Here is a 67,187-nt window from a genome sequence, read left to right as displayed (position 1 = left end):
AATATGTTAAGATCACATGATAACTTTTTTAACACCCTATACAAAGAACTACAAACCTTGATGAACTAATATTTTGAAAACTGTTTCTTAAAGGGGTCACCTCAACTGTGATGAAAATGAGATCTCCGGATAAGGCTTTAGTCCTAAAATGTTATAGTAATATTTTAACTCGTTTCTGATAATTTCTGAGGTACTGACATTCCCCTTCTGTCGGTCATATTGTTCTTCAATTTCAAATCTAACGCCTACTCTAGACATAGTCTAAGGCATGTCTATTACAAAAGAAAATAAAAAACAGAAAAATTACGTCCAAAAAAGGAATCCTTTGCGCCAATGATCTTTTAAACCAATTTATTTCATACATTTATGTATATCAATTGCACAAAAATAGAGGCATACAGTTTTCGCCAATTGAAAAGTAAATTTGATTTGTCTTTTTATTGAATCACATTAGGGATTGAAACGGTTATTGGAAGGCCATATAAAAAGTACCCTCATTTTTAGAAAAAAGTACCCTCATTTTTAGATAGACTCGACTCTTGAATTATATATATATATAGAAAGCCAAATGGTTCTGCATTTAAAAACGGCCAATGGTAAATTCTACAATCAAATGTATGTCATCTCTGAATAATACGGAAAGGCTATTAGAGACTATTCCAAATCTTCATTACAGCCTTTTAGGAAATTAAACATTGTGATATAATTCTGGGCAATGACATAACTATATTAATGCTTAAAAACATTGTCTCATACAATGGAAAAAATAATAATAATAAAAAAAAGAAAGAATACAAATAAATCGAGCCAATAATGATACATTTCAATAACATCAATTCACTTTTAACGGTACATCTAATGTTAAACTGTAGGAACTTTAACTCTTTCTGGTCATGTTGTCAACCATTGGAGCTACAACGATTCTATCGTCTTCCAAAAGTTGAAAAAAACACGATTTCATATAATGTATCACAAGTTGATTAAACATGAGATAAGCTTAGAATGGTATGCATAAACAACAATACAACAATGCTGAACAATTTCAACAATGACATATGTCAAATATAAGTTGCGTGTTTAAGCATAATTTATGAAGTGTAGAAATTAAATGTAACATAATTAAATAGTTCTAGTAATTGAATTCATTTTGTGAGTCGATGCGAAAGAAATTCTGACGATTCAGTTACATAATGTTCACTTCATACTTTAAGAGAGATCATTCAAAAAGTACCACCTTATGTTGCAAAATTCAGTGCTGAACATCATTGATATAGTCTACCCCTCAAGACAAACCATATAAACCGAATAACAACAACAACAACAAAAAAACAAACAAACAAACAAGCTGACAAAAAATAGGCCATAACATAAACACCCACCAAAAAAAAAGCAAACAGAACAAACATGCAACAACTACAGAGATGAAGAAACTGGACTGAACTTCGTGCGTAATGATTAAGGTAACACGATACCGAATGACGTTACGCCATGAGTTATCGTTCCTGACGTTATCGAATAACGTTCACACAGTATATATTAAAGCCAATGCAGCGGGTTTATGTAACATTTTTAACGGTATAAACTTTTCCTAGATGCAGAGTGCCGAGAGTTTTGATGCAATACGTAGCGGTTATTTGACATAGATTGTTTTGTCGTTTTCCGGCAATCATTCATTCTGCTCATTGTTAATCTTTAAAAAGTATTACTTTACTTTTTAAATATTCTGTTTCTTTGATATTTAAGCATCTGCACGCTTTATCTATATATGTTCTTATGCATAATAGGATGATGTGTGAAAAAAACGGGGAATTTTACAACTATTAATTCGTTTTAAAATGGTCATCAAAAACACCGCTCGAACAAAATTGAAATTTATTTGGATGAGAATACGGATATAATTAGGGGGAAAAGCACAATACAAGCAGACGTTGAAAATCATACAGAAAATAGTTTGTTTGTATGGAATGTAAAAAAGTGGTTCTTTAGTCGAATAACTTTTCCTGTGTTCCATGTGTAAACAGTCTCTGAAATTCATTGGTCTGTACAGAGTAAATTCGTTATAGTTTTGGAAATATTTTAAAATACAGTGCCAGCTTTGTAATCGTATAAACCAGGTCTACTCAGGACGGACAGCAACATCGGAATGAAGCATTAGAAAGTTAACGAAGACTGAGAAATACATGGGCACTTGATTCGGCAGAAATAAAATAACAACATTCAGGTTCCGTTACAGTCTGAATAAAGCCAGCCCCGAGTATCCACTTGCGTCTACAAACGCAAGTTGATAGTTGGGGCTGGCTGTAGTCAGACCGGTTCCGTGTTCCCTGATTCCGTTATAATTTTTTCTCGAAATTTACATGCAAACGACTGACTTTTTATTATTCAAACGGCAAGAGACTGTAAAAAAGCTAGATCTTGAATCATTTAGATTTTATATTCGTGTTAATTTACGCTTGCATGGGTATTCGGTGTTTTTTTAGTTTTGAGTTGGAAATAATGTACATGTACAAGTTGGGAGACAAAACGACTGAAAGAAAATTAACAAAGTTACCTTTTAGGGCTCTGAGGGCCATATTGCTCGCATACTAGGCGTTGGAAAAGACCCGGAAAGTTCCTTTCTTAAAATTAGTTTTTAGAACAAGTATACAAGTATATATATACATGTATAGCGTCAGTTAAAATTTTCCAGACCAACATCGCGGATGCCCTGCCTCTATTGCAAAACCTACCTATTGTATTTATTGTTAACTTGTTCTCGTCCTGAACATGCATGAAATATTTTCCACTGGACGTTAACCAACCAATAATCAAAGCAATCAATCCTACAATTTACACCCGTCACTTGGAACTTTAGTTGTTAAAATTTAAATCATTGCCTCTAATTTTTTCAAAACATTCGACAAAGTTTAAACGCAGACCGCGAGGAAGACCAAAATTGAACAGTTACGCAAAACTAAATTATCTACGTTACCGCTTGCTCATTATGGAAGTGGGGTAACATGAGACTTTATTTGTAAAAGTACAAGTACAAATAAAAAAAAAAAAATTGTGTACATGTACATGTTATTTGTACAAAAGTTGGCTGATAGAACGATAAATGGAGATATGTGATATGCAATTTATAAGAAAGCAACAGCTGGGTATTAATTAAACGACATCAACACCTTGAAGACATCAAGAAAATCGTGACTAATGCTTATTGGAATAGTATCTTTACACTTCTTATTAGTTTTAGTAAACGTTGGAAAATTTTGAGTATGTGTAACATTTCAGTCTCTTGGTAAATATTAGTTTAAGTCTTAAAACTTTTGCTCTTCTCTAGAAAATTCAAACCATAATGAAATATAAGGAGATGCGGTAAAACTTCCAATTAATCAACTTTCCACCAAAGACGAAATGACGGAAATGCTAGCCTGGTGCGGGAATTTCTCGCTACATTGAAGACCTGTCGGTGACCTTCTGCTGTTGTTTTTTTTTTCTATGGTCGGGTTGTTGTCTCTTTGGCACATTCCCCATTTCCATTCTCAATTTTATTCTTACATTGCTACTACATTTCAGATCTCCAAATTACCATTCCATTATATGAACTGCATATTCAAAAATACGCATTGTCACCAAATTACTTATAGAGCACGTATCATCATATTGTTTAACATTTGTCCGTTCGACCGTTAATCCCGCACTTAGTATATATAGGGTTAATTCGGCTAATTATTTAGGACTACAGTCGTTTTGCTTCAGCTTTAAAACTATGTACCTGGTGTTACTACTCATATTATAGGTGCGCATATCGTCTGGATTTTCTTTTTTTGTTTCATGACAGGTTGCTGGATTAGGCATTTTGATAAAATACAAAGGCACACAGAGTACAGACTCCGGCTTACATCTGATACAGGTTGAATTTCAAGCTGGAACTTTTAAATTTCGCAGTTGTTTTACTTATATAAAGAATGCATATATGATCTCAAGATTTGTTATGTAAATAATTTTTCACAAATGACAGAATGTTGAAATTTGTGAAATTTTGCATACAGTAACAGTTTGCTAACCCGAATAATTCAGTCCCTCCCCGTAATCGAGCTCTCCTACTTACTTAATGTAGAAAGCGGAATATAACGACTGAATTATTCGGGTTAACAGTTTGCAAGGTTTGTCCGACTTGCTGAGCAAACAAGTAACACATTTACACCACGCAGAGTACACTATACTACATGTATTGTATGAACCAAGTCAAGAATATGACAGCTGTATATCATTCTTTTGATGTTTTTCAGCTTTTGATTTCGTCATTTGATAAGGGATTTGTTCGTTTTGAATTTTTCTTGGAGTTTTGTTATTTTATTTTTTGGAATGTGTATTTTACCAGGATCATTATTTTTCCTCATAATTTTCACAAATAACAGAATGTTTAATCTTTTATAAACAACTGTTTTCAAAATTGTATTGTATCGTCCCGAACATGCATGAACTATTTGCCACTGAACGTTAAACAACCATCAAACCGAGCAATTAAAAAACTGTTAAATGAATCAAATTTTTTAAAATACTATATTTCTGCATCACGGGATGCAGTGATGATACCACCATTGCCTAATATGATGGAGTTGAAAATCAGTAATTCGGATGAATCTCACGTGAAATGTTTCATTTAATTTTCACGTAAACTTAACAAAAATATGAAGGTATTTTTTATGGTTTTAATCAAATTTTAAAACAAAGATATTATTTAAATAATTTTATTTCAAATATTTACGTGAATTTAACGTGTACAAAATTCCGTTGATTTATGCATGAACTATTATCATAAGATTCACATGGAACCTGTTCACGCAATTTTCAAGTATATGCTCGTTTGATGTGAAAATATATTAATTCATATGAGTGAAATTCCATGTGCAGGACGAAATAAAATTATATCTGATTCAGTAGAATTTTTTATTGCATTACTAGGAACTTTACGACAGTCGACAGGGGAAATGAAAATAAAATATACTCATTCAGATCCCGACACATATTTTTTTCTCCATTTCTCTGAGAAGGAATAACGTTTACTTATATTCCGTACACCATAACGTCACACGTTTTTGGTCAAATTCTATGCCTATCGATCAACTTTGAAGCCATTTATTTCAAAAACAAGGATGGTGACATATGAGTTTCTATACGTGTATGGATTCACTATGCGATCATGGATATTATGTTAGTTTTTTGTTTTTCTCCGTATATAAGAAAATAGCCATCCATTCGAAAATCTAAAAAGGTAAGCCGAAAAAAAGGCATTCCCCCTATATACCTAAGTAAATTTGTCGCCAAAATTGACGTTTTCCTATGAAAATTACAAAAAAACAAAAATGGTGACCCCCATTTTTTATTACATATTCGGATGTAACTCGATTAAAAGTACACGTATGCAAAAAATTTTGGAAATCGGGAGATATGCCATTCGGTATCGTGAAATAATATATATACATAGGATGACGTTTTTCTGGGTTTTTTTCATGATATTTATTTAATACAGTGCTATTCGCTACATAAATCAAAATATAAGGGGGAAAGTACAAAAAGATATCTCTATTTTGATAGTAAATTCCCATAAATTTAATCTAAAATACGAGATATCGGATAAAACTATAATGTCCTATACAATGTCCCCACATACGATTTTAACGTTACTTATGTAACAAAATATACAAAATTTACGTCAATTGTCATTATTGCGGGTTTCACAGACGTTTCAGAATACGGGTAATTTTTGTTGCTTTTTGAGAAAACTTCAAATGATTTTGGTAAAAGCTCATACTGATTCATGGGAGGGGGCAATAATTCCTCGCGGAACTGCATGAAGTGTTTTCTGGAATTTATAATGATCGACAGGCCGATCCGCTACAATACAAAATCATAGAAAAGAACACAGCTATTGTTCCCGCTGCTTCCTTTGTAAATTGCATATATTTGTGCACAACTTAATGGCACTGTCATGCTATTTATACCGTGGTCCATTCGCCTCGACATTCTGCAGTGTATAAATGAGTGCATTAGCCATGTTAGCAGTGCGTAGTGTATTAAAAAAAAATCGATTGCTTTTGTAATTAAAATGTATGTTAAACAAATAGTTTCCATTTTTATTTTTTTATTTGTTCATAAAAAGCTTAGTATATTAGAAAACATGAATCTAAAGTTCATAAATTTCGCTCATAAAATCCGTTAATTTTAGAAAGCCATCTGAAAAACGTGCATTCTAACGTTTTTATTTTGGATAACGTCTTCCATGCAGTAAGTAACGTTAGGTGACACCAGGGTTGAGTTCAATATCGTAGCAGCTACGTAGCTGCTATCGATATCTATGTAACAACTAGTCTATAGCTACACGTTCAATAGTCAAAATCTACGTAGCACTACGTAGCCGCTACGATATTGAACGCAACCCAGCAGTATCTTGCGACGTTTCATGTATATTATGTAACTAACCTGAGACAGCTGGGTTGCTTTCAATATCGTAGCAGCTACGTAGTGCTACGTAGATTTTGACTATTGAACGTGTAGCTATAGACTAGTTATAACATAAATATTGTTAGCAGCTACGTAGCCGCTACGTAGCTGCTACGATATTGAACTCGACCCAGCTATCACGTAAACAGTACTTTTGGATCTAACTTTGTTTATACTTGTATTATTGAATTGATGTCTAATATCGAGAGAAACCCTAAGTATCCTTTCGTTCACATCGAAAATAAAATGCATATAACCCATCGAAAGTCAGTCGACCAACCCGCGTGACAAACTATGAGCTAACTTTAGTGTGCATATTACGTGCTTTGACCATAGGAGTACTATACACTGCTGTGTCCATGTAGTACTGAACTAAGAAACTGTCCTAATTACGAAAATTCTTTCTTTACATTTTGGATTGTGTAAACCATTAAAATGAGATCAATAATGATTGTCATGTCTCAAATACATATGCGTCTCTGCTGAACCACCCATACAAAACACTTGTACATGTAATGCCTTATGGGACTTGTTGATGACCGCATTTTTTCCTATAGATTTTTATTGATATATATTGTATATTTTCTTTTACCATGACATGCCACATGGTTTCGCACTCTCCCCTCACCGAGAAACATACTTTTTTAATTGGCATGATGCTTCTCAAAAATATAACAATGACCTGTTTCTTTTGCTTTGTTTTTTTCTCTGTAAAATTAACTTGTCACATTTTAATGTATACATCAAAAAGGTGACTGTCTTAAGGTGAGCAAATATAATTTCTATTATTTGTTAAATATAGGTTTGCAAAGATATATGTATGATTCATCAGTTTAAATTGTATATTGTATGCAATACAGATTTCAAATCCAGATAAGAAAATTAATAGTTTTGCACATATCAAGTTAATATAACTGTAGAGCACACCTGCAAACCACAAATTATACATGTACTTTTTATCGGATAGGATAAGAAGTAATATTGTTTAGATCAGCAATAAGTGAATGTTGCTTTGTTTGGTTCCGATTAACGTAGCCGATAACTAAGGTTTTTACTTTTCTCTTTCTTTCTTATCAATTCTTTTTTATATGAAACTATTCTGTCAACTTTTGTTTTCCTCTAGTACACATGAAGGTACCAATCAGAGATACTCGAGGCCAAAGTATTTGAAAATCCAAAGCCTGAGCTGATAAGATGGAATATATATAATTTTTTTTAAATCCGAAAAAGGACTCAGAGCTTTGCATGAAGCAGATATTTGCCTTAATTCAAAAAATGATTTTCCAAGTTGTACAACATCAAATTGTAATCAAATCTAATCCGTATGTTCATGTCATAGACGAAGTATTTAATGAAATAGTGCTATCACATATGTTGTCATCACAAATTGAGTAAACCGTACGTTGGTCAGTGCATATCTTATAAGTTAGACATCTATTTCCCGAGATATCAGTCTTTTGTCATCATGTTTGTAGTACTGAATATTGAAATAGACATTGCATGGCGTTGGTGAAAAATGGTAGCGCATATGCTTGTTGTATGCATGTTGTTCCACTGAACAATAGCACATGCTAAGGGACTTAAAATTGGATGATGCGTCTGCTACATTAACACGTCCATGTGTTTGGTTGCGAGGTCGTCTTATGTATTGGGTGTTTTATGCTACATGAACATATATCTGATTGGTCGTGTGATTGTTTTATTTTTGTTTAGCGTGCGACTTTTGTCGCAGAAAGCTCGACATAGGGATAGTGATCCGGCGGCGGCTACGGCTGCGGCCTTAGCTAACTCCTTAAAAGCTTTATATCTTAGAAGGTGGAAGAGCTAGATGCCTCATGTTTCGAAGTTTCCAACTGTCATATTTTCATTGTCCTTGACCTAATTTCCATGGTTCAGTGACTACTTGGAAAAAGTTAAGATTTTTTGTAATGACATTATGTTAATTTCTCTCATATTATGAGTAATAGGATAACTATATTTTGTATGTGCAATCTGTTTTTCTTAATCTTTAAGCAATAGGTCAACTTCATTTGTTGTATGGAAGAATTGTTAGCTGCACATGTCTGCCTGGCATGGTTTATCTGACCTTGACCTCATTTTCATGGTTCATTGGTCAATGTTTAGTTTTCTAGCAAAAGGTCAACTATATTTAGTGTATTGAATGATTGTCAGATGGACATGTATTTCTTGTTTGGTTTATATGACCTTGACCTCATTTTCTTGGCTCCTGCTAAGTTTACGTGATAGATGTAGTAAAGCTTTATGTTTAGGACTATCAACATAATATATACGATTATTAAAGAAGGCGAGACATTTCAGCGTGTGCATAGTCACTCTTGTTTTTATTGGTCGCCTGGGGGGTGTACTTCCTTGGCTACGTAAGCACACGTTGAGGCGATTGATTATGTGGTTGTCTTTTAATTTTTTAGTCGGTCTGCAACATGGATATGTTTGTGTGATTGAGCGTGTGTTCTTGTTTTTGCATTGGTGTCTGCTATATAAGCATATGTTTGTGTGTGTGATTGACCGTGAGACGATCCATTTTTATGATGTCTCTGCTACATAAGCATATGATTATGCGTTGATCATGTGCACTGGTGGTTTAATTTTTCTATCTTTATATACATAAGAATATGTATGTGGGATGGTATAGTTTTTGTGTTGTTGTCTGCTACATTAGCACATGCATTGGGATATGTCTGCTACATGAGCTTATGCATTTGGGATATGTCTGCTACATTAGCACATGCATTTGGGATATGTCTGCTACATTAGCACATGCATTTGGGATATGTCTGCTACATTAGCACATGCATTTGGGATATGTCTGCTACATTAGCACATGCATTTGGGATATGTCTGCTACATGAGCTTATGCATTTGGGATATGTCTGCTACATGAGCACATGCATTTGGGATATGTCTGCTACATTAGCACATGCATTTGGGATATGTCTGCTACATTAGCACATGCATTTGGGATATGTCTGCTACATTAGCACATGCATTTGGGATATGTCTGCTACATTAGCACATGCATTTGGGATATGTCTGCTACATGAGCTCATAATGTGCGAATAATCGTGTGGTGGTTTAACTTTTGATGGTGTCTGCTATTTGCATTACATGATTTGCGATTGGCACCTGTATGTGATTGAACGTATGGTTGTCTTATTTATATGTTGTTGCCTGTACCATGAGCGATTGTGAGCACGTGCTTGTTGTGATAAAACGTAAATGGTCTTATGTTTGGGTTGTTGTCTGCTACATAAGCACATGTCTGTATATATCTGGTCGTATGCTGTTGTTTTTGACTTTTTAAACTCTACAGTGGATTTCATACTTGTTTATCTTTTTTTTTTATTTTCTTAATTATGTTGATGCTGCAATCGCCTTTTTTCACATGTGTTATTTCGAACCCTTGTGAACGACTTTAGAGTTGTCCTAGCTTTATGATGTGCCCCAGATAATCAAGTCATCACATTACAATTATTTTAAAAACTGCTTTTCTGCACAATTGATGTTGTTGCTGTCATGTATATTTACGGTATGGTATATAAGTGTGAATGAATAAGAATAAGAATATTTATTATTCCAATCAAGGGCCCTTAAAACATACATTATATAGCTTGTTATTTGAAAGTTGGATTTGGTCGCATCTGCAGCTATTGTATGTGGAAGAAGAGCAGGGTTGTTGTAGATGATCTGATTAAAAAAAATAATAGAACTATGGAGAGAATCAAAATGTAGATGTCTTTTTACTTTATTCATCGTGTATGAGGGTTCATGTATCATTTCGGAACCTTCGTGATCTCAAAACGACTGTGAATGATTCACATTCACACTGCAAAGCTACTTTTACACAGAGGTTTTTCTCAAGTCGGTCAAATTTACCCCAAAAATGTAAAAAGTTATTTTCTTATAGGTAAACTATTTAAATGGAAATAAAGGAAGTTGAATAAAGTGCAATGGTCTTAATATTTTCATAAAATATAGTGATACAACAGTTACTCATGATTAAGTAAACATCTTATGTCTTTGTGTCGGAAATGGTTTCCTCTAGGCATATGTATAACGATGTCACCAGCCGGATAATTCAACTATCGGCTTATCTAATTTCAAATAGAATTATAAACGTTAAAAAATTTAAATATTGAAATTCACTGCAGTGAATCATCCTGTATAAATAAATCAAATAGATAAGATAGTTACGTCAACTAACGGGTGAGTAGTTTGGGTCAGTCGGGTGAAGAGAATGTCCAGGACCTAGCGGGGTAATGTAAATGATATATATTTAAAATATATATGTCCATTAAATCATGACAAGAATCAATTAAATTAAATTAAATTCGGTAGGTATTTGACAGTTTTCTGTTATTTTATGTGGTCATTGGTTTACCTATAGAATGCACTATTGTCATTTCAGTATAGCGGGTTCAGTCTCCAGGGGGTTTCTACATATATTAGCCGATCGGCTATTGATACCAGAGTTGCATTTGTGTTATTACATTAATTCTCACAAAGGATAATTTCTTTTCAACACAGCACATATATATCAGTTCATGGAAGTAATACCGATTTCAGTGCATGCAGTGGCAAGAACGCTTCAAAAAATGTTTGGACACTAAAATACATACTCGGTATCTGCCCTTGTGGGATCGTCCATTTGTGATATTTTTTCAAAAAAATCCGAAATTGCTATAATCGAAAGGTTCATGTATAATTGAGGGTAGTAATGCCCTTTACCGTCAGGCGTCAAACGGCCATTATCGGCTACCGTTAGCGTCAAATTGATTAAAATATTACCGTGATTCGTCAAAATATCCTTATGACTATTCGTCAGAGGTCTCAAATAATTATCGTTACCGTTACTTTTGGAAAAAATTAACGTGATTCTTCAAAATCATTCGATTTTTTTATCGTCTCAAAGAAAATGCATTTTATCGTCATGCACCAAAAATTACCGTTAACGTCATTTGGCAAGAATTTTTACCGTTATTCGTCATGAAGGTACCCCCATTACCACCCTCATGATTCGCCTCAAAATAACTCACGTTGAAAGGGACTACCCTCTTTCTAAAAAAATAACAAATATAAAAATTTTGGAGTTCAATTGCACCTTCAAGTAGGACTTTGGTGTAAAGATGCATTACGAAACGTGGACTGAGAAATAGTTATAAAAAGTTAGTCATTGACCTTTCCATTTCAATGATTTTGATAAAATTAAGAAATCATAATCATATATTTTTAAATAGATTAACTTCAGCTAAATATTGTTTTAATGAATGTTTTTTCGTGTAAGTTGACAAGCCAAGAAATAGTTTAATTGCCCAATGTGGTTCTGGGGCTATGTGTGCTATAATTTCTATTTTGAATAGTCCTGAATTATTTGAAATAAATTGTAACATGTCCTGTATTAATGTTTAAAATCTATGTACATTTGGTAATACTGACCAGAGACTTCTTCACTGCTGTGACATTAATAGTTGTACAGTACAACCGACAAGATTTACCACCAATACCGACTCCTCAACGACTGTCACGGGATTATCTAGGGAGTAAAACAGACCAGATCAACTACCAATACCGACTCAGGCTCCATGGCTGTCACGGGATTATCTGTGCAGGACATAAGACCAGATCAACCACCAATATCTACTCCTTCGTGGCTGTCACGGGATTATCTGTGCAGTACAACATACCAGATGAACCACCAATACAGACTCCACTACGGCTGTCACGGGATTATCTGTGGAGGACACAAGACCAGGGTTGAGTTCAATATCATAGCAGCTACGTAGTGCTTCGTAGATTTTGACTATTGAACGTGTAGCTATAGACTAGTTGTCACATAGATATTGATAGCAGCTATACGTAGCTGCTACGATATTGAACTCAACCCTAATCAATCACCAATCCCGACTCCTTCGCGACTATCACGGGATTATCTATGCAGTACAACATATCTGGGTTGAGTTCAATATTGTAGCAGCTACGTAGCAGGTTTGCGTTCAATATATACACATGGAAAAAAGTATTGCAACACCAAATTGAAATTCAAATTAAAAAAACACTTTTTATTTTTTTGTTAAATAATTTGTTGAAATAGAACTAGTGAAACATTATTTAAATATCACCCGAGTTTAATCAATAAATATCGACTCTATCAGTTCTTATCTGCACATGCAGCTACTGTACTCGTAAACACTAAAACAGATGTTTTGATCCTCATTGTTTTCAACACTTTAAATAACCAAGTTTATAAATTTTTGTCATTGACATCTTGTAATTGGTCATCCACAACTCATAACTGCAGCAAGATGGCAGACATCCAGCATGAGGGAAGCAGGTATGTCGCTGTGATAATTGCACGTATTTTTGGTCATCACCATTCCACTATAAGTCGTTTTGAGAATAAAAATCAGGCAAGAAACGATGTTAAAGACCTTCCGAGGTCAAGAAGACCCCCTATAACATCTGCTAGGGAAAATGAAGCATAATGAAGGTTGGTCAGAAGGAAACCCATTGCAAACAATACAATCCTAAAAAGAGAATGATGACCATAAAGGAGCCTTTAAACAAGAACTGTTCGAGATCGGCTCATCGCTACTGGTTATCGTGCGATAATACCATTTCGGGGACATTTGCCTACCAACAGACACACAGATGCCCGTATCCAATATAGTGCAGAGCCCGCCAAAGTTGGAAATAAGAGGCGTGGAGGAAGATCCACTGTTCCAATGGAATTCGGTTTATCTTCCTTGGCGCAATCGTAGCCCGAATTTGAACCATATCGAGCATATATGGGACACTATTGGGCGTAAAGTGCATGAATGAACACCCCAGTTCAAACAAGTCATGAAATAAACAATACCCTTCGTCAAGAATGGTTGCTGCTAGCTAAGCAACAAATTAGTCGACTTATGGTAGGAATCAGAAGACGTTAAGATGCGGTTATCCGTTTGAATGGAGGCTGCGCACAAAGTTCTAATTCTTTGGCGTGTAACGATCAACCATGATGTGAACAATCATTTTAAGATTAATTTTGAAATGTCTGACATTGTAAAATTCGACTACAGTGAAAGTTGTAAAATGCATTTTTTTGTACAAAAAACACTTCATTTTGTTATGAAAATTTTGGTTAGATAAAACTTTTTTTTCATACATTTTTTGTTCGTTTTAAAGCCAATGTTATCATTAACTACGTTTCAATATTATTTTACAAATATTTTATCATATTCCATCCAAAATAAGAGACTGAGTTTTCAAGTTTTAAAAAATCAAGGTGTTGCAATACTTTTTTCCATGTGTATAGTAGCGGCTACGTAGTGCTATGTAGATTTTGACTATTGAAGACATTGAACGTGTAGCTATAGACTAGTTGTAACATAGATATTGATAGCAGGCTATATACGTAGCTGCTACGATATTGAACTCAACCCTGCTATCAATATCTATGTAGCAGCTAGTCTATAGCTATACACGTTCAATAGTCAAAGTCTACGTAGCACTACGTACGTAGCAGCTACGATATTGAACGCGGCTCAGCTGAACCACCAATACAGACTCTTTCACGGCTGTCACGTGATTATCTGTGCAGTACAACATACGGTAACCATGCAGGGTCGCGTTCAATATCGTAGCGGCTACATAGGGCTACGTAGATTGTTGTCTACTGAACGAGTAACTAGCCTAGCTGCTATCAATATCTACGCAACAGCTATGCTAGCTTCACGTTTAACAGTCATAAATCTACGTAGCACTACGTAGCATTATTTAGCTGCTACGATGTTGAACGCAACCCAGCTGAACCACCAATATAGACTCCACCACGGCTGTCACGGGATTATCTGTGGAGGACATAAGGTTGAGTTCAATATCGTTGTAGCTAAGTAGTGCTACGTAGCGATACGTAGATTTTGACTATTGCACGTGTAGCTATAGACTAGTTACTACATAGATATTGATAGCAGCTACGTAGCGGCTACGTAGCTGCTACCATATTGAACTCAACCCTGACCAACCACCAATACCGACTCCTTCACTGCTGTCACGTGATTGTCTGTGCATTACAAAATTCAGATGAACCACCAATATCAACTCCTTTCTGCTACTGCCAGACAATCGAGGAACTGATTATACTGCCATGAATAAGGTGTGCATACTAGACCACCCCTCCCCTCCCCATCCGAATTTAGAATTTTGAATTTAGTTCAGCTTTGTCATCAAGGCTGTTTTATATAGATTCTACCGTTGGTTTTCCCGTTTGAATGGTTTTACACTAGTAATTTTTGGGGCCCTATTATAGCTTGCGTTTCGGTGTGAGCCAAGGTTCCGTGTTGAAAGCCGTACCTTGACCTATAATGGTTTACTTTTATGTATTGTTACTTGGATGGAGAGTTGTGTTATTGGCTCTCATACCCCATCTTCCTGTATCTATTTAAAGGCCTCGACTGACGGTGCATATACGGCCTCAGAATTTTACACTGCTGACTGACTCAAGAATATGACCATATAATTACATTAGATGTATGTTTCACTATAATACGTTATTCTGATTGGCCAACTGCACATCACGTGTTATTCCATAAGCAATTGCATTACTCAACTTTTCATTCATGATAACACGAGGTCCCACAATAAAGTGCACAGGTGAATTAAATAACAAATTGATAAAATTCGTGTTTTCATGATCCTAGCTAAAAAAATGTAATTATAAATTCATAGGGTCGTAAAAGCGTTGACCGTGCGCACATTTTTAAATACAAAATGTACTTCGGTCAACGCTTTTACACCCCAATGAATTTACAAAAAGAAGCATTCAATTCTTAAATGAAGTTGCAATTCACGGTATTGTTTTTCTTGCGGATGGTTAGTACATTGTATTTGTCAGGGAGGAATGACATTTTCCATTTTGTTTCCCAAATACCAAGCTTGTCCAGATCTTTTTGTAAATCATGTGAATCATTGTCTGTTAACATCGCACGGTAAGCTATTGACTGTTACGTGATTATCTGTGCAGTACAACAGGGCATATGAACCACCAATAACGACTTTACCGACCATGCGATCGAGGGCTGTAAAGCCAGTCAAGGTAGTTAAACACTTCCATCATCAAGAACGACTTCTGTTTTTTTTTAAATATTTGAATGAAAATTTATTGATGCAATTAGTATATAACAAGCGATTTATCAATAGGAATGTTATGTTTTGCACTCGATAATATCCGAGTAATTATATTACGAAATACATTCGGTTATCAGTCAAAAGATCCCGAAAATTTCTGCAGCAACGTAACACTGGTATGGCCTCTCAATGTCACATTCGATGTAAAAAGTTATCCAAAATTGGCAATAACTCCTAGAAAGAATATTTCCACCATGTCACCGATTATGAGATTTTATTGTGCTGAACTTTTTTGCTTCTTTCTATCATTGTTCCTACCAGAAGTCCACATTATACTCAAAAGTGGGTAAAATTGGTTTTGAATGACACCAACTCCCATTAAGTGTCAGTCCAGTTGTCGAATTTGTAGACTTTGTATAACTGATATTTTTTTCTGTGAACAGTTTCTAGCTGTCTGTTAACAACACAAATATGTAGAAACGAATAATTCAGCAATGTTTCTATTTGTAAAGGGGCATAACTCTAGAGTGGTAAAAGTGCCAAAATATAAATATGATCTGTGTTGTGTGTATAAGTTTCATAACATTTGATTGAGGCAAACTAAAGTTAGAGAATTGAAACCAATTTTGGAACGCATATATGTACAAGGGTAAAACTTAATGCCACCTCCGCTACGGCGTGGGCATAAAATCAAAATGAGTTTTCCATAAATTTGAGCAAAAATTTTTGTTTTCTTTTAAAATCGTGAAAGATGAAAAAATGTTCTATTTGATTGGAATTTTTCCACAAATTCATAAATAGACAATTGAAATTCTTGATCAGCTCTTTAGTGAAGTCAGGAGAACAGGTTTGCAATGTCAAAAACTCTTACGGGTAATTTTATGAAATATACTGTTTGACCAAACATTCATCACCTTGAACTTGTGAATTTGCTTCTGTTTAGTTTGTAAAATAAAATTAAAAGCTGTAGTTTGACCATTAAACCAGTGGTTATTATATATATGATTTGTTGTAAAATACAAGTTGCTTTTATTAAAATACAATATCCAGATTTGTTATTTGTTTTGCAATGCCCACTGCCAAAGAGGATGATGAAAAATATGTGTTTAACATCAAATGGCAAACATTACATGTGTATCTGGAAGAGTACGTTGATGTGATATAAATATGAACCCTGCTCTGTACTAGACGCACACAAAGAAATTTTAAATTATCAGCAGGAAGACTTCTATCAAACCAGTCACCAAGATATTCATTTGCTAGCTAAGGGTATAAACAATCAGACCCTTCTTCTCTTCACTTCTTAAGACAGAATTTGTGAATAAAGCATTTTTTGACATCTAGTGAGTGTTCAAGTCAAGCCCACTCCAACTAAATCATTATTGACCTAATGACAGCTTTTATATATATATATATCGTCTTTAATTAGAGGTGTAAAAATTGCTCTTGTTTACTAATACAGGTAGGTGAAGCATAAACCTTATTAGCTCACCTGGCCCAAAGGGCCAAGTGAGTTTTTCTCATCACTTGGCGTCCGTCGTCCGTCGTCCGTCGTCGTTAACTTTTACAAAAATCTTCTCCTCTGAAACTACTGTGCCAAATTTAACCAAACTTGGCCACAATCATCATTGGGGTATCTTGTTTAAAAAATGTGTCCGGTAACCCGGCCAACCAACCAAGATGGCCGCCATGGCTAAAAATAGAACATAGGGGTAAAATGTAGATTTTGGCTTATAACTCTGAAACCAAAGCATTCATACGGGTGTCATTCGGTTTAACGAGAGAAATGATCGTGAAAGAATATCTAACGGTGGTCAAGTATTGCGAGACAATCGTGAAAGCTCTGGTACCTTATCGTGAAAGATATTTAATGTAAATTCTAGTACAGAATCTGTGAAAAAATCTCTTAATTTTCAAAACGCGGAACAAATCCCAACAAAAAAATATGTCTGTCAAAATGGTTTAAATTCCTCAACATTACTGTGCAATAAGTTAGAGAAAATATGCAGTACTTTATGAAAAAACACAAAAGGCGCAATGCATGTTTATGGAATTAACTAAAAAAAACACGCTATTTGTACCTCTAATGGTCAAATTTCAATATATCATATATTTGAAATTTAATCTTTGGTGTATCAGATAGTACAGTAAAATAAAAGTATCCTCTTCCCTTAAAACAGTTAATTTGTTTATGAAAACCTTGAATTGTATTGAGTTTTCATCAAACTTGATCGTGAAAGATCAGGCAATGCTTTATTTTGATCGTGAAAGATAATGCGTGACCAGACTTAATACTAGTAATTAGAAATCTATATTTCTTTTACCATGTGATAAACCTGCAACTGGTGGAAGCCTGTAACTATTTTGATAAGAATGGACATTAAAGCAATCATTTATTTTTTTTAATTCAACACTTTGCCACGAGAGTTAGAAATAAACACAACTGAAATCGTGTCTAAATTTTTGTAAACTCAGCTCTGAGAATTGGTCTAATACAATTCAGGCAGATGACTATTTAGCCAATAATATGGGTATGCAACGTTTAAAACAAAATGTTAACATCAACCAATAACTTATAGCAAAACAGCATCTTTCATAAACAATTTGAGATTGAACGATAACCAACAGTACTTTCTTAAGTTCTATTTGTCTTTATATACAATGTAGCAGATGTGAATTAATTTCCAATGAGATAACTATATACTACAGACTAAAGAATACCAGAGCGCAAAGGCTGAAATGTCTCTTCTGCTTTACTTATGATAGTATATTTGTTCAACGTCTGTAATATTAAGGGTTATACTAGAAGTGTCAAATACGCTTAAGATTGCCAATGGTACATACAAAGAGGTCAAGGTCAAGACGAACCATGCCATACAGATCTCTACAAACATACCGTACACCAAATATAGGTGTTCCGATCCTTACAGTACCTTAGAAACTGACAAATGTAAAAGTTATGTTTAGCCAATTAATTCGAAACATGAGGTCGAAAGTATTTGAACCCTTACCGACAGCCAGACATGATATCTTACTATCATTAAATATATCAAATACAATTGACGTCATATATGAAACCTACAGACAGACATGTTCACCATACACCACATTCCATGGCGGTATAGCATACAGCTATATAAGCAAAAGGTCAAACAACATAAAACGAACATTGCCAAATGATGCATGATAATGAGGTCAATGTTATAATGTTATTTGAAACCTTGATTAACAAATCCGCAATACAGACTTGACCACAAAACTAAAACATCATCCATGAAATGAGGCAAAGTCGAGGTCAGGTGAATCCTGTCTAACGGACATGTAGATTATAGGATCCAATATACAAAATGTAGTTATCCTATAACTCGTGATAAGTGAGTAATTCACATGACAATAAAAACCTTCATCCTACAATCAGCCAATTATTTTACAAACAACATGTTCACAAATGCACACAAAATAATTTGTTTGTTTAACTGTACTTGTACCAATAAAATCTCCTGTTACCCCGCTTATATCTTGAGCAAGCGATAATATGGATTGTCTTTATGCGTAGCAGTTCATTTTTAGCTCCTCTTCGAGGTCCATGTTTAAACAAAAGTTTCAAGTGACGGATTGTTTTTTTCTCCGTTTTTTATACCATTGCCTTTTCTTATAGCCGTAGTTGTTATTTCTTTTTCTTTTCATTTTCTGAAAATTTTAATACATTTGCTCTTGGCCAATCTACTTTTTCTTAATACCAATAACATATATTAATTATCATTTAATTGAAGAATAATTTGAACGATACGTAGCATAAGATCTTTCACGATCCTTTTCACGATCTTCAAAAAAGCAGTACGTGATCTTTCACAATCCGAAAAATCAATTTTGTGTAAATATTTCTTTTTTTACCAAGTTTCAGATTATGTTTATACAAAATAACCATGAGAACCATTTGATTCATTAAAAAAAATATGACCTTATCCGGATAAAAGTGGATTATTTTATTCAAATTTGTGAAAAAATCATGTTTGTTTACATTTTAATGTCATTTTCTGTCTTTTGATGTTTTATAAAAACTATGTACTTTTAAAACTGGATTTTCTCACATACTGATTATTATGTTGAACCATTTTGACAGACAGTTTTATTTTGCTGAAAATTTATCTGTGTAATTAATTAAATTTATTGACCTTTCATATGTCTTCTCGATTAAACATCTTTCATGATCCGGTACCAGAGCTTTCATGATCGTCTCGCAATACTTGACCTCTGTTAGATATTCTTTCACAATCATTTCTCTCGTTAAACCGAATGCCACCCTTGATTCAGAGCAAATCTGACATGGGGTAAAATTGTTTATCAAGTCAAAATCTATCTGCCCCGAAATTTTCAGATGAATAAGACAACTGGTTGTTGGGTTGCTGCCCCTGAATTGGTAATTATATGGAAATTTTGCCGTTTTTGGTTATCATCTTGACTATTATTATAGATAGAGATAAACTGTAAACAGCAATAATGTTCAGCAAAGTAAGATCTACACATATGTCAACATGCCCAAAATGGTCAGTTGACCCCTTAAGGAGTTATTGCCCTTTATAGTCATTTTTTACCAACTTTTCGTAAATTTTTGTAATCTTTTACAAAAATCTTCTCCTCTGAAACTACTGGGCCAAATTTAACCAAACTTAACCACAATCATTATTAGGATATGTAGTTTAAAAAATGTATATGGTGACCCAGCCAACCAACCAAGATGGCCACCATGGCTAAAAATAGAACTTAGAGGGAAAATGTAGATTTTGGCTTATAACTCTGAAACCAAAGCATTTAGAGCAAATCTGTCAAAGGGTTAAATTGTTTATCAAGTCAATATCTATCTGCCTGAAATTTCAGATAAATTGGACAACTGGTTGTTGGGTTGCTGCCCCCAATTGGTAATTTTTAAAGAAATTTTGCCGTTTTTGGTTATTTTCTTGAATACTATTATAGATATAGCAAAGTAAGATCTACAAACAAGTTAAACATGACCAAAATGGTCAGTTGACCGACCCCCTTAAGGAGTTATTGCCCTTTACAGTAAATTTTTAACAATTTTCATTAATTTGGTAAATTTTTGTAAATTTTTACAAAATACTTTCCTCTGTAACTAAAGGGACAAGTTTATTATAGACAAAGATAATTGTAAGTAGCAAGAATTTTCAGTAAAGTAAGATCTACAAACACATCACCATCACCAAAACACAATTTTGTCATGAATCCATCCATGTCCTTTGTTTAATATGCACACAGACCAAGGTGAGCGACACAGGCTCTTAAAGTCATAATAAACGAGTGACCAGTGAAAAATAATGTTATTCCAATTCTTGAACCAATGCATACAAACATCATAAACTTTATCTTCTGTGCACGATTTTATCATTTTTTTCCCCATAAATTTCATATAATCGTTAATTTTTTTTCAACCGGTCAGTGTTGTGAAAATATGGCAGGTAATTAAAGTTCGTGTTTTGAAGCCGAAGTTTAACGATTGTCACCTGTTTGTCAACAAACAACAAAAAAACATGGACATTGAGCACGTGTTTAACATGTAGAATCAGATAATAGTTTATTTTAAGGACATCCATGCGTATTGCGATCACCGGATTTTTTACAAGATGGGTCACACTGAGGTCACTTTGCATACGGAAAATATGTCGGGGAATTGCTTCCTGGAAGCAATTAAAATACAATAAACTTCTTCTAAATATGAACAAATTAAAGAATTTTCTTCAGAAAAAAGTATATGTACATAAGTTTTATAATGAAAACTATCCATTGAGTTATTAAGAACATATGCATTATTTTTTTTAATTTCAGGTTACTTATGACTTTAAGAGCCTCTAGTTTAAATATGACATTTCAAAATTTGTATTTGAATATGCAAAAGAACTTCATAAAGTTCATTAATAACTTTTCAAATGCCACTAAATATTATCATGTTTTAGGATAAAGACATACAACACAATTGGCATGTGGCAATTGTTCTCTACATTCATACATGATCATCTTAAAGGCATTTTTTGATTGGAATCGGCCAGTTACAACTGGGATCAATGGGAATCGTTACCTTGTGCATCCTAAATTTTGACTTTATTTGCTATAAAAGGTGAAGAGAAGGGGACTAGGTTATATATAACCTTTGGCTAGCAAAGATGCTAATACATTAAAAACAACTGATAGTAATCATTTTATTTTATTCAATTATTTGTTGTATATCATATAACTATGGTCTATAACAACAGTGTTACAGGCACAGCCATCATTCAACCAATCAAAAGTCTTCATTATATACACACCATCACTGAACAGTTTTGATTGGATTAAAACACCTGAATGATTTGCAAAGCTGTGACAGTACTGTTAAAATGACTGGATCAGCTCAATTTGTTGACTACTTATAACTGAAAATCATTGGGCAGCATAAATTCTATAGTAGAGCTGTATAACCAAATATGCTAACCACAAGCATAAAATCTAAAGGATGTTTTATAACAAAGATCTCAGCTAATAAAATATTCCTATAAATTCATTTTTGTGATGCTATGGTGAAAGTCTACATCAAGTAATTGTAATCCCATTAGAGTTTGTGTATTTTTTTTTTAAAACCTATTTTTTACTAAATAAGATTGTAATTTTGACTGTAGTCTATACGGAATATCCATGAAGAAATATTAGTATGAATTTGAATGTAATTTGGACTGTAGTCTATCCTAACTATCCCTATTCACGAAGGTATCCAGTCATTTTAACTAAGTGTATATGATTCCTGAATTACAATGTTCAATGGACAACATAAATCAACAATGTGCTATCATGTACATGCATGTACATAATTTATATTAAGTGCTTATCTATTTCACTAATACAGAATAAATAAATCTACACATCTTAAAAATTTCACATCACATTCTTTGTCTAACATATTCACTCACAGTTATGACTTGGAAACACATTAATATATCTGCTTTTGATAAGTCTTTGAAAATAGTCAAAACCATTTTTAGTATCTTTGATATCTTTCTTTTAAGCAGAATTTTTGTTTATTCCTAAAACTACTATGGTATCCCTTTTGTAAGTCTCAGTCTATCACCACTTTGATGAGGGTTTCTTATATGAATGGTTTTTACAAAGAGTTAAGCACACATTACTTAGTCAACCAAAAACATTAGGACAAGCAAAGATTTGGATATAAACGTCATGCATAATATTTAACCATGACAGCGCTATATTTAACTTTCCAAGCATCTTAGATAGGTCAAACATTTCTGACTTAACTGATTAAGCATTATAAAATTTACATCTTTATAATAAATTTTACTCCAAGATACACAGAATTAACATATTAAAATTAACATCTATTTCTCCCCAATATCTAGACACTACAACCTTTTCAGTTCCAGAATTTACATTATTGCTATCCTCTATTCTAGAATATTCATTACTTTAAAACACGGCTATAACACTTCTAATCTAAATTTGAGATGTCAATTGGTTTTGAAATATATTTTCCCCTGTTCTAGCTCTAAAGCTCTAGCATAAGGTCAAACAAGACATTTGGAATGTTTTTAGACAAATTTGATACATAAATAAAATGTGAATGTACCACATATGTCGAATCAGTCATATTATATATAACTCAAGACAATGTTTGTTTGTAAAACCTGCATTTGAGACTAGATCATACATTTCATAAGGTGTTAAGCTGTCCGACTTATAGGTTTTAACGCCATCTTGTGGCAAGCACTTATACTAAATTAAAACTCGATACAAAATGACTGCATTTGTATTTGCACCGAGCTTTATGAAACAATCAAAATCAATTTAACAAAATTTTATAGATAAAATATCACTATAAATAAATATATCAACTGAGTATCTTTTCAAAATAAGAAAACTGTAAAGTCAGTATGAATTGATGAAAAAATGGTTCCAAAAAATTAACTTAATTAATAAGCACTTTCAAACTATTGCAAATTATTCAACTTTTGTTCAAATCAAAACACATTATCAACAATAAAAACAACACAAAATGCCAATAGTTCCAGAATAAAATCACAATATAACTTAAATCTGAAAGTTACAAATAAACAATAACAATCAACAGAACATCTTCCATTCTGATACGGTCCCTCTGTGAATGTTCCCATTTATAATCATTCTTTAATTCACACAGGATGATATAATGACAAATGAATAATGTTCCTAGGAATTTGAAGGTTGGCTTTATGCGGAAGGTTGTTACATGCCATAGCCATATGGGTTAGGTGGTACACCATATTGGCCACCATAGCCTGGTACAGGTGATGGAGCTTGGGGTGGCATCATTGCAGCTGGCCCAGCTGTTAACATCAGCTGTTGTTCACCTAAAACAAAACCATTAAATATGATAAATTTGAGTGCAATGATCAATTATATATTCGTTTATATTCAGTGGCAGATATACTTATTGACAAGTCACACCTTTTACATTAAATCCCAGAAATCAGACCATGATTCTGACATTCTGTATATTAATCCAGTATATTTATATGTTTTTATGTTGCCTTGGTCAATGAATGGATTGATTGTTCTTCAGTGGTTGTCGTTTGTTGATGTGGTTCATACATATTTCTTGTTTCTCTGATTTTTATCGAGTTTTGACAATTGGTTTTCTTGTTTGAATGGTTTTACACTCATCATGTTTGGGGCCCTTTATAGCTTGCTGTTCTCTGTGTGCCAAGGTGTTGAGTACTTTTACCTATAATGGATTACTTTTACAAATTGTGACTTGGATGGAAAGTTGTTTCATACCACATCTTCTTTTATCTGGTTATTATGTAACTTTTATAATTTTGTATTTACCAAGAACAATTGGTCTTTCTTCTGCCTTTTGTTCTTCTTCTGTCCTGACAGCTTCTGATTGTTCTAACTTGTCCACCTAATAAACATAATATAAAGTAAAACTCATACTCAGAGGAATCAAGTTAAGGCAAGCTGTTCAATTAGTGGTACCAATTTATTTGAAATAATTTATTACATTGGTTGCAATGTTTTCCCATTAAAATAAAAACCAATAATTTCAAATATGAAATAAACATCGTTATTTCACTCTTCTGACATCACACAAGCGTGGTCGATGACGTCACACCAAAACAAAATGTGAATACATAGAAAAAGATACTGTTCCTAACATTTTCAACTTTAATTTCATTAAAAGCAGGCCTTTACTAATGTAATAAAAAGAATAATAACTAATCAAAGAATTCAAATACTGAAAAATATTCAACTTGTGACAGAACACTGATAATTAACTCATGTTCTACATGCATTCGTGAATTAGTGTGTTGTTCTGTCACTGGTTCAATATTTTTCTTCATTTGAATTCTTTGATTAGTTATTTTTTAATAATTCAAGGGAATTTACACAGCACCGTTTCATAAAAAATATCTAAAAATATCTTATTTTTAAAATTTTATCCAAGATTTCTGACGTCACACATACCTTATTGTTTTGCATTAAAGAAAATTTGTGAAGTCTATTCTTATTATTAATATTTTAAGAAATATCAAAACATTGAACATAATCATTGTTCCATAACATATAACAAGAATACTTTAAAATAATAAGACATAAATGAATGATTATGTTGCATTCGCTATGATTCCTTTCCAAGATTTAATTTGTACCAGAAATTTTAGCTTTGACTTCCTCACCTTTGATATATACTCTCTCACAACCTGAATCATGTATGGCATAGCAAAATCCATAATATTGTGTCTCCATGCCAACTCAAGTATCACATCTGGTCGTAATAAATCATAACATTGGAACAAACATGCAGCAAAACACTCATGATATTTCTCTTCTAAGAACCAGGCTATCAGGTCTTCAGCAATATCAATGTCTTTAGATTCCCCAGCATAACACATTGCATCCTGTAATTAAAGTAATCAGATTGATTGATTGTTGTCTTATGTTCAATACAATTATCAATTACCTCCCTTCAAATATCACTTCTGTTCCTATAGTTACTTAGACAAATGGTTGGCAAATTGATGGTAAAATCAAGAATGTGTCCTCAGTACACGAATGCCCCACTCGCACTATCATTTTCTATGTTCAGTGGACCGTGAAATTGGGGTAAAATCTCTAATTTGGCATTAAAATTAGAAAGATCATATCATAGGGAACAAGTGTACCAAGTTTGAAGTCGATTGGACTTCAACTTCACCAAAAACTACCTCGACCAAAAACTTTAACCTGAAGCGGGACAGACGGACGAACGAACGGATGGACGGACGGACGAACGAACGGACGCACAGACCAGAAAACATAATGCCCCTCTACTATCGTAGGTGGGGCATAAAAAATCATGTTAACTTGCATGATAATGTTACTACAACCTCAAACATTCAAGTATTTATGCATTCCTAGTGTTTCCAATTTTTGGATTAACATGTTTTTGATGAAGGTTAAACCAAAAGAGCCATTCAATGCAAGAAAGTTATTTTAAAGAGTTAACTTTTTTAGGTTTAGTAATAACAACAACTTTCTTTAAAGGAAAAAATTATGTATCTCATCCTAGAAAATGGATTCTGGTGGAAGTATTAAAATGTCATGGTATACTTGTTTGTAGAAGTTATTTTATTATGTTTAACTCTACTAGTTCTTGTCTCTAATCTAACGTTGTATATTCTAGCCAATTAATATACCACTCACCTTAAATAATTTATCCTTTTTACATAGGTCAACTGACTGCTTCCATCTGTTGTTGCCTTTGTACAAGTATGCAGCTATTCTTCTGAATTCTATTAGCTCATGTTTTTCTAATCTCTGGGCTAATGCTATGTTGTCAAAGTTCTGGTATGCATCAATAGATGTTCTCAGGCCCTGGTAATCCTCCTCTTCAATCAACAAGTTGTTAAGAGCCTCATTTATAGCTTTGTTGTTGTTTTTCTGAACTGACCGAAGGTAAGGCTTCACAAGAGGTATCTGGTTGACTTTAGTGAAGAAAATGACTGCTCTTGTATGATCAAGTCTTGGTGTCAACACCAGTAATAAATCATTCAATAATAACGGTTTGAAGTCTAAGTAGAATTGAATTGCCTTGTAATAAAGTTCAATGTTTGCTACTTTTGTTATGATATCCTTGAACTGACTTTCTTTCCAGGCAATGGTTGGGTGGCTCATCATTGTTATTACTGCATTATCATATTCCTCATACTTATCATACAAAAATACTAATTCTGACCACAGATGGGCTTGTTCGGCTGCTCGTAATACCTATAAAAGATAAAATCATCATGATTTCAGTTTACATTTAAGTAATGAAGCATACATACTATAACTGTTTTTTTCTATAACTCTCAAAATACGACAGCCATTAATTGAGACCTCAACAGCAGTCTAGTTTTTCAATCTTTACAAAATTTTAATTAATGAATAATTAGGTCTTTATCACTTTCATTAACAAATTTCATCAGTGGTATCATTGCAAAATTGTTAGTAACCATGTTAAAGTTGACATAGTTGATCTAAAACAATAGTTTTAAATTTAATTGTCTTGTAAAATTAAATAAAAGATACAAATTGATGGTTCTACACAGTATAATTTTTACCACAGGAAAAAAAACAAAAATCTTTCTAGAAATCAAGTTCCATTTGATATCAAGTTCCATTTGATTTCTTTTTTTTTTAACTTTGATTATGTATTACTTAACTTGAGAACTTGATTTTGTGATTTAAGGGAATGTCTCATATAAATATACCTGTTTCCTATTAATCAAATTTGTGTCATTAAAAAAGAACAAAACTTTAAAGATATAAAACTTACCTTTGGAATGTTGACTCTAGACCAGAATAATTCTAAATGTTCTCTCATTTTCTCAGGTTTGAATTTTGAGTATAAAATTGCTAATTCTGTAAACATACCCATATGGGCTCTTTCTAAACCTGTAAGTAGAAATTAAAATGAAATGAGAATGTTTTTAACATTGAAACCTTTGTTAACAGTATCTTATGGGTTATACTCTATAATATGACTTCCTTAATCTATATGGTTAAAACCCAACATCAGCAATCTTTCAATCCTCTTGTTAAGTCTTATTATGAGACCATTAACTGTTTTGTCCATGTTTAGAGTATAAGAATTAGTGATGCTTATAAATATCTTAACCCTTTCGCCGATGAGTCCCGGTTTACCGGGATTCACGCTTCAGACAGCTGACGATGAGTCCCGTTTTACCGGGATCGGAATACCTCTTTTATGTTTCCCGCTTAAAACAGTGCAAACATGAGTTATCTTTCTTTGATGGATACCCGGATGAAAGTGTAAACATTGCGCTTCCGTTTGTTGAAAACCGTGTCAAAATCAGAGGAAATTTACGGAATTTACGAGAATTTGAAATGAGGGAACATTTTTTTTGAAAGAATATGGAAGAATTGAAGCCAAACTAGTATACTTTTTTGACATAAAATGTCGTTTTAAGTACAAAACACTTGGAATGGACATCGTTCAGTGTGAGGAATTTGTACAGCCTCATAAAAATTTTCAAAATTTTGCCGTTTTGGGTTAAAAAATTACGATTTGGGGTCAAAGAGCAGAATTTTGAGAATTTCACCTAGAAAATGCCGAAAATTTGAAAATTTGAATATTTTAAGAAGAAAAAATTATTAAAACATGAATAAAACTGTGAACATGGTGTTAGTGAATGAAATAAATACACAAATAACTACAAACAAGTTTTTATTGACATTTATTATGAAGATCTCCCACTTGAGTAATAGTAGCCAGGGAAGCCATCGTCTCAGAGTAGCTTCTGTCTGGTTAGCAATCGGTGAAAGGGTTAAACTAAGTCCAAGGAACGATTTGTTTTGGTATTGCAAGAAAAGTAAAATTGAGCTTAAGGACATAGCAAATTAAATAATTCTTTATTTTACATAATATAACATGAATGTAAAAAGATGTTTGATTTACTTGGAACAAAGGAGAATAAAATACTTACCTAATGCTGCCTCTAATAGAGATATAAGTTCTTCAAAATATCCTCTATCTTGATAATAATTGATTAATTCTTCTAATTCATCAGCATGTACTACAATGTGAAGACCACACATCTGGGCTAAACGGAATTCTTCATTGTCTACACAGGCAAAACATACCTAAACACAAAACAAAACATTATATATGACATCAAACAAAACTTATCCTGAAACAATTCTTCATAACGAAAACTGAGTATTTGCACAAATGAAAAATACTGATGATGAAAGGGTGTTTAAGTAACATATGTTTCTAACAGTGACAAGTTCTAAAAATTGTCAGAATACTATACTATCTCAATTTCACATTATTTATTTTGCCAATTATCAAAGAATATTCAAGAAAGAAAGGAAATAGCATGAAATATATAGCAGAAATGCTTTCACATATTTTATACAGTCAAAGAGAAAATCTTACTTCTTTCCAAGTTCTGGTACTATTAGCTTTCCTGGCTCCATCAACTGCAGCTTGGTATTCTTTAAGGTGGACTAGAGTTATAGCCAGTCTAGCATAGTTAGATACATTATTGTATAGAAGCTTAGCAGCCTCAAACATCTTGTCATCAAAACATCTGTCTGCTACCTGTCAATATAAAATATATAAACGTTATAAAAACTACAATTCATAAATACATTAAAGAATCATCAAGACTTTATGCTAAAAGACATTTGTACTTTTTCTGTGTGAATTCTATCAAAACCAGAATACCCTTTAAACATGGACAAGTAACCAAGTAAAATTCTTTCATTATATGAGAAACTCCAAATATACTGTAAAGTTGACTGAGTGTGTAGCAATTAGTGAAAGGCAACTTCCGAAACTATTTAGCAAAGAACTTAACTAGAGGCTCTTGTGTCGCTCAACTTGGTCTATGTGAATATTAAACAAAGGAAGCAGATGGATTCATGACAAAATTGTGTTTTGGTGATGGTGATGTGTTTGTACATCTTACTTTACTAAACAGTCTTGCTGCTTACAATTATCTCCATCTATAATGAACTTGGCCCAGGAGTTTCAGTGGAAAATGTTAATAAAAATTTACAAATTTTATGAAAATTGTTAAAAATTGACTATAAAGGACAATATCTCCTTAGGGGGTCAATTGACCATTTTGGTCATGTTGACTTATTTGTAAATCTTACTTTGCTGAACATTATTGCTGTTTACAGTTTATCTCTATCTATAATAATATTCAAGATAATAACCAAAAACAGCCAAATTTCCTTAAAATTACCAATTCAGGGGCAGCAACCCAACAACAGGTTGTCCGATTTATCTGAAATTTCAGGGCAGATAGATCTTGACCTAATGAACAATTATACCCCATGTCAGATTTGCTCTAAATGCTTTGGTTTTTGAAGGAGAAGATTTTTGTATAAGTAAACGACGACGGACGATGGATGCAAAGTGATGGGAAAAGCTCACTTCGCCCTTCGGGCCAGGTGAGCTTAAAAGGAACCTGCTTAAAGGTGCATAAGTATATTATTCAATGATTTATTTCTAAATGACCTTTCATGGCTATGGATAAAAGTTTTATCTTAAATCTGTAGAATTAATATTTCTAACGCTTTTTTTTTTATTGTTAGTTTCATGAAATAGAATAAATCTACAAAATTGGTAAAAGATATGTTGTACTTCACCTGTGTGATATTGGCATGATTAGGACCAGATATAAATTCCTCTAAATCTGCCAATCGGTTCGTCTTTGCATAGGCATATATCAATTCTGTTTCTATGAATGTTTCTCTTGCTTTTTTACGAGCCATCTGTAAGAACTTGACTAAATCTTCCCAGCTATCTGTAACCAAATTAAAAGTTCAATCTTTTTTAAGTATTTGATTGTAAAAACACCATTTCTACATTTAAACAATCATTTCAATTGTATACCTTTCAAATGTCAGATATTTAAAACATTTTGTAGGTGAGAATTATTTTTTGCATGTGTTAAAAGAAATTTATCATTAAGTGATACATAATTCAAAACATTAGCCATTATGAAATACATGAATATTGTTTTCTCTATATTATTTCAGAATATTGCTTTGATTTAAAACTTTATGCCATACATTTTATAATGGTATTTCCTGATGTATATTTCAGTCTGTCATGTCTTTAGGTTCTATTTCAAGTTTTGTAGATTGCAACTAAAATCCTTAACTTTTTTTAAACTAAATTTCTCATTGATCAGTAATCATCTAAATTCTTTACATAAAGCATGCGACACTAAAACTTACTATTTTTACTGGCTACGTTAACTACGTCCATATAATTAGTTGGATCATCAGCTTTGATAAAGGAATCAATAGCTTCCTTCACATTGTTAGCATCCAACTGTGCACGTCCAAGTAAACTCCATACTGCTGGATCATTACATCTCTCCGCAAACTCATAGGCTCTGTCCAAGTTGTTTACATGGTCAATCAACACCTGAATAAGAAAACATCAAAACATGCTGATTATCATTTGATTATTGGAACTCTTTATGGTTGATAACATATTACAATCAAGGTTAAAGAAATGAAAACAAGAATGTGTCCTCAGTACACGAATGCTCCACTCGCACTATCATTTTCCATGTTCAGTGGACCGTGAAATTGGGGTAAAAACTCTAATTTGGCATTAAAATTAGAAAGATCATATCATAGGGAACATGTGTACTAAGTTTGAAGCCGATTGGACTTCAACTTCATCAAAAACTACCTTGACCAAAAACTTTAACCTGGAGCGGGACAGACGGACAAACGGACAGACAGACAGACAGACGGACGGACGAACGGACGCACAGACCAGAAAACATAATGCCCCTCTACTATCGTAGGTGGGGCATAAAAAAATAAATGTTTTTAACAAGATATAGAATGATACAATGCAATATTTATTTTTCCATGTTGGAATGCACACTGAATCACACCCCTATTTTCACAAATAAAAAAAAAAATAGAAAGCCTTAAAATATTTAAGCTTTCATTAAACTGGAAATGAATGAGTTCTGAATTTGAAAAAAAACATCACAGTATATATAGCATGCTTGTATGGAGCTCGATTCCGATGGAGTAAATTCATGGTTTTTTTTTTCAATCTGTGACAATTATCAAGAAACATTATATAAATACTTGCATTCTAGCCATAAGTTCTATTCTAAGTCATCTAGGTCATATTTTTGCATAACAAACATAAATTGAATAACTTGTACACCTCCCAAAGATGATTGTGGCCCAGGAGTTTATTTAATAGTTATCACTGATAACATATAATTTCAATAGGTAACAGGATAATAAATTGTCAGGTGAGCTAAAAACAACTTCATAATACAAACCTGCACAGCAGATGTATTGACATCAAACTTTTTAAAGATGGCGAAAGCTTCCTCAAACAGTTCATTGTTTATAGCAATATTAGCTATATCAGGAGCATCATAATTATCTAGTCGGTTGATGTATTCCATAACACGGGTACGGTCAGCTTTAATGGCTGTCAGGATCAACAAGTTTTGTAGATTTCTGAAAAACAGCAACATTTTATAATCATTAACATTCAATTAAAACTTCTATCTGTGGACCAACAAGCTTGAGAGCATTTCAAAAAGGGTATACAATGTATATGATAACAACATTATTTCAGCAATTATTCGGTTTTATTAAGAGCTCATGATCAACCAGAATGGTAAATTAAAATAATAGTTAGATAAATAAAAATAAGACTATGATAACTGAAACACTCTTAGAGATATCCAGGACTACTTTGTATAAAAAATATGCCATAAAATTTGTTAAGTGACAAGACATACCCAGGACAAAAATATGCATTAACATTATATACCTATGATCACTGAAGACTGAGTTATCCAGGACAATTTTCTCTAACAATTCAATCAATTCATTTGGTAAGTCTGCAGTCATGAAGGCTTTGACAGTCACTGATATATCGTCTGGGTCTTGTGTTTCTGACAAAGCTGTTTGTACAACCTAAAATATTAACACAAAATAAGGATGTTATCAGCAACAGAGCACTCTTTAATACAGTGTAACATACATGTAGTATTGTTTTTCCTTTGATGTTGTAAGTATTTTTTATATTTATCTGTATAATTGCAGCAAGTTTGTGCCTTAATTCATTTTTATTTAGAAATTTTCAGTTCTTGAATTTTCCCACTAATTGAGATAAGGGCAAGGTTGTGAACTATAAAAACAAATTTAACCACTCAACATGTTTAGACATGGACCTAACTATGAATACTGTCCAGCAGTTGTAAATCTATCATCATATCTTTTATGCTCTAAAAATTAGTTCTGATAGAAGCCATTGGTCATGTTGTGAATTTATTGACAACTTGTTTATACTACAGGATATTTTAAGTTTTCAAATGTTGGCCTGTTCCTAAGTTATGGTGACAATAACACTAAATCTAGATTGACTTGTCATAAGATGGCTGTCTGTGGCTTGTCATAAGATGGCTGTCTGTGACTTGTAATAAGATGGCTGTCTGTGGCTTGTCATAAGATGGCTGTCTGTTACTTGTCATAAGATGGCTGTCTGTTACTTGTCATAAGATGGCTGTCTGTTACTTGTCATAAGATGGCTGTCTGTGACTTGTCATAAGATGGCTGTCTGTGACTTGTCATAAGATGGCTGTCTGTGACTTGTCATAAGATGGCTGTCTGTTACTTGTCATAAGATGGCTGTCTGTTACTTGTCATAAGATGGCTGTCTGTTACTTGTCATAAGATGGCTGTCTGTGACTTGTCATAAGATGGCTGTCTGTGACTTGTCATAAGATGGCTGTCTGTTACTTGTTATAAGATGGCTGTCTGTTACTTGTCATAAGATGGCTGTCTGTTACTTGTCATAAGATGGCTGTCTGTGACTTGTCATAAGATGGCTGTCTGTTACTTGGGACAACATCCCTAATGCGCCTTGAAATGAGGAACTCAAAAGTCACGTGTAAAGAAAAAATCTCTGTGTAGTGATATTGGACATGTTTCTATTTTTAACAAATGACTGAACTTAATTATTTGTGGTGATTAGGAAAGTAGAGGAACATAGAATAAATGTGTAAAAACTATGGAGCTATTGAATGTGTTCAAAGTATTAAATTTTCAAAGAACTCATTGTGTTAAAAAGGGGATATTTTACCACAAGGAGCCGCATCACAAAAGGATGTTCGGGGTTTGCTAATTTACGGAAAAAGTAATCTCACTTCGTACCCCGAAAATTTAACCACATATGTGAAAATGTCACAGCTTCGAAACAAGGTATCATACATATCCAAGTTTACGATATGGACTGAGCTACAGGAAAAAACGTTACCATTATCGCCTATGGAAAAACAATTAAAGATATTGAGCCAATTTACAAAAGATAAATCAGAAGTTATCAGAGTGATCTATGGATGATTTCACCTTGTACACCCGGGAAAATTGTGAAAATGATGGTAAGTATTTTTTTATTTATACCCAGATATCCCAGATGATTTCAGATAACCATTATAGATAAATACCAGCAGATACTCAATGAAATTTTCGCTTTTAGAAAGCATTACAGGCACGGGGCTGAACACTTTTTTTAGGCACAATTCTAACTTTGTTTACACCCCCGAGAGATCCGAAAGGAATTTGTTTATGAATTGAAAAGGGCATGAACTAACATAATAGTTTTATCTGTAAGTAAACATGACACAATACAGTCTTTGTTATGTAATTATCACTCCGGTTTACAGGAATAACTGATAATCAAGGGAGATAACACACTCCATACGAGTAAAGTGAAATACATCATCATCATGTGCTTTTATCCAATAATTTGACCCATGGTCAGTCAGTAGATATCATAGGCAGTTAATAAACAGACAAACATGTACATGTATTAAAGAAATCATGAATTATTATTTGTAATGCACACTAGCAAATCACAAGATATTGTCTTTTCTCAGTGAAAAAGGGGGAGGGTCAACAAACCTTTCGAAAACAATATTGCTGCACCTTTTCAACTATTAAGCTAGTTAGCTACCACTCGTTGCTTCTAATATAAAAGATTTAAATGAAGGTTGATAAGCCACAAGGGAGAAGCATTTTTCTTTCTTTGCGATAAAACGTTCAAGAATTTGATTTTTGCTCTCTCAATAATACTTATGCATTCAAACCAAATAATAACACAGCCTGAGTAATTTTTTTGTCTTATTTCAGTTCCAGTCATATCATTACTTTTTAACCTGAGATGACAAACTAGAGGTTTTAAAAGGTCCTGAATAACTGGTAAGCATTTTGTTTTATTTGGCAAGCTCTAAATTGTTTATTTATGGTATTTATGCAATTCAAATTACAGTCGGTATGTTAAAAATATACTGATATGCAAACTGTTGCTATGGTCTTGGCATTAAATGAAAATGCTTGGTTACTGATCTTTTCGACTCCATATTTCAAGTTAAACCTTGCGGCAACTGTTCCTCATGTAACACTGCAAACTATAATTAGCATTATTTTGATATGTCGTTATTTAATGACGCCATATTACGTGTGATGTCACAATGTTTCCTTTAAAAACCTCATGCCGATATCTCACTGATAAAAGATTTTCACTGAAATACATGTAAAAAACATTTTTTCTCAAATACAATTATGTGAAAGAACCAAGTTTTGAAAATTTGCACTTCATCGCACTCTAATTATATGATTCAAATGACTTTTACAGTAGTTTATAGTGGTTTCTACAGTATAAAATACCAGGTTTCCACCGGCTAGAATAATTAAGTATTTTGGTGTTTTTTTTATGAAATCTTCATTTTTGCATAATTTCTCTGTCAAAATGCACTTTTAGGCACCAGAAAATTTTATTGAATGCTTTAACAGGGTCTGTGTGTTGTATTTTAAGGTTACATTCAGATGTTTTGTCCTTCTTTTGACTAGTGAAGGTATACTGTTAGAAATTAATTATGCATACACTTTGTATTCAAAATAAATAAATATAACGATAAAAGTGTCATTGCCTTATAGTGCTGAAACAACTTTATTTTTTTTCAGAAATGGACAAAAATACACAGATTTATTCAGAATGTCATACCGATGAAGATCACATAAAAATATTTGGAAAAATCAGAACTATGGATTGCAATATGGGACAACATCCCTAATGCGCCTTGAAATGAGGAACTCAAAAGTCACGTGTAAAGAAAAAATCTCTGTGTAGTGATATTGGACATGTTTCTATTTTTAACAAATGACTGAACTTAATTATTTGTGGTGATTAGGAAAGTAGAGGAACATAGAATAAATGTGTAAAAACTATGGAGCTATTGAATGTGTTCAAAGTATTAAATTTTCAAAGAACTCATTGTGTTAAAAAGGGGATATTTTACCACAAGGAGCCGCATCACAAAAGGATGTTCGGGGTTTGCTAATTTACGGAAAAAGTAATCTCACTTCGTACCCCGAAAATTTAACCACATATGTGAAAATGTCACAGCTTCGAAACAAGGTATCATACATATCCAAGTTTACGATATGGACTGAGCTACAGGAAAAAACGTTACCATTATCGCCTATGGAAAAACAATTAAAGATATTGAGCCACTTGTTATAAGATGGCTGTCTGTTACTTGTCATAAGATGGCTGTCTGTGACTTGTCATAAGATGGCTGTCTGTGACTTGTCATAAGATGGCTGTCTGTTACTTGTTATAAGATGGCTGTCTGTGACTTGTCATAAGATGGCTGTCTGTTACTTGTTATAAGATGGCTGTCTGTTACTTGTCATAAGATGGCTGTCTGTTACTTGTTATAAGATGGCTGTCTGTGACTTGTCATAAGATGGCTGTCTGTTACTTGTTATAAGATGGCTGTCTGTTACTTGTTATAAGATGGCTGTCTGTGACTTGTCATAAGATGGCTGTCTGTGGCATATTTTTTTTATTTGTTCTATACTCTACATGTAATTCTCTTTCTTAATCAATGTAGTTTATTTTCAAAACTGAAATCAACTTTTCAACAATTTACTTTGAAATTATGAATTTCTATTTAGAGTTATCTTACATAAGGCCAATTAAAATTAATTGATAGATTTTCATCCCCGCCCGCCCCGATTTTTTTTATTTTTGAAAAATTACGATTTCCGTATTTTGTTCATTTCCGTTACCGGTAACCGTCGATAATTTCGTTTCATGTGAAACTTCCTTTTTCTAATTTCGGTTTTCGTATTTCTTAGAGAGTCTTACTGAATGATTAAGGTTCATCATAACCTTTTGGCTAAAATGGCCGTATTTACACCCCAAATTTTACTCTGAGTACAGACTAACCTATACACCTGTAACAGTTTTAAGGGATGGCAGGAACTAGATATATAAATTTTAAATGCATTTTATGTTTCAGAAAATTATAAACTTTTCTAGATTTTGCTATCCATTTTTTTTCGTTCCTGCAGAAGGTGCAAAAATTAACTAAGTAGTGAAAACGATTGAGAAGCTCCCCTCATATAATCAATGTTGTGAGTAGTATTGATTTAAATGGACAATAGATGGACAATAGACACCTGTAAACAATAGGTTATTTAACAGGTTTAAACTGTGTAACTGAGTGGACCGTATCAAATGAAACTCGGGTGTTTGTTTATTTTGCTATCTTCTGCAGACTGGAAAAAAATGAACATCAAAATCCAGGTAAGTTTTTAATTTTCTGAAACGTAGACTTCATATAACTTTTATATATCTAGTTCCTGCCATGCCTTAAAACTTTCCTGGATGTACCAGTTTGTCTGTACTCAAAGTAATTTTGGAGGTGTAAACACGGCCATATTTTTCAATTCCTTATGATGAACCTTAAGTCGATATATTCTGCTGATATATAATGACAACATCATTTACCGAGAATAGAGATTGATTACGAGAAGGGCGTGAAATATTCGGGTTACGAGTAATACGCTGTGTCCAAGAACGCAAATCGCAGTATGTCACAAATGACACAAACTGACAAATGTTTGTGAGAAAAACACCTTGGATTTCTTTTATTTATACAATGACTTTGTGTCAAGAAATTTGGACTGTGAATGAAACTCAAAAGCGTAAGAATCGTGGAATACGTTTGACTGGAATACAGAAATTGACACAAGCATGGGCTTTATAGATTGGTGACCGTATTTTGAGTTCAGAAAATCGACAAACATACGCATTTTTAATTTATTAATTTATAGCAAGCTCTTAGATTTAGATTTATCCATGCCCGTTCTCTTTTTGTAGAAAAACAGCAAACATCCTCTGTCCCAATACCCACGATAGAGTCACTTTATGTTCTACATTGTAATTATATTTGCATCTTGCATATTAAGGACCAACCCTATTATTTCAACTCTGTTTGAGTTTTCATTTTATTCCGTACTTATCGTGCTCGTGTTGCATACCAATGCCTTTGTTTCATTTTATTAGGACAAAAAAACATTGCTTAGAAAGCAAAATACATTTGATATAGATGGTCCAACTTCAGAGAGCATTTCTCCACATTTCTGTTGTTTACTATAAAATAAGTTTCTAAAGGGGCAATTACATGTAGAACAGTGGTTGCCAATCAGATATATATATTTACGAATCTGAAAAAGCGGCATCAGCATATGGAGCATATGTGTCTCAATTTATACTATACTCTAGAGCTAGCTAAAAGTACCTTAATTTTGTTGAACAAGGAATACTGCTTTCTCAAAAGTTGCTATGACAGGGCTATGAATCAATCAAATTAAGGTCATTACTCAAGCAATTTTATGGTCGCCATCATGAGCTGATTGGTCATTATGACAAAAGAGTGTCAGAAATCATATCTCAGTGATATTCTTCCTCAATCATAACAACCTTCCGTCATTACCGAACTGAACAAAGAAATAACATGATGGGTGTCATATACGGTGCAGGAAATGCTTACCCTTCTGGAGCACCTGATTTCACTCCTGGTTTTAGTGGAGTTCGTGTTGTTTCCTACTTATTATTTGTAACTGTTGATGTAAATGTCTTTTGGTTTTATGAGTCTTTGGTTACTCCTTGGTTTTGATTGTTATTGTCTTATACACGATACCTTATGGATGTATTTACATGACAAGCTTATTATTACACTTGCATATATGAATAACACGTGACAAGAAGGTTTCATATGAAATAAAATTTAAAAAATAAAATCCTCCCACCCGCCCCATTTTTTTCAAAAATTTGGATGAAAATCTTCTAATTAATTTTAGTTGGCCTAACAGTGATAACACTTTACCTGATCTATCAACTGTCTTCTGAACTCATTATCCTCTACTAAAACTTGAGCCCACAACTCCATATCTCTTCTCTTTACCAAGTATCGGGCTTGGCTCTTGAACAGTGAATTCTCATTACACACCTGCAAATTGCAATGTTAAAAAATCTTAAGTGATAATGTAATAATTGTAAACACAAAAATTTTCCAAAAAATTGATGCAACAGAATTTAGATAACAGAAAATTTTGAAATTTCTGTGTATATTATTGACCATTTTAATCAATAAAAAAAAGTGTGTGTTCATGTTGTGGTACAAAAAAAATGTGTCATCGCAATTTAAAATGTGAGTTCTAATACATTGCTTACCTAATCAAATATGGTAGCAAGACATAAGCAATGCCTTTTTAAACAGATATGATCTATGCCATTTACATACAGAAACAACCATATACTGCAAACTTATTTATTTTTACAGAGTTTAAATAATAAGATTTCTAGTGCAAAATATGTTTACGGTATGTTTAGTTTTGATGTTTTCTTCTGAGTGATTTTAACATTCTTTTATGCAGAAGATACTTTCAAGATTTTATATTACTCACAATATCAGAGAAAAATAAACCCTTTGCAAAAGTTCACACTGTTGTATACAGTAAATCTTTTCCTCTACTTATACTGTGTACATTTAACCTACCTGTATAAGTTCCATATCACACTGTCCTCTCTCATAAGCTACACAGGCTAAATGTGGATCCCTCTTTTCACAGTATTTACCTACGATTTTACTGTCATAAAACTGGTTTTCCCTGAAAAACATGTATATTAAATAAATTTCTAAATAAGAGCAATTCAAGTATTTCTTAAAGATATTTTAATCTAAGTAAGCAAGTCTTGTTTTGTTTCTGACTTTCAAAATTTTCATGTATTTTGATAAAAACTGTGGACAAAGATATATCTCATATTCCAAATGTTGAATTCAAACTTGCAATACTTTAAACCAGGACTAAAGGAGTAGGGCTAGATAATCTGTGAAAATCAGAATTGCCAATGCTCATTCAACTGCATACCAAGAACAGTTGACTTATAATAGGTTTGTTCTCCTTCAAATTATCTAATTAGAAACATGTCAACTAAGGTTTAAAGTCTGACTGAGGGGGCAGTGCCAAATAATTTCCATTGAAACTAGTTGGGACAATGCTTATACAATTGCATACCAAATATCACGGTCCTTCTCCTTAAAATGACCTGATCACAAAATAATAAATTGTTGAAACCCTATATATAGCTAGTAGCTACTTGAAATATCATGCTTAAGTTTCTTCTTCACAACTAAATCAATGGGAGACAAAAATGTGTTTACAATTTTGGAATTATCTCAGTAAAATTTGACAGACATGCTTACACCATTTTAAGTATAATAAACAATATGAAAACACTTTATTTGAATTTGTGGCCAAGAACAATTTTCCTATGATAGCTTTTAGTAATGATCTTTCCAGTTTTTATAGACTCTTAACAAAATATTTTTATATACTGTAAATTCAGAAATTATTGCCTGCATTTATTATTGCGATTTTGTCATTTTAGACTTGAATGCGATTTTAAATTTTACGATTTTGAGAAAAATCCCGATTATTCCATATAAAATATTTCAAAATGCAAGTTTAAATTATTGCGTTTACAATTCTGTTGCATTTTTTGCAATAATAAAAACCTCACAATAATTTCTGAATTTACAGTATAGCAAATCATTAATTAACAATGTTGTCACAATTTGGAGTAGATGCACAACATTTTAAAATATATGGGTCTTAAAGTTATGAATTTTGGTAAAAAATCGACCTAAAGAGGTCATCATTTGCAATTTTTGGATTGATAATAAATGCATTTCACAGCTAGAAGTAATTCTGATTTGTTATTAAGGAATAAAATATATATTCTTCTGAACACAACAGCTGACTAATGCATTTTTGTCTTACTTCTTTTGCTATTGTTAATTGAGCTTTCAAAGAACTTAAGTCTACAACAACATAATAATTTGTGTTACCTTAGGAATCTTTCTGGGTTATTATTACTGTCTATATATATCTTGGCTAAAGCATTGTGGGTTGCTGTTTCATTGACTCCTTCATGTACTCTCATCTCGAGCCAAGGCAGAAGTAACTTCATTCTACAAAAAATTAAACACAATAATGTACAATTCACTAACAATCGGAAGGGAAACTAAATAAATTCACAATAATAAAAACATGGATATCTTTTTTGTCGAGCCTTCGACTTTAGTCGAAAAAGTGAGACTAAGCGATCCTACATTCCGTCGGCGGCGGCGTCGTCGTCCACAAATATTCACTCTGTGGTTAAAGTTTTTGAAATTTTAATAACTTTCTTAAACTATACTGAATTTCTACCAAACTTGGACAGAAGCTTGTTTATGATCATAAGAAAGTATCCAGAAGTAAATTTTGTAAAAATAAAATTCTATTTTACTTATAAATGGACTTAGTTTTTCTGCGAGGAAACATTACATTAACTCTGTGGTTAAAGTTTTTAAAATTTTAATAACTTTCATAAACTATCCTTGATTTGTACCAAAATTGGACAGAAGCTTGTTTATGATCATAAGATAGTATCAAGAAGAAAATTTTGTAAAAATAAATTTCCACTTTTCCGTATTTTACTTATAAATGGACTTAGTTTTTTTGCCAGAAACAAAACATTCACTCTGTGAAATTTTTATAATGTTCTTAAACTATCCTGGATTTCTACCAAACTTAGACAAAAGCTTGTTTCTGATCATAAGATATTATTCAGAAGTAAATTTTGTCAAAACAAAAATCACTTTTTCTGTATTTTACTTATAAATGGACTTAGTTTTTCTTCCAGTTAACATTACATACAGTCTGCAGTTAAAGTTTATAAAACATTTATTAGATTCATAAACTATCCTGGATTTTTTACCAAACTTGGAAGCTTCTTTCAATCAAAAGACAGTATCGAGAGGGACATTTTTATTAATGATTTTCCTCATTTTTGTTGAGTCTGCGATTAACAGCAAAACAAATAAATATTTAGTGGCAAAAGTAAATAATTAATGAAAGCATTTTTACTGTGTTATAAAAATTTTAACAGCCATATTTATATGTATAGAGTGAAACTTGTCTAATTAACTTGTCAACTTTATAGAGCCAAGGAAAGCTTGACAATCTGATATCTTTGACACCAACATTCAGTACCAAACTAATATCAAGCAGTAAGAACTCTAAACATCAATAAAATTCAAATAAAAACAATTTTTAATATGATTTCTTTACTTGACAAAAGAAAATTTACCGCTGGGGAACTTTGCTCCTTTCTCTTGTTGTGCTGTAACAATTTCAATAACAAGTGCAACTGTGAAATGAGTTTTTTTTTATATCTTCATATTATAATTAAAGATCCATTGAAAACACGCTCACATTAACCCTCCCCTTATTGTCAATAGACAAACTATTACAATAGCACATTGAGGTCAAAATTCCAAGTTCAAAGGGGCACAACTCATAGAAAAAATATTGAATCAAAATAAGTTTGGTTAAATTCTGCGGGTGGTTTCAGAGGAGTTGCGAGGACAAAATCATGATAAATAGAGAGGACACAGATGATGCCCCAGTTTGCATTAAACAATATAAAGGGACACAACCAGAGAACTGTAAAAGTGATGCCACTCAAACTTACTTGGTTTGTGTTTTATGTGCATAAGCATTGTGTATAAGCTTCATAACATTTAGATGAGGCAAACTAAAGTTAGAGAACAGAAACACATTTCGGACAAAATGAACACTTAATGCTTCCTCCTTAGCAGAAGGGCATCATATTTTTTTTAGAATGTACCTATTTCTCTTTTCCACTTCTTCAACAAGTTCATCAGTAGAAAACTGTCCTTTGACGACCATGATTAACTGTTTGATGACATCTTCTCCACAGTCAACATCCAATAGACCTCCAATAACTACTGGTAATCTGGCTGGGTTCACCTATGAAGGAACAAGTACTAGTAATATTACATATAATACAACAATACTGTTAGGACAAACAGAAAATTTTCAGAAACTATTAGTATTTCATATTATTTTAAATTAGAAATTTGATATTATATTTTTTTTATTGTTTCTTCCACTGAATAGATCTACACTGGTTTACATAGGTTGTTATGTTTTCAGTGAAAAATAATACAGCATCCAAATGTACAATATCTGATGTTTGTTGTATATAGGGGACCTATATTATAATCCCATACAGATGCCAAATGGTCTTCTTTCCAATTTGTTTGTCCTTGTTTCACAATAGAATCTTTTTTAAATGGAATATAGCACTAGAGTCAATCATCTTTTTTCTGCATACAGCACAACGGAAAAGTGTTTGCACTAGTAAAATTATGCATGTTATTTATAATTAACCAAAGTTTTCATTACCTTCTGTACATATATTTCAATATATTTTTGTAGACTGTTTCTGTATAAATACAACACCAAGTCGTGGACAAAGTCAAACCTATCACACACAATGATTAATGGCAGCTGGTCAGTTAACTTGGCCTCCTGAAATTATAAAAAAACCAAAATAAGAATTCAATTATTTTAACAAGTCAGACCAATGAACAAATTATATTTTTTTATCAGAAGGTTGTCCATGGTCAGTATTGCATTTAAATCAACATGACTTTTACTTCTGTCTGTAAATTTGTGCGTCCAACTTTATAATGTACAGACATGATCAAAGTACTGTACTTCTTTAGACAGGCAGTTTTTATTTTGACAGCAACTTCCATAACATATCAATGAAATTTAAGTGATTATTTCTTTTAAATATATTAACGTATTAAAGACACTGGACGATTCAGGGCTTGACATAAGTTATAAGACATCTGTATTCACCTTTCTCGTCTCAGATTTAACCAATCTTAAAATTTCTTCAAAATCTATCCAATAATGAGGATTTCATAAATGTTCCTGAACACTAAAAAAAAAACCAACCAACTAAGTGATATATATTGATTTTGAATAGAGGAAAAAATCTTATCATTTTAGAAAAAAATCGAATTAAACACTTTACCTTTAGGAAATTCTTGACCCTTTCTGGTTCATAACACTGACTTTCTCTACAAATTCTCTCTACTTCTTTAATCTGACCAGTTTTACATGCGGCCTGGATGTATTTAAAATGTACATCAGCATCCTGGCTGAAGTTGACTATGGATCCCAGGAAGTAAAACAAACCTGAAGTAATCAATCAATTGCTAAATTCAATGTCATTTCAAATATGCAAAATAATCATTGTTTAGAAATGTTCCGAGTATCACTAAAACCACATAAAAACCAGATGCTCCACAGGGCGCAGCTTTATACAACCGCAGAGGTCGAACCCTGAACAGTTGGGGCAAGTATGGACACAACATTTAAGCTTGATACAGCTCTGAATTTGGATTGTGATTTAATAGTTGACACAACATAGGTTTCTGACACAGAATGAATGGTTTAAGAACTTAAACTTAAACTCTTAAAAATTTTAAATTGGACATTTACCTATTGTGGTCCAATATCCAAAATCTAAATACATGGTTAGATTCGGCATATCATAGGGACAATACTGTGCAATTGAATATTTCTTGCTATTGCGCAAAACTGTGCAATTGAAAATTTCTTACTATTGCGCAATTAGATATTTCTTGCTATTGCGAAATACTGTGCAATTGAAGATTTCTTGCTATTGCACAATACTGTGCAATTGACGATTTCTTGCTATTGTGCAATACTGTGCAATTGAAAATTTCTTGCTATTGCACAATACTGTGCAATTGAAGATTTCTTGCTATTGCACAATACTGTGAAAGTACTTTAATTCGTGGGTATCAATTTTCGTGGTTTGCGCAATATTTACGTGTTCGTGGGTTTTTAAATTCGTGGATTTTAGTTTTCAAAAAAACAAATTTGAAAAATTAAAGCCTTTAGAAACGATGGTAACAAACAGTCTGGATTGAAGGAAATTGCAAAGTAAACATTGACCTGTGTAAATGGCAGTGATAACACTAATTAACCCATGATAAAGTGATCAACAGATTAAAGACCATCAAAGTTGTTAATTAGGCCATAAACATGTCACCTCAAGAAAACAGTAACATAAACAAATGCTATAAACGTATCTTGAATTGTTAAATAATTTTAATCAAAATCAAGCCTAGCGTGGAATTATTATTTCCCATATGTACGTTAACTATGAGATAACTATAAAATGAACACTTTATTATACTAGCATACCATTACCGGAAATCTGACTTTCATCGATCAAAAATATTTTTTATGAGAATTTTAAGATCAAAAGTTGTACAGTTTATGCTATTAAAGATTAAATGGGTATAATCCTGCATGCGGCTGTAGTTCTAGGTCTACTATTAAAGTGTTCTCAGATTTGGCGTTATTCAATATATTCTCTAGATCATATCGATCAATGTCAAACCTACCCATGGGGATCTTTCCATGCCTTGATTTGGACAACGATTGTTTTATTTCGTTGGACACTTAAATTCGTGGATAAAGTCATCCACGAAAACCACGAAAATTGGTACCCCACGAATAAAAGTACTTTCACAGTACTACATGTTTAGATTCAGCATATCAAAAAAGTCCAAGAATTCAAATTTTGTTAAAATCAAACTTAGTTTAATTTTGGACCCTTTGGACTTTAATGTAAACCAATTTGAAAACGGGACCAAAAATTAAGAATCTACATACACAGTTAGATTCGGTATATCAAAGAACCCCAATTATTCAATTTTTGAAGAAATCAAACAAAGTTCAATTTATACCCTTTGGGCCCTTTATTCCTAAACTCTTGGGACCAAAACTCCCAAAATCAAACCCAACCTTCCTTTTATGGTCATAAACCTTGTGTTTAAATTTCATAGATTTCTATTTACCTCTACTAAAGTTAAGGTGCGAAAACCAAGAATAATGCTTATTTGGGCCCCTTTTTGGCCCCTAATTCCTAAACTGTTCAGACCTCAACTCCCAAAATCAATCCCAACCTTCCTTTTGTGGTCATAAACCTTGTTATTCAAATTTCATTGATTTCTATTTACTTATACTAAAGTTATTGTGCGAAAACCAAGAATGAAGCTTATTTGGGCCCTTTTTGGCCCCTAATTCCTTAACTGTTGGAACCAAAACTCCCAAAATCAATCCCAACCTTCCTTTTGTGGCAATAAACCTTGTGTCAAAATTTCATAGATTTCTATTTACTTAAACTAAAGTTATAGTGCGAAAACCAAGAAAATGCTTATTTGGGCCCTTTTTGGCCCCTAATTCCTAAAATGTTGGGACCAACACTCCCAAAATCAATCCCAACCTTCCTTTTGTGGTCATAAACCTTGTGTTAAAATTTCATAGATTTCTATTCACTTTTACTAAAGTTAGAGTGCGAAAACTAAAAGTATGCGACGACAACAGCGCAAACGTGATACCAATAAAAGACGCGGTTGTATAAAAATTAAGAATCTGAATACATGGTTATATTTGGCATATCAAAGAACCGCAATAATTCAATTTTTGATGAAATCAAACAAAGATTAATTTTGGACCCTTTTGGACCCTTATTCGTTGGGACCAAAACTCCCAAAATCAATCCCAACCTTCCTCTTGTGGTTATAAACCTTGTGTTAAAATTTCATAGATTTCTATTAACTTATACTAAAGTTATTGTGCAAAAACCAAGAAAAATGCTTATTTGGGACCTGTTTTTGGCCCCTAATTCCTAAACTGTTGGTACTAAAACTTCCAAAATCAATCCCAACCTTCTTTTTATGGTCATAGACCTTATGTTAAAATTTCATAGATTTCTGTTCACTTATACTAAAGTTATTGTGCGAAAACTAAGAAAAATGCTTATTTGGGCCCTTTTTGGCCCCTAAACTGTTGGGACCAAAACAGCCAAAATCAATCCCAACCTTCCTTTTATGGTCATAAACCTTTGTTTAAATTTCATAGATTTCTATTTACTTTTACTAAAGTGAGAGTGCAAAAACCAAATGTCCTCAGACGACGACAAAGCCAATGCTGACGCCAACGTGATACTAATATACGACCAAAATTTTTTCAATTTTTGCGGATTTTTGCAGTCGTATAAAAAGAACGATAAAATTATCTGTCCTTTCCTTCAACTATGATCTTTAAAACATAAAGAACAAGAAAGTTGGAAAAAAGTTGTGATACACTTATTGAGTTAATGAATTGATATTCAAATAAATAAACTGATAAATGGCCATTAGTTCTTGATCTTTATCTTTCACAAATATTCAGGTGTTGAAACATTGCACAGAATGTGTTTACATCTACACAAGAAATGTTTTGTGACAGAAGCTTAAATTGTAAGAAATTCTACAGAGAAATATAACATCAAATAAGGTTTCTAAATAACACTTGGCTGCAATGTTCTGAAAATATGGAAACAATTTCTTACCCTCATAACTTTTAAATGATTCAAATATTTCAATGAGTCCATTTGTAGTTAATTGTTCATGGTATTTGGATGCAATCTGCACACAAACTTGTAGATTTTGTCTAATGTTGGCCTGCAACATGGCTTTAAGACATTCTAATGAATCTTCTACTGACAGTGATCCAAAGTAGTTAACCAGCCACTGAAAGCAACCAAATTAGGATATTACAAAAAAGATATATGTGTTTTGGTCTCGAAATGTTTTTTTGGATTTTGTAGGTTGGGTACCTGTCTCAATGATATCTTTTTCTTATAACTGGCTAAATTTTCTAATGCATGTCTTTTAAAATCTCAGATGCAGGAACCATACCTAAACTAATTTTTTCTTAACTCTGAGATACAGTTACTGATGCACAATTCAGAATTACTGTATGTTTTCAAATTAACTATTAACAACACACATAATGTTTTTTTGTTGTTTCTCAACAAAACTAACTTAAAAGTCTTTGTGCTTATTATGCAACTACCAGCACAGTAATACTGTGATATCTGTCAACTAAAGTTTTTAAATAACTATTACAACTATAATTTCAACAGTCAAGGGCTGGATGAACATAACGTTTGTTTTTTTTTGTTTTTGTTTTTATCTTTTGGTTGGTACAGTTTGATGTTCCATTAGTTTTGACAATTTTTATTATTTTTTGTAAAACTTACCTCTGGGTTTAGCAAATGTGTGTGAACAACTGCTCTCTTGATGTCATACAAATCTGTGTAGTGTTCTAAAGCCTAAAAATATTAAGTCAAATATCCATATAGAAATAAACTTGATTTTTTAATTAATAGAAAACTGTTTAGTTGTATGAAATAAGTTAACTAACACCAGTCATTTTCTTTAACTCTGAACTTTTTAAGAATTTATCTTTGGAGTTAACAGAATAAATCACTTAACTTAAAATGAAACATAAATTCACAGAATGAAACAAATTATCATCTATCAATTTTCAATATGGGTCCAGCCAAACATCAAAATGCAGAACTTAGCCAAGAACTGCTATCAAATGGGGAAAAAAAAACAACCTTTGGAATATTGAAAACTAAAAAGTATTTCAAAAGTGAAATTATCAACAATGGTTGCTATGAATTTAAATGAATCCACAATATCCTTTTCTTAAGGAAAAACCTAAAGAAAGAATGAAGAACAACTTACTCTCTGAAGAAGTCCAGCTTTTTCACAGAGTTGTGCAATGTGTGCTTTATCATAGTGTGTAAACATCTGGTTCCCTAAGATGGCATCTGCTACCTGTAATAGAAAAGACATGATCAAATAATCCAGAATAATAGTTGATAGTTAATCTAAATTATAAAACACTATTTAACAAACAGAAAATAATAATTAGAAAACATACATGCAGATACTTTTATCTGTAGGAAACCATTTTCTGAATTTTTAGAAGTTCCCTTTCTGGTATCAACATTTTTAATCTTTAATTTTAATGCAATATATCCTACATTAGATCTGCATAATTAATAATTTTCTTAAACAAAACTCTAATTCTTTAAAAAACACAAATATCTGAGGTTAACTTCAATGAAAGTTTCAAACAACTGAGACATTACTCATACAAACCAAAAATTTAGATAGTATCATCCATCTTATTGTATAAAGTTATAAACATCAAATTGTCTTATTCTAACCCGACAACATTACCTGGGGTGCTGACAGCAAATTCATTTCTAGAAGTCTAGTTTGTAGAGGACCTTCTGATGGTCTGTTGTTCTTCAATGCATCAAGTAAGAATGATGTACACTGTTGTATCAAGTTAAACTCCATAAACACATCCACAATCTGCAATAAATATAATTATCAAAATCTTATCTATTGCACACTATTCAAGTAATGCTAAATGGGAATTTATCTACAAGAAATATCACCTTCAATAAACTACAATAAATTTATATATCTTCAGGAATATTGAGGGTACCAAAAAAAACTTTTTTATCAATTATACAGTTTTCAAGAGGTAATAGAGGAGATTAACTTGAACTTATACCAAATATTTAGATACACACATGGTTAAATTGTTATTTCGGCTCGTTATTGTACCTGATTTAGATCAGCTAAAGGTTCATCATCTTCAACCAACATCTGTGCAAAAGCTAAACCCTGTTCAGGGTTAATTCTCATTATGTTTCTTAACAATGAGATAAAATCTGGCGTGAAGTTGACTTTCTTGGCATACAATACAATCTTCTGGAATTGTCCTGTCTCAGCAAAACACTGGATGACTTTCATTGGCACATTAGCTCTTAGATAAACGGATAAAGCTAGAGTTGGGTCAGTAGGTTTTACCAAATCCCCAAGTTCTTCACTACACTCAAGCTTAAATAAAAACAATGAATGGCTTGTTATTTCTCTATTTGTAAAATAATTTAATATGCAAAGTGTGCAATTGTATCAAATTTAACAACAAGAATTATCAATCAAAAATTAACTTTTTTAATATTTACACGATCTGGCATGATACTTTCACTTCAACTATATGATTCTGTCCAGTGTGGAAGGTCTACCATCATACAGAATAGTGTGTACAGGAAGGGTGAAATGATTTCCAACCTAGAGAGTGTGTCTAGTAAGCAGGTTCAATATTCATATAGCATTAACATGTTCTTGTCTTTAATATGTTATATAAAACAGCTGTCCATTCATTAGAATTACAATGTTAAACATTTCATAATTTATGTAATTTATTGTACTAATACACAACACGACTTCTACTACTTTCTTAAGCTATCTGCAGAAATTTTACATGTTAATAGATCAATATACAACAATGATATAAAAGAGGGACGAAAGATACCAAAGGGACAGTCATATATAAGCTGTTCCATTATTTATTTTTGATTTGGTATATAGATAATAAAATCATGTATTGAATTCGAAGAAAGTAAAAGAAATTGGATAGTCCAAAGTAACAGGGAAGCATGATGGAAAGAATGAAACAAGTGAAACTGTGAGCTACTGCTCACTGATGATACCCCTGCCACAAGTGGATAATATTAATAGTGTAAAAATATGCAAGTGTTCGGAAAACAGGAATTTATCGAATGATGACTCTGAAAACGCATCACACACGGTATAGCTGACTTATATAAACCTTGAAACCAAATTTCAGAAATCCTTGTATTGTAGTTCCTGAGAAAATTGTGACAAATTTTTTTAACTTGGCTATCATGTTTAAAATCATACAAGTGTTCGGTAAACAGGAAGTTGGCGAGTGATGAATCTGAAAACGCATCACACGGTATAGCTGACTTATATCAAGCCTGAAACCAAATTTCAGAAATCCATGTAGTGTAGTTCCTGAGAAAATTGTGACAAAATTTTTTAACTTGGCTATCATGTTTAAAATCATACAAGTGTTCGGTAAACAGGAAGTTGGCGAGTGATGAATCTGAAAATGCATCACACGGTATAGCTGACTTATATCAAGCCTGAAACCAAATTTCAGAAATCCTTGTTGTGTAGTTCCTGAGAAAAATGTGACAAAAATATTCATGGTACGGACGGACTGACTGATGGACTAACGGAAGGATGGATTGAAGGACAGACAGAGGTAAAACAGTATACCCCCCTTTTTTTCAAAGCAAATCAAAATCTATATCCTTATCTTCACATAAACTTCAATATCTTCCAGAAAAGAGTAAGAGTTTTGTTGATTAGTGAAAATCATAAGATTTACGAACACTATTCAGGAAATATCTGTGATAAGTAAACCAGTAAAATATATTGCACAAATCATGAATAGTGTTTTTCTGATAAATACATCCTAGTTTCCCCTTATAAATTATATATTCAAGGACAGGCTATTATTTCATTCTACCAACAATAAACAATGGCTGATTGGATAAAAAAAAATTGTTTTCAAACATGCTTCCCCTTCCACATTCCAATAACAATGATTTCTATTCAAGTCAGTAATTTCTCACTTGGATTTATAGTATTGTGATTATCCTAAGAGCTGGTAACTTAGATTCTGCAGAGTCAAACCTAAGATTTTGACATTGGTATTTACTACTTAAATTAAATTTCCAGCAATGTGAGAGTTGCTTGATGTACAAACCTTGTCCTCTTTGAGCCATTTTTCTAATAGCTGTTTTCGACCTTGTTGCAGCACAGGTCTACACAATTCTAGTGACTCATACTTGTTCAGCTGGCCCTTGTCTAACAGAATACCAAAGTACTGTAACAATGGTGAGGTTGCACCTGGCTGAGCAGGTACCTGCTGGAATCTCTGTATTGTCTGTGGTGTTCTTAATATACCCTAAAATAGTAAAACCATTTAAATTTGGGAACATTTCTTATCTATAAATGAAACAATTACTAGTGTTTTCACAGAACCATAAAAAGAGAAGGACTGTCAAGGGTAACACTTACAGCAGGGCAAACACAATTGTTATTGGAAGTGGAGGTTTACAAATAAACAATTGTTAAATAAGGTAAAATTGTAAATAATGATTTAAGTTTACAATCTAATTTCTTAAATAGAGTTCATTCTTTTTTTCAACAAGGGAAAAGTTTCAGTTGTGTTGTACAAATGACTTTGGCAAAACCATGAAATCAAATATCCACAAAAATAAGATTTTTCCTCAATTCACAAAAAAATCATATTTATCAAATTACAGGAATCTACAATAATTTATGTACAGTTTTGCATGTATATGGATCAGCCTTTTAGGCATACAAATGCTAACTTATTCTAATGTTTAATTAAAAACCAAATCCTCTTTACCTTGGGAGCACTAGCAGCTGCCTTTGCTGCTTCTGCATAATTTCCACTTTGGAACAAAGCATTAAACTTCCTGACAAACAGGTCTTCTCCACCTTGTAGGTTAGCCCTGGTTGCTATTTTGAGTGCCAAGTCTGGGTTGTTTAAGGTAGTAGTGATGTACTGTACTATGTTGTCCTCTTCTACACTCACTGATAAAACCTAAATCGACAATAATAATAATCAATTTAATTTTTTAATAAATTTAACTTGCTATACAACAATAAAATTGAATCCAAGAGCATTCCCTTTGGTCTGACAAATTAATGTTTTCACTGTAATAAAAATAAAAATTAAACTTGCTAGGGTTTAAAACATTCAGTGATGTAAGCATATAGTTGATCTTTTTCTTTTCTTTCTTACTTTTAAATTGTTTCCAACATTTTAGGGTAAAAGAGAGAAACACTTTTCAAAATTGATTGTTGATGGGGGAATGAGAGGCAATTACAATACAACAATTTAATTTGGGTGTTGCATTTTTCTAAGAATTTTTGAAGAGGTTATCCTGATTATTACATATTTATTACAAAATGAAAATTTTATATTATGGGTGGTTTTAAATCTGGAACAGCCCTAATTAATTTTTATCAATATTCAATATTCAGTCATACATACTTGATAAATATGTTTTTAAACAAGCATAAACAAACGTGTATGAAGTTTTCAATTTTCCCTTCCTCAAACTTTTAATTCAGAACATATCAAATTATGTTATTAGAGTCACTTAAAGTACTTAGGGTACTTTTAAGACTAAATTTTTACTTACCTGTCCTTTTCTGTTGACACCAATTATTCCTGATGTTGCCTCATGTGGTGCAGTAACAAAGATTGTGTCACCACTGATCCTGTTCATATAAATACATGTTCCAGTCTCAATGTCATACAGATGAATGTAACCATACTTTGTTATCAGGAAAGATACTCCATGTTTTGGACTGACCTGCAAGAAAGTATGAAAGTATAGAGTTATATGACACTCAAAGGATACTTCCATTTTATTGTCTTTCAATTTCATCAAACAAACTGAAGCTGACTCATATAAACATTTAAAGGAGTACAAAAACTTATATATACTCTATAACTTGTGCTTTTGAAGTGTTTTTTTTTTCTTTCTTTAAACCTCTTAAAGACCATCTATGTAATATGAAAAATATTATCATATCTTTAATATCTGATACAAAGTTATGACAACAGATTTGCATATTTGACTAAACATTCAAGCTATGATTAGTTTAGTAAATTATGAGTATCTATTATTTTGCAAATTTCTTTTTCTCTTTTCACAATATTTTTTCAGTTATCTGTTTTTACCTGCATTGCTACAGGAAAGTCATTCTGTGCTTCTGGTGGAAAGAATACATCAACAGCTTTCTTAGCAAATGGCTGGTTACCCTGAGGTGGTTGTCCAACTTCAATTACATGTAGCTACAATATAAATCATAACTTACTATATAAACATCACTTCAAGTTACATAATATCTTGTTACAGTCAGATTTTAATATTAATTGGACTATCCTTTCTTTTTAAATACTTTTGATTTAAAAGAAGAAACCCTGACCTATTGAGTATATGTGACAGACTTTACCTTGCCTTCTTGAGCTCCACATTCAAACATAAAGAGGGTTGGTGGATTAAGGTTATTGACTACTTTTCCTTGCCTCCTTGAGCTGCTCTAAGTACAGCAAAATAAAAAGAGGGTTGATGGATTTGGGTTATTGTCTACTTTACCTTACCTCCTTGAGCTCCAAGTACAGCAAACATAAAGAGGGTTGATGGATTTGGGTTATTGTCTACTTTACCTTGCCTCCTTGAGCTCCACGTACAGCAAACATAAAGAGGGTTGATGGATTTGGGTTATTGTCTACTTTAAAGGTGGAAAACGCTGCAGCATGTCCTTCTATTGGCTGACTGACTTTTCTCTCAGTAGAATACAACTGCATGGCTCCTACTACTCTATTTTGCTGTAAATTAAAACAGAAAATATGAATCTACAATTAATATCAAATAAAGGAGGAATACACATTGTATATATTGTGAATGCCCTTCGATCAAGTTATGACAATGTTTTTTATGCAATGAGTCAAGATTTACATGCATTTTTAGATATTTCCTGTGCGTGAATAATTTTCAACCAATAAAAATAAAATCCTTCAAATTAAATTATGACTGAAATCAATTAGAATAGATGAACAAAAAAATAATGTTTTGATACTCTTACAAAAAAAAGCTTCTGATTGAGCTCAATATTTATATTAAAACAGATCTTTTGACTACCTTTAAGGCAAGGGTTGTGACATGGGCATTACCGATATGTGTTGATTGTGCATTTCAAAGTCTGGATGGAGATAACTCAACTTTTTCTCTGCTGTATCTTTTTTGTTAATTATTTAGGATAGTTTGCAGTGACTGAGCAAGTGATTTAGTCTGCATGTGTTTCCACAAGTGAACCACGAGATATTAAGAAAATGTGATGCTGCAGGATGTAATGGAGATTGACCTGTTTATTTACTGATATCTGACTTATTGATTTTGAATAATCATCTTCTAGTTTTTTCTTATGACATAAATTTAAAATATGGAACTTTAAATCCTTTCAAGATAATTAAGGCTTATGTTGAGAACTAAGATTTAATTTTCGTTATTCTATATATATATATTTAACCTATGGACTATTTTCTACATAATTGGTAAACAATAAAAACATAAAAGCCATATTAATAGCATGCTTTATTCCAATTTCCAACAATTTCTACAACAGCTTTTGTTAGTAAAAAAAAAAGAAACTGCTGCCTAATTCATGCAACTAGGCTAAGGCATAATTTTTATGACATAAGATGAAGGTCAAATGAGAGTCTACTTAAGGGTTGGGATTTATATATGTACATATGTTAAAGAAACAACTGTGTCAAACACAATTTGATGTTGTGGGAATATATAATATTTTCAATATGTAGAAATGTGATTTTTTTTTGGTTAGATCTGATCATCATTGTCAAAAGTATAAAAAACAGACACAAAAACATAAAACTAATGATCCATCTACTAAAACATGTATCAGAGTATACAAAAAAATATCTTCTGCGGTAACTGTCAGCCTTTCTCTCAAAAGCTAAATATTTTTGTTTATATCCCTTTCCCCTTCCCTTCTGCGACACTACATTATTGACAGACTAGGTAAGAAGGTGAAGTGTATAGAAGGTGGGTGTGGCCTATACTTACTGCTGCCTCCTGCCCCGTCTGAAATGTCAATAAATGTATGGTAGAACACTTAAAGTGAGCAGGATACCTGTACTATATTTTCAACATCGTTACAAAAATGTACATTGTTTTCATCATGTTAACTAGTATCTAATCAAAAATTGATCAACATTTATCACCAATCACCAATATGAGAAAAGGAGCAATTTTTAAGCATGTTGGTTCTTATCTCCCTTGTCAACAAATTTATTAGGTATCAATTCGATCATAAACCAGAACATCTTTTATACATAATTGTTTCTTTAAAATGAGAATTTGAAGAAAAGAAATCCTCTGCATATAGTACAGATATCCTAAAAAGATGTTATAAATATCACATATTAATTCCTAAAACTGGCATTTAGAGAAACCTGCTACAACAAAGGATAGAAATACACCTATGTGAATTATATTCTCTATGTTTGTGCTACGTTTTAACTACAGTTGTTACATAGCGATGAAATGAATGTATTTTATGTTTCAATATTAAAAGATCAATTATAATTTTAAAACAAAGAAACAGCCTCTTGCCCTGCTTGCTTCTGTTAATTAAGAAAATTGATCCTTTTTTACCACAGTATCCTCCAAATTCAAATTTTGTTACTTGTGAGCTTTTACTCAATTTAGCTTGAACAATAAGAACATAGTAAATTTTATATAAACTTTCAGTAAGACTTTTTCACCAACATGTGTTGAAATAATAATTTCACAGTTTAATACGAAAACTTACTGATTTCTGATGGCTATTAAAGGAAGATATTACAAAGACAAGCAAAACAAAGAGAACTGTTTCCCTGCCTAGATAAGTATTTACCTGTGCTGATATTCCAATTAACAGCAGCCATTGTTGTTTAGCATCTGTCCTGTAGTTGATGATCTGACACCCAGCTAAGTTAGTGTGACGATCAAACATCTTCTGTGGTTGGGAGTCACCTAAAATAGAAGGGATTAATATACATCAACATATTGAAAATACAATTGTAAAGGGGGTGGGGAGGAGGAGTAAATCTCAAGGTTCTTTCCATCATTTCTACCCAAATCTACATACAATGTGCATTATTTCAAATACAAATCATTAATTAATTTCTTTAGTCATGTTTTAAAGCTTTATTTTAATAAATTTTACAGATTGTTTTTTTTAAAATCACTAATGCTATTACCTATTAAAGCATTCATTTAACAAGAAATAATGTTCTCCAATCTGTAACGCATTCACTCTGGGAGTCTGTGGTAGATGTACGATATAAACATCTAATTAGGTAATTAATGGTAAGTTATTTAGCCTGGTTTAAAAATCTTTAATAGAGACAACAAAGATACCTGACATTTAGATTTTTTTTTTTATTCTTGTAGACTGAAAAAAGTTACCTTTGATTAAACTAAACTGTTCAACATTAACCTACAAATGCCTGGATGCTGACATCCTGCTGAAAGTGCAATAGCAAGCACCTTAAATGTTCCTGTGACTTATAGTACTGTGTTTTTGATTTTGATATACATGTAACTTGAACCAAATGTCAGAGGAACATATAAAAGTATGTAAAATTAGTCCCTACTGTCTTATGTGTGATGATTCGTTATGTAACAATATGATGATGTGAAATTTGATATACCCGTAATCCAATTCTTAAATTGATTTTTAATGCCAAGAAATTGTTCCTACTTCTGTAACTGAACCAGCATGCAATATATGCAAATTAATGTTCTAATGATTCTGATAAGTCAGTGGACTTATATAGACATCAATAGGCATACATGTACATGTTTACAGTTCAGAAATTCCTACATCTCAATATGAAAATCATACTAACTCAAACACAACAAGTAGTTATAGGTTGTATTGACTTACTTTTGACAAAGTTTTAAAACATGATATAAATGTAAAAAACAACAACATGCAAACATATATGATATCTTTCTCATGGATTACACAATTTAGGAAGGGATAAGCCCAGAAATCCCAAAAACTTTATATGGTAAACTAAAAAGTAGGCAGATAGAAAATCTACCACAGCGTTTTTTGGTCAAGATTGCCCTTCAAGCATGTATCAAATCCATATTGCAAGGAATGGAAGCTAATATATACTAAAGTTTTAAAAACCTATTTTCCCACCACAAGAGTATCATCATGCATATTTACCTTGGCCTTTACAGAAATGAAGGCAGACATGATCATAATAAGATTTATTTCTTCCATTATACACAAAATACAACATGAACTAAAACAATTATCTTTTTTCCTAGTTGAAATGTTAAAACATTTGTTGTGAACTTCATAACTATTGTAAATTTTGTTTTATGTCATTGCTGAACAAACTACATTGCACAAAAGTGACATATATCTTTTATATCTTTGTAAATAAATACAAGATAGACTCTACACACCAAAGAAGCTTGATAATCACCCTAAAATGTACAGCAATCAAGTATTGCATAATTGGTATATATCAAAGATCAACAAGAGGTGTTCTGCTTTCCTTAGAATCAATGACATCTTTGGTTTCATCACTTGTTTTAATAATTATAGAAATGAGTGTCAATTTTCAAGTAAATTTAAAAATAGAAGATGTGGTATGATTGCCATTGAGACAACACTCCACAAGAAACCTAATGATGTAAAAGTTTACAACATACTGATATGTTAAGAACATGCAAGATTTTAATTTAACTAGCATTTCATTAAAAAGCCACTGCGCTGCATAAGAAACATTGATAGTTCCTATTAATATATCACTTCCATGAATTTATAAACAAACAAGAAATCTAAAATCTTTCCTCAATCCCAGAATTCTCTGTTCGACCTATCACATTAAAAAAAAAGTTACCTTCCATGCCCCAATGATAACAAGCTACATCTGTTACCAAGGCAACTGTATTCACAGTTATCCATTTCCAGAAAACAACTTCCTCTGTCATGGTGTGGGACTTCATTTTACTCTTCATTTCAATGTTAAAAATCTGTAAGGTCTTTCCAGCTATAAAATGACAAATCAAAAATTATCAGACATATCAAAAACACTTCACAAATTACTAAACAGTAAACAAAATTGGAAAAATTTGCTGGGAGTCGGACAAATATTGGCCATTCACTGGTTTCAAATGTCTGGTGTATCTGGAGTCGGACAAATATTGGCCATTCACTGGTTTCAAATGTCTGGTGTATCTGGAGTCGGACAAATATTGGCCATTCACTGGTTTCAAATGTCTGGTGTATCTGGAGTCAGACAAATATTGGCCATTCACTGGTTTCAAATGTCTGGTGTATCTGCTAACTTTTTCTTTTTAAATTTTGTGATTTTGATTTCCCCCAAACATGGGCTTAACATAAGATACAGAAGTTACCTGACCTAGCATGACTAGTATCAGAGAAAACAGGTTAACTTTTCATATTGCACAAATATTTTTTTTATAATTTCAATTTTTGACAACTTACACAGATGTTAAATTAGGTCTAAATCTGTTTAAAAACTTTTTTACAGGATTTGAATCCCTATTTCTTTTAATACATTTTGTGGAAATCAACAAAATAATCATGTTAATCTATTCACACCCTTTAATATTTACCTTTGAGTGCAATTACTTTGCTAGCAGGGTTCATGATGGCAGAGTCTGCTGAGATGGGTCTTCTAATAGGATTAGAAGAATCATTCATATCAATGATGACAACTTGGGCAGTTTCTCCCACTTTCTCTCGAATACAAATAAATTTGTCAGACTCCATGGTAAGAGTACTGAACCCAATATTGGCAGCATTGATTCCAACATTTTGGAGCTACAAAACCAAAAAAATCTAAAATTAGTAACTTTAATCTATATATAATGTGTTATAAAAAATATTGTAATTATTCATGAGAAAAGATGAAAATTATTCCATGATTCTAGTTTTCATTCTATGAGTCTTTTAAAACAAGTACAAAAGGCGCAGCTGTCCTTAGTTACGAATATAGTTATCCACAAATAAACCTTTGACTTATTTGACCTATAAGTCTAGTACATCTACATGTACATATGAACAGTGTACATTGTACCCTAAAATCCCCTAACAAGTTAACCACAGAGAATGTCAATATAGTTCAGTTTATCAGTGGTTTGTGATCAATTTCTTGATAAGTAATATCAGTGATAGATGTTTCAAAAAGTAAAAACCTTTATTATCTGAAAATTAATTACAATAACCTTCAACTCTAATCATTTATTCATGAAATGCAAAGGTATTGAGATAACAAATGAAAAAGATAAAGTACAGAATCCTCAAACAAACTGGCTGATTAGCTCCATTTATCATATTAACGGACTACAAACATTGCCAAGAAAAGTATAGTGACATGATACATTGACACAGTTTTTTAGTTTAAAAAATTTTCAACAGAATTTAATTTCTGTTTACTGTACATGAATAAGATAAGAATATGGAGTATAATTACCAATGAGACAACTATCTAACATGTTTACTGAACATGAATAAGATAAGAATATGGAGTATAATTATCAATGAGACAACTATCTAACAGCAACAAGGTCAAAATGAAGTAGATTTAAGCAACTACAAGTCATGCTTCAGTCTTCAACAAGGAGCAAAACCAATACGGATTAGTTTGCTATGACAGTCCCACCCTGACAAAAAGTTAATGACCCAAATTTTGTATGTTGGCCATGGACAATGGTCAAAAAATGTATCTGTTCAATGTCAGGTGCAACATGTATATTGGTTTTTGTAGACCAATATATTCAGATTCTAATCAAAGTTAAAATTATCTTTTATAATTATGAAATGATTATAAAAATTCTCAAGAACAAACACTTCAAATAAAACTTTATGAATGCAAACATAAACATTGATTAGCAAAGCTTCACATTTGACTTAACAAAGCTTTTTTCAAACAAGAATGGTTATTGGTTTGAAGATATTTGTATATTTCAGTGAAAACATGTGATGACATGTGGTACTTTTTGTATCAAATAAAGAAATAGGACTATTACAACAATTTATATTATTTTTTTTTACCGATCCCCACCCAGATTTTTCTATTTTCTTTTCTAAAGTCATGGAATAAAAGTACAAATTAGCTATCAATTATTTATTGGATTGTTCAGATAATGTCCAAACAAATATCAAAAACAACAATAAAATTAAAAATAATTGTATAGAAGTGGTCATCAACTGATTATTTAAGAGTGGCATGATACAGAACTATTGGTTTTATTGATCTCCAGTTTTGCTACCATAGAAAACTGTATATATTGATTTAAGAATGGTATTATCTGTGTACAAGTGTATTTCCAATATAAATTGAGTATAACATGCTTTCTAAATTGAGCTGGAAAAAAATCTGTTCATGTCTTGTCAAATCAATCAGCATGATCAGTAATTTAAAAGCCACAATCAACTGAATGTTGTGAAATATTCATAAGTTATGCCTAATCATGCTAATGATTCAAATCATTGTCTTTCAAATATATCATACTTAAATGACATAAAAATGTTTTCGTTCAGAATATAAACATTATCTATAATTATCATGATTATTAGATATTTTTACTGTCCTCCTCACTTCAGAGAACTAAAAAGACCATCATACATGGTAGGTCAAAACACGTACACATGTAGAAATGTACATGATGTATGTTCTACAGTTGTTCCCTGTCAATATTCTTATTATAATAAAGAACAGAGTACTAGTGCAGTCACCCCCTGCATTAAACACGATTTATCTTACAAATGATACCAAGACAATAACTTAACAACCACTTTTTGTTGTTCTTTTAAACTTCTTTATAAACAGTAGTGGATCCAGAACTTTTCCTAAGGGGGGGTCCGCTCCAGTCATGCTTCAGTGATTCCCTATTTAATCAACCAAATTTTTCCCACGAAAGGGGGGACCCAGGCCCCCCAGGGCCCCCCTGGATCCGCCTATGATAAATATGTTAAAAAAATATGCAATCTTCAAAGCAAATGCAATGTGATTTCTAATATTATTAATACATTTCTATATGTATATTTTCAAGTGCACCACTCGTTAAAATAATTTGCTTAGCACTAGTTTTAAAAAGAGTCAAAGACATTGCTGATATAAACCTATCATATAAGTTTTATAAAGTTGTGTCAAGAATTGTTTACAGGAAAGTGCTAACAATACAATTTTCATAGGCATATAAATCAATATTTCCAAGGGTCATACATGTAACTGTATTAAAAATTTTTATAGGCACTGATTTTCCAAATAAACAAAAACCTTTAATATAAGTTTCATTATTGTCTGACAAGTATTGTACACATGAAAGCACTAATGAAACAATTTTCAACAAGAATTGTACACAGAGTACTCTCAAAGCCATACAGGCAATTTTCAATATAATTAATATTTCCAAGGAACACAACTCTTTTTTTTTAACTCGTAAAAGATATTCCTAATATATACCTTTGAAAAAATTTCATACAATTCTGTACATCTGAGAGTGGTAAAGATACAAAATAATTATGATGTTTCAAATGGTGACAACTCTTCTAAAAAACTTTGATTGGCAATGACTTTATAACTCGCCCAAGACATTGCTGATATAAACCTATGATACAAGTTTTTTAACAATCTGACAGAATTTGTACACATGGGAGCATGAACAAGATTGGATTAAAAGGACAGACAGACATCCAGTGACGATGTGTATCTATGTCTCAGTGTCTTCCCTAGAAAATTCTTGATGCATGGTGGGTCTAAGATGAATTTGCAACACGATGCACGGCGTTGTTTTGTAGAATTATTTTTATTACACTTGTGAAATGAATTGTGCATGTCAGTTTAAAAACTTCACATAAATCTGCAATACAGTCAGGAACAATACTTAACATCTTCTCTCAAGGCCAGTCTGGATCCAAAAGTTTTTTTCAAGGGCCCTGTAGAATTTTTTTAGGCTCTTACCAGGTTTGTTTTTACTACAGGCACATACATATTAATAGTCTTGAATGTTCTTATATAAAAGCCAAAAATACATGTTTGAAATACCTTATACATGTAGCTTGTTTCTGATTATGATGGAAATAATAAAGGAATTAAATAAACATGAGTTTTTCAGAATTAAAATCCATTTAACCATGTATTTTCAGACTGGTGAACTTTTTATATATTTGTAATATTATTGAAAAAAAACAGCCCCCCTTTCCATACCCCTAGATGTAAATTATTTTAATAAAAAAAAGTATTATCAGTTTCACCCCAAGAAATTATTAATTTTTCATGAATAAATCTTAGCAGTTAATCAAAAAATTATTTCCAAAATGAAATTCCTACTGTCTATAAATAACAATGAAATGTAACTGTTTCCTGTTAATAAGGGGTTTCCCGAATTTTCCCGCCAAAAAGCACATGGCTTTCAACAATTGTAAACAAAGCCAAGGTGGTGTGCGTGAACAACAAAAGGTCTGATGGTTTTATGTGACGTCTGCATATGGTCAAAATCAAGCATGTGTTGTCATTCTGAGAAAAGTGTTTTTGTTGGACTAGCAGAGAGACAAGGTATTTGCATAAAAAAAAACACTTCTTGAGAAGACAGGGATTGAGCTGTACTTTGTACATGTCAATGGGATTTTTACAGTTGCAGTCTATTTTACCCCATATGTCTTAATTTTCATTATTACTGTAATGATATGTGGGTATTGCATGCTATACTTGTTAGTCCCCTTCCCGTTGAAATTCATTGTATTTGAACTAAATTCTAATGTTATCGATAACTTCAATGTCATAAAATTTTAACTTATTTATAACTTGCCATGGTGTAAACTTCAAATATATATATATATATTTATATACAACTCGTCTAAACATCAGCCCAACAATGAATGTATAATCTGTAAGAAAGCAAATTTTTTGTTCTTCCCTCCCCGGGATTAGAACTCATGCTACTGAGATATCGCGACACCAATCGCTTGCACTGTATCAGACGGCTGACGGGCTAGACCACTGGACTACAATGGCTTCACAAAATAAAGCTTTTGATGGCCGGGTGTTACCTTTCCTCGTCAGTTTTAATCTAGCGTCATAATACAGTACATGATATATACAATGTAAGGCATGAAGATGGAATTGTTACAGATCAGCTGAAATATCTATTGTAAATTAAAGGATCCTACAAATTTATGCAAGATACAGTCACAGAAATAAGTATAGATTATAACATGGCCTTTTCCATATTGGCCCTGGTATCATCCCGAGACTCCCATATCGGCCTCGAGGCTTTAGCCGAGGGCCGATATGGGTCGAGGGATGATACCAGGGCCAATATGGAAAAGACATGTTATAATCTATTTATCACATATCTAAGTTCTGCAGAATAGAGACACAAAGTTCAATTATTACAATTTAAGGAAACATAACAGGTAAAATTTTAAATTTTGTATCACAAAAGTGTCATTATAAAGGACGCAATGACGTGACGTCATTTGGAATCAGGGCACAATATCAATATCGTCTTTTTTGCCCCGTGCAATTTTGAGGTTATTGCATATGCAAAACCCAACGTATTCGTAACAAATATGTGATAATTATATTTATAACAAGTACCTCTGAACTAGTAACAACTCTACAACAGATTTATCCATTGGATCACAAGCAGTGATGGTGATACATGGCTGTGTACATTCTGTATATATACAACTCGTCTAAACATCGGCCCAGCAATGTTAGATCTGTTTCGCAAATTTTTTGTTCTTCCCTCGCTGAGATTCGAACTCATGCTACTGAGATATCGCAAAACCAAATCGCCTGCACTGTATCCTACACGCTATATATACATATATAACAAATATCAAGTCAATATCTTCAAGTATGACAAAAAAGTGTTAAAAACTGAATATCTTAGTGAATTGAAGACTCTGCACAAAATTATCAAACTTGAACAAACTGAACTTGATCTGTAACTTGTCATGATAAAACTATATACCAATTATCAAATCTATATCTTCAAGAATGATGAAAAGGGGTGGAAAACTGATGATCTAAGTGATTTTCTAAGTCAAAGGACCATACATGTAACTCTGCACAAGATCATTGAACCGGAACAAAACTCGAACTTGAACTGTAACTGGTCATGTTAAGACATTACTTCAAATATCAAATCAATATCTTCAATAGAAGAACTTTACAAGCCTGTCAGCAATTTTACAAGCCCATGATGTAGGTCTTGTGGTTAAGCATGAAGAAAGAGAATACTGAACATTATGTTGACAAAATCAATGCAGTGTTTGATATGAATATTAGTTGACCATTGATGCATTTAAATCTCAAACTTTCAGTTCATGCCACCAAAAAAATTAAGAAAACTTGAAAAGAGCCAACCAACATTGTCTTTTGAAATCACATGCAATATCAATGGATAGTGGAAATTGAGTATGAAAGATTGGTGCTGATGCAGCTATGTCCATTGTCCAGGCAATACTATAAACTTCAAATCCAGCTAGTTACATTTATATCCATGGCTATAGCATGATGGTAAAACTAAATTTTATGTAATGAGAGTGGAACGAAAATCATAAACTTGAAATAATTTCACAAGTAAAACAATTAACTTAAAAATTCCCTACTTGTGCAGACAAGACAACCAATGCAGATTTTGGGAAAACCATTCGTCCTGTCTGCCAAGAGGCTCTGACCAGTATTTTGAAGGTTAGTGAGGGTCCAGATGACCAATGTAAAAAAAGCCATTGCAGCACATTGGTCAGCACCAAAACATGTAGATCAATAAATTTTCTGCAGGGTCCCTAGAGTGTTTAAGTTATAAGACTTTCTACATTTTATGTCCTTTGTTATAACAACCCTGAACACCTGAGGTATCCACTTCAGGGACTCTATAGTTGTGTCGGTTTTCCTTTCCTCCATATAAATATTTGAAAAGTTTATAAAGCTTTAATATCCTAAATATTGATATTTTTTATAAAACGAGAGAGGACAAATCCAGGGCGTAGGGACTCTATGACGAACAGACGCAGCAAACTGACCCTTTAACTGCGTGCACATTGTACAGTACATTGTATATATATAGTACAAATGTACTTGTACAATGTACCAAATTAATGCAGGTGTACAATAACAGTGATGATAAAAAAAAGTCCCATGTCATGCCAAATTATACCCCAAAATCTGTCATGAAATTATTTAGGTACAAAACTAACTCATGCAAGTAAGATCCAGGAAAGTGTCACAAAAACCTTTCAAGCTGAAGCAGTTTAGAAGTAGTGGAAGCTAAAGGTGGAAGGAAGGACCAACAGCCTCAACACTGACATAATACAGTTTTCCCAATCTTATTCTACCCTTGATTTTTTTTAACTTTTTTACAAATGTACATCATGACGTACATATTGTTTGTCCTTCTCATGAACAATTGTACATTTTGTAGTGACCAAATGATAAAAGGTTTCAAAGTTTACATTGAATGTTGCAGTCTAAACAATGAAGTTATTGAGGTTATTAAGCACATTTATATACAAAATGTAGATCCCCTCCCAATCTGTTGATGATTACTTGTAAGAATAACTGTCAACAGTTTTCCAGTCTTAAACTTTAAAATAGGGTTGGCTTGTTACAAATTAGAAATTTGGAACATACGTAATGATTTGAATGACTCATACTAGCATTTTGAAATCATGGTAAAGTTCTGGTTAGGGGGCGTTCCGAGTAACACTTGTTTTACAGTCAGTAGAACTGTAGTAAAGCAAAAAATTCCACAAGCTATTGTAAATAAGAAATTTATTGAATTCATGAACAGAGTTGTCTCAGCATAAAAAGGTGACTTATGACGGTAAAAAAACAAGTTTATTTCCGGTTTTTTCGTGCCAAATCATCAACTGCTAAAATGCTCTCATTTTAAAAAGAAAGGGTGCATACATGATTTTTTTTATACACAACCAAGGTTTCTAAATAAATGTATCTTTCGCAATGATAAATGTAAACAATAACATAAAAATAGCTGTCAAAATAGTTAATTATTGTCTTGACGAGGGGCGTGAGTTCGGCATGTTACCGGTACGGCTAGCGTTTATTTACGCACCTGCAAATGCTCCTGGAATCGGATGGGCAGCTGTTGTGTCATTTTAATATCCAACCAGTCCTGGTTTAACTTTTGCTTCACGAAATGTAATAAAAAGGAATAATGACCGGTTCACCGGTACTTCTCTGGCTGACCGTAGTGTCTTTTACTGTTCAAGATGGCGGATCCCAGCGTAAGAATACAATCCGTCGCTTATCGTACCAACAAATTAGTACCAACAATCAATATCAATATCTAGAAAATATCTTTTCTTCTCAAAAATAATAGAATAAGATAGAAATAATCCTAAATTCTTATTGTTAAATTTGTAAACACTATTATCACTGAAAACTAAAGTTGGACTATATTGTATACGTATTGGAAAACCTATTAACCGTGCAATAATTCATTCATAGAGAATACTTCCGTGTCATGAATGACGTCAAAGGTCAAAGTTGTCCAATATCACATGATCATACATTGTGAAAGTCTAGTCAAAAGCTTTTCTTTAATATATTTTTTTAGTCCCCGATGCTGATGCTCTTTCGGGATCCGGGAATTCTTTTTTCGAATTTCGGGATGTCGGGATTTTTTTTTTAAATTCGGGACTTCGCCGGGGATTTCGTGTTTTAAGCCTGGAATTTCGGGATCAGGACCCTCCTACCCCTATTAACTTTTATAACCAAGGATTTGTAAAGTAAGATCTATACAAATTCTTGCTTTAACAAAATGAAAAAAGTACAATAAAGAATAAACCCGAACTCCATAA

The 67,187-nt window shown here is 32.6% G+C and overlaps 1 protein-coding gene and 1 long non-coding RNA gene across 4 annotated transcripts; one reads left to right on the top strand and one right to left on the bottom strand.

The window, feature by feature from the left end:
• Positions 1–21,813: 21,813 nt before the first annotated feature.
• On the bottom strand, positions 21,814–66,832 carry LOC139527660 (clathrin heavy chain 1). 3 transcript variants are annotated; one of them, XM_071323205.1, is made up of 32 exons: positions 66,440–66,810; positions 58,967–59,174; positions 58,228–58,377; positions 56,217–56,335; positions 55,385–55,402; positions 53,965–54,126; positions 53,476–53,589; positions 52,931–53,104; positions 52,129–52,326; positions 51,460–51,660; positions 49,443–49,718; positions 49,047–49,184; positions 48,546–48,638; positions 48,053–48,124; positions 47,360–47,540; positions 43,961–44,124; positions 43,321–43,446; positions 42,740–42,882; positions 40,917–41,039; positions 39,564–39,675; positions 38,892–39,014; positions 32,480–32,625; positions 31,977–32,160; positions 30,895–31,087; positions 30,301–30,458; positions 29,078–29,242; positions 28,623–28,779; positions 27,452–27,570; positions 26,338–26,901; positions 25,332–25,553; positions 24,481–24,556; positions 21,814–24,002 (listed from the first exon to the last, which is right to left on the bottom strand). In XM_071323205.1, exons 1-32 carry the CDS (start codon positions 66,479–66,481, stop codon positions 23,878–23,880), a joined length of 5,046 nt encoding a protein of 1,681 aa, XP_071179306.1. In that variant the 5' UTR covers positions 66,482–66,810; the 3' UTR covers positions 21,814–23,877. The 3 variants fall into 3 exon arrangements, with proteins under 3 accessions (XP_071179306.1, XP_071179307.1, XP_071179308.1); XM_071323206.1 differs by lacking the exon at positions 55,385–55,402 and having other exon boundaries at positions 66,440–66,832; XM_071323207.1 differs by lacking the exons at positions 53,965–54,126; positions 55,385–55,402; positions 56,217–56,335; ... (1 more) ...; positions 58,967–59,174; positions 66,440–66,810 and adding an exon at positions 53,894–53,957.
• On the top strand, positions 33,551–36,220 carry LOC139527647 (uncharacterized). The gene is made up of 3 exons (XR_011665407.1): positions 33,551–34,091; positions 34,843–34,911; positions 35,677–36,220. It is a non-coding gene; the product is annotated as an uncharacterized lncRNA (long non-coding RNA).
• Positions 66,833–67,187: the final 355 nt, after the last annotated feature.

This window comes from Mytilus edulis, chromosome 6 (assembly GCF_963676685.1).
Source record: "Mytilus edulis chromosome 6, xbMytEdul2.2, whole genome shotgun sequence".
Classification (NCBI taxonomy): domain Eukaryota; kingdom Metazoa; phylum Mollusca; class Bivalvia; order Mytilida; family Mytilidae; genus Mytilus; species Mytilus edulis.
Note: the sequence above shows the minus strand (reverse complement) of the source record. Positions and strands in the feature narration are given on the sequence as shown.

Bases quoted from the DNA above. Each gene is read 5' to 3' on its own strand.
- LOC139527660 (XM_071323205.1), bottom strand. From the start codon at position 66,481: ATGACACAACAGCTGCCCATCCGATTCCAGGAGCATTTGCAG. The intron at 59,175-66,439 runs GTGCGTAAATAA...TTGGTTTTGTAG, and splicing joins GATTCCAGGAGCATTTGCAG to CTCCAAAATGTTGGAATCAA. The intron at 48,639-49,046 runs GTAATGTTGTCG...TTTCTATTACAG, and splicing joins ATTTGCTGTCAGCACCCCAG to GTAGCAGATGCCATCTTAGG.